General features: G+C 32.1%; 4 protein-coding genes across 7 annotated transcripts in view; 3 read left to right on the top strand and 1 right to left on the bottom strand.

Annotated features, from left to right (window-relative positions):
- The window catches only part of LOC132744349 (interferon-induced protein 44-like), a 3,604-nt gene extending 3,017 nt beyond the window's left edge, over positions 1-587 (top strand). Inside the window, exons 4-5 of the mRNA XM_060733036.1 lie at positions 1-33; positions 289-587. The exon at positions 1-33 is cut by the window's left edge and continues 133 nt beyond it. Coding sequence (XP_060589019.1) covers positions 1-33; positions 289-587 — 332 coding nt within the window. The remainder of the gene's footprint in view (positions 34-288) is intronic.
- Positions 588-27,038: 26,451 nt separating this feature from the next.
- Positions 27,039-31,439, top strand: LOC132744334 (uncharacterized). The gene is made up of 4 exons (XM_060733017.1): positions 27,039-27,198; positions 27,394-27,603; positions 29,184-29,278; positions 31,048-31,439. Exons 1-4 carry the CDS (start codon positions 27,096-27,098, stop codon positions 31,057-31,059), a joined length of 420 nt encoding a protein of 139 aa, XP_060589000.1. The 5' UTR covers positions 27,039-27,095; the 3' UTR covers positions 31,060-31,439.
- A 2,993-nt stretch (positions 31,440-34,432) lies between these two features.
- On the bottom strand, positions 34,433-42,494 carry LOC132744343 (structural maintenance of chromosomes protein 2-like). Of its 3 annotated transcripts, XM_060733029.1 has the most exons (7): positions 42,356-42,494; positions 42,144-42,231; positions 39,792-39,885; positions 37,709-37,779; positions 36,786-37,233; positions 36,271-36,483; positions 34,434-35,868 (listed from the first exon to the last, which is right to left on the bottom strand). In XM_060733029.1, the coding sequence occupies exons 2-7, from the start codon at positions 42,222-42,224 to the stop codon at positions 35,642-35,644; spliced, it is 1,134 nt and encodes a 377-aa protein (XP_060589012.1). In that variant the 5' UTR covers positions 42,225-42,231; positions 42,356-42,494; the 3' UTR covers positions 34,434-35,641. The 3 variants fall into 3 exon arrangements, with proteins under 3 accessions (XP_060589013.1, XP_060589012.1, XP_060589014.1); XM_060733030.1 differs by lacking the exons at positions 37,709-37,779; positions 39,792-39,885 and having other exon boundaries at positions 34,433-35,868; XM_060733031.1 differs by lacking the exons at positions 39,792-39,885; positions 42,356-42,494.
- A 66-nt stretch (positions 42,495-42,560) lies between these two features.
- LOC132744342 (uncharacterized) lies at positions 42,561-57,753 on the top strand. 2 transcript variants are annotated; one of them, XM_060733028.1, is made up of 14 exons: positions 42,561-42,639; positions 44,304-44,970; positions 46,226-46,263; positions 46,717-46,920; positions 47,266-47,406; positions 48,221-48,386; positions 51,765-52,028; positions 52,355-52,410; positions 52,800-53,030; positions 53,171-53,326; positions 53,538-53,706; positions 53,954-54,163; positions 54,352-54,454; positions 57,251-57,753. In XM_060733028.1, coding segments are annotated over exons 2-14 (2,394 nt in total). In that variant the 5' UTR covers positions 42,561-42,639; positions 44,304-44,315; the 3' UTR covers positions 57,252-57,753. The 2 variants fall into 2 exon arrangements, with proteins under 2 accessions (XP_060589011.1, XP_060589010.1); XM_060733027.1 differs by having other exon boundaries at positions 54,352-54,475.
- The last annotated feature ends 14,336 nt before the right edge of the window (positions 57,754-72,089 follow it).

Below are 72,089 nucleotides of genomic sequence, written 5' to 3'. Positions count from 1 at the left end.
TTGAAGACATTAAAAAGACAATTTCAACCAAAGGTAACACTAAACATGATATAAACGTCTGAAATAATTGAAACAGAAAATATTATGTACTACTAAATAATATGCTTTTAATAATTTGTTTAAATGAGTGTATTGTTGCTACTTGTGTATATTTTCATACACTAAATGTATATATATTTTTGGTTTGTTTAAAGTAATCAGATAAATTTTGAAAATTAAACTAATTTCAATTCATTGTCATTGTATTGTTTATTGATTTGTTTTTGTTTTTTTTTTTTTATATTCAAGGTTTACCCTTGGTTGTCATTGCAACAAAACTTGAAATGCGCTGTACACACATATCCAAAAATGTTGATCATCTATTTAAATGCAGTAAAGCAAAGGAAGCTGTTTCAGACATTGCCGAATTCTACGGCGTAAAGAAAAGTCATGTTTTTCCGGTAGTAAATTATATCAGCGAAAGCGGACCTGTGACAGCTAAAAATCAGTTAGCATTGAAATCTATTTATGACATGTATAAACTGACTGAAGAATATTTTACTCACCACGAAGGTACTGTATTATTTGATTACAAGTCTTGTTTATGATACACATATGGTCAAACTGTAAAAATAATAATTATGATATGTACATATGCATTTACAATGTTATTGCGCCAATATTAGCGTCACGTTTAGCGTGACGCGCCATTTTATACGTTATTGTATTGACGTCATTATATGAGTTGACTTCCGGTAATCAATAATAAAACAACGTTATTGAAGAACCAGTGCACTCTTTTGATTATTTAGTGTTTACACAACATTTTGGTCCCGCGAACCGGATAACACTATGGCAACAAAATTACGTTCTATACAGAAGGGTCACAAAGGCGCAGTTAGAAGACTCCTGAACAAATTCGGGGCAATTCAGCGTGAAGCAGCCGATCACGAGGAACTTGTGACGATCATTGATTCCCTCAAACAGAAACAGCAGACGATCACGGAGATTCACGAAAAGATCCTTGATTCTTTTCAAGACGAAGAGGAAGAACAAATAGAAACAGAAATTCTTGAGCATGATGAGTATACATTATATATATATATATATATATATATATATATATATATATATACATGTTTAAGACCAAGATACAGAAGATACATGATTTTAGGAAGGTATCAAATTGAAATTTGAACTACAATTCCCTAGTTCTAAATCCTATCACTCTGGCAAATCAAGCGTCCGTATCCAGCGAAACATCCGAGATTTGTGCGCCAGGTATCAGCGAGAATACTACCCAGATGCATTTCTTACCTTCCTAATCTCAAAGCTCAGTATATAACAAATTACCAAAGTTAGATTTACCGAAGTTCGACGGAAATGACTTTGACTGGTGTTCATTCTGGGATTCTTACGAGTCTGCTATACATACGAATCTTTCACTTAGCGGAGTACAGAAATTCAATTACTTGAAGTCGTGTCTTAAAATGAGGCTTTGCAAACAATAGCTGGATTTGATTAACGAATGTTAATTATGAACAGGCTATTTCATTATTACATGAGAGATATGTTCAAAAAGACAGAATTATACAAACTTATATGAAAGCATTACTTGAAGTTTCAGCACCCATGTACACTCTACAAAGTGTTAGAAAATTCTATGATACAACAGAGACATATAGCAGAGCATTAGCTTCACTAATTTAAAATCAGAATGAGACTACATACGATTCACTACTTACACCTTCAAAAACTACCGCCAGAGGTCAGAACAAACATTACACGTGCGCACGGGATACAGTCGTGGTCTTTGCGTGAATTGATGAAATGTATACTGAATGAAATCAATATTTTAGACGCTGGAAATTTGCTGAATACCCCTTAAGACTTCATTCCTACAGCAACTTTTTAACAAAATCTGATTCCAGTCAGCCGGAAAGAAAAAATACATCCATACCAGGCAATTTACGAAAACATAGACAGAGATGCGTGTTTTGTAAGGGAGAGAACTCTTGTATAGACTGTGTAAATTTTAAAAATCGCGAACAGAGAATATAGTGAAGGAAAGAAGGCTATGTTTTAATTGTCTGGGAAACCACAAAATTACAGACTGTAGGTCTAAATTCAAGTGTAAAATATGCTCACGCAGACATCATACTAGTATTTGTTGAGTAGAAATAGCAGCGGAATATACAGATATCATATAAGTATCCTGTTATCGACAATGAGAATAAGGTTTCATTTTAAAAGGAAAGGCTTGCTCAGTTTTGCCATCTTCCCTTCCCTTTAAAAAAATTTTTTTTTATTGTTTCAATTTATTATCACAATTTTTTTTAATTACGTTTTTGTATAATTATCATAAAGGGTTTATTTAGTGTTTTTTCTCGTAAAAAAAGTTTCACTTTTAAAGGGATATGTAGGGTTTTTTCGTTTTGGCAGTTGCTAATTTCATTTATATAGCAGCTTTAGAGACGAGTAAATGCACTAAAAGACTTCGTTACGAGGTACCAATTAATAAGCATGTATCAACTATGTTACACTGTTGACAACACAGGAGATCAGCACGTGGCAAGGTTAATGATATGCATGGGCTATTTTTTGATTACCTCACCAAGACGTTTAAACTATGTCAGTAGATCTAAATATAACTTGATCATGCTCTAATATTCTGCGTGATTCGGTCACGATCTTTTGGTAAGCAGGACCGCTCTTTGGAGACGGAATACTACAACAATAACCATTCTCTATTGTATAAAACTAATAAAGACAAAACCAATTATTACAGAAACTAACGTTTGCGTCTTGAAAAAGAATTGAAACGGAATCAAGTAAAAATAGAAATCCTATTAATATAAACAAACTGGGATTACCGAAGTAACTAAAATAGCTTCTAAGAATTCCGTAATATTACTACGTCTGATTCCGCAGTTTGACGGAATCGCCCGAATTGTCACGATTACAATCGGAACTACGTCGGCTATTATCATTAATCCGAAGAGTGACGGAAAGGGCCGAAAAGTTGCGATTGGCACGATTGCAGCTGCTTTCCCGTTCAATCATGCACTAACATATGTAAGCAGGAAACCACCTAACCGGAACAAGTTTTCCAAAACAAATGTCTTGCAGCCGTGGCTGCAAGCCAAAAAGAACTCCTCTTCGGTATTACATTCTGCTCACTCTACCACACCATCCTGTATTATTAAAAACAGCAGTTTCCATGGTAACCTCAAAAAGTACCTCCATTTCTGCCAATACCCTATTTGATGAAGGTTCCCAGAGTTCATTTATGGGTGAACACCTGGCCCAAAAATTACAATTGGAGCCCACCGGAAGTGAAACATTATACATGTCTGGTTTCGGAGACACAGAGCGTCGCGTGTGACATTTAAACAGAGCTATCGTGTATTTTAGCACGAATCGCTTGATTTTAATATGAAATTAGACAAAGCCTATGAACGGGGAAGTCGTTAAAAAATCCTTTCATTCTTTCCGTTTTAAAGGTGTCATTCGGTATTACATGCACCGCTTCCGTTTTCACTCGGAACACTCGACGTTTATTATTTATCCGAAAAGTTGAGATTTGTTCCGTTATCGGAATACCCCGCCTATTATCATTTAGTTACATTGTAAATGGCGGCGCCCGACTAGAACTGACACTGAAAATTTCATTGATAGGTATAGAATTCTATTTATTTTTTAATTGTTTTTTATTTGATTTTCTTTTAAATATACACGTGTAGTCTATAGCCGGGCAAGCCAAAGCCCGGACCCGCTTCGCGGGCCCGGTCTTTGACTTCCCCGTATTATGAGAGCTTAAGCATATTTCGTACAAACACAGTCTTTTAACTATTTGAAATTTAAATAAATAATACGACAAATTCATTCGGAAAAAATGTAAATAATACAAGTTTGCTTCTAGACTCTAGTGTACTTTGTACACATAAAGATTAAACAATTCTGTAGAAGTAACTGTACAGTAGAAGTACAGACAGGAAATATTTGTTTAATAAAAATGCTACTATTAGATCTACCAAGTGTATTAAATACATCAATACACGTCATAGTTGTGCCAGAATGTGATAATCGGCCCTGAAATGAATAATGCCCTCGGGCTGAAGCCTTCGGGCCATTATTCATTTTGCGGGCCGTTTATCCCCTTTCCCACCCCAACCTGCCCTGTTTTAATCCCCTTAAACTGCAGTTTTAAAATTGCCTTTCCATGGGATGTTTTGATACAATCATATAAAGATTTCTGAAATTTTTTATAAAGAAATTTTTCATTTCAGTAAAATAAATGTTTTTGCTGTATTTTTAATTTTTTTTACACTTTTCATATGAAACATTTTTTTTAAAACAATGTTACATAATGAACTTTTTTATAGGGACCTTTAAAAAGGAAAACCCCAAAAAATCTTACCCCCAGTAATTAGAAAAAATTTAACTAAGAACTTTTAAAGGGAATTAAAATTTTGGCCAATTTTACATGATCTTTTTTGAAAAAATTCACATTAAGATCAGTCCAATCTTTTTTTTAAAAATTTGATAATTTTTCATTTTTTTTTTAAAGGTTTGGACAAAAAACGGGATTTTCGCCCTTCATCCCAGGAAGTCTGAAAAAATTTGTCATGTTTTCCCCTTAAGCTAAAACAATGGTTTTTGAAAGAACTTTTTCCTTTTATGGGAAAGTATATTGATTGAAAAATTTTGAATAATGAAAATGTTTTTCCCAATATCTCGGGAGTTTTCAAACGGGAATTAACGGGCCTCCCCAAATTTAAATTTTTTTCTGTTTTTTGAAAAAATAATTACAAAATTTGAATTTCAAAAAAAACCTTTTCTTTTTTTTAAAGTTAATGGTCGGGATAAATTTAAAAAATGATCTATTTTTTCCCCATTTAATCCAAAAATAATATGCAACTTTTCCCCATACAAATAAACGGTTTGGGTTTTTTCAAAAGGGGTTTCTAAGTTTTTTAATTTCCCAAAAAAAAATGAAGGGTTTTTCAGCGCCGGGGAAAAAAACAAGGTTTGGGTTTAGTTGCTTTTCACTAAAAGGAAATAAAAAAGGGAAATTAGTTAAAATTGTTTTTATTTTTAATAAATCCAGGTTATCTGACTTTTGCTATCCATTTTTGTGTCCCCTTTAAGGGAAATTAGGGGCCCACATTAAGGGATAAATTTCTCCTCGTCGGGCCGCCCGGGCCCGTCTGCCGCCCTGTCACAAAATTTGTCCCCATTCCCCTCAAAAACACGGGGAAATTTTCACCAAATTTTACGGGTTTTTATTTTCGCCCCCTACCCCCTTTCACTTCCCATCGCCGCGGGGGGTCAAAAAATTTCCCGGGACTTCTCCTCAAAAAAAACTATTTGGTCCCCAATTTTCATCCAAATTTTACGGGAAAAAGATCATTTCCCCAATCAGGGCATTTTGTCAGCTTTTTCCGGGTTTTAAATAATTTTTGTCAGATTTAGGCCCCCTTTAATAATATTTATTTTTAAAGTTTGTCCGGACTACTTCTCTTATACCACTAATGCAATTTCAATAAAACTTTACAGGATTGATCAGTAGCTTAAGTATAGGCGCATATATTACACAAGTTTTCCAGTTGAATGTTTTTTACTGAGTTATCGCCCTTGAATATATAACATATTTTGCCCTGTTAATCAATTTTGTGTCTTCCACTACAATGAAGCTGCAACATGAAATTGGCCATCATGAGGCGACACATGTGATCACTGATCGCTCTTGTTTAAAAGTTTGAATGAAATTACATCAAAAATTTTAATAAAATTACACCAGAAGTTTTGAAGACTTGTCCTTAAGAAAATATGGTATTTGTTACTCATACATATATAACAGCTCTGGATACTTTTTCTATTAACTTATTGATAGGAAAATACATACATAAGTTTAAAGTTAAGAATTTTCTAGCATTGTCAAATAATAATTTATATTTAACAATCATGTTAGTTATTCTTAACATTTTACAAGTTAAATTGGTAAGAGAGTTACTAATTGGGTAACAAGTTACCTACATGTGTAAGACTACATACATTGTATAACCAATTTCAAATGATGAATTCTAACATCACCTGAATGTGTCCTATTGAACAAAAAAGCACCGAAAGTGTTTGTAAAAATGCAATTACTTCACATGTAGACTATTAGTTATAAAAAAACTTTGACAGGCTATATGGTCCTATATAAATGGTTGTTTGTAAATATAACATGAGCCACTAGGCGAGGGTTATATTTACAAACAAGCGTTCATATACAGCTATATAACCTGTCAGAAATATTTATAACAAATTTATAATACAGCAAGCGTCATTTTTAGAGGAATAAAGCGAGATCTTTTTATAAATCGACAGTAGTCGTTTATATAAAACTATATAAACGTCACGATTATCCAATGAAAAGCGACATTACAAACATGCAGTATTATAAATGTTTATGTAATCACTAAATGTGACATGCGAGAAAAGTAAAGAAACAAAAATTTAGCTGATTTAAAGGTATGGTTGCACCATGTTTAAGTTAATGTCATGTTAGAATCAAAAATAATATATCACAATCAGTGATTTTATTGCTTTATAAATCACTGTTTGATGTCCGGATGTGCAGCATAATATCACGAGAGCTGTGCCTTCTTTATATAATCTCTGGCATCCGAAATCAAATCAATAACTTTAATTTAGCTGTAGAATCACTGCTTGGAATATAATCATTTCTTTTGTTTTACTATATGCATTTTATTTCCACTGTCCTTCCTTAGTATATGATTTTATGACTGCCATTTTGTATATTGCAAAAAGGTATACTTTGATATTTAAAGTTCAAGGAGATTATCCATAGTACTTTTGTATGCAATAATATCAGTTTGTCTCTTTAGTTCCCTAAAAATTGCCCCCAGATTTTCATTCTGTTGCTTTTGTGTGTCGAGAATTTCTTCTAAAAATTTGCTTTTTTTCCTTTCAATTTCGAGAAGTTCTTGATATTTATCTGTAATTGAAATAACATATTGTCGTAATTGTAAAAATGTGCTACATGAAAAATATTATTTTTGATAGTTTTCTCTCTCTCTCTATGATTTTTTGGTGTGTTTTTTTTTTTTTTTTTTTTTTTTTTTTTTTGGGGGGGGGGGTATAATTTATATCATATGAAAATATTGAAAGTTATTAATCTCAGCAAAGGCTTTCTTTTTAGCCATTTCTTGAACCTGTTAATTAAATTTTACATTTTATCCAGCTATTATCTATATTATCATCTGGAAGCCTTGCCGGATAAACTTATCTTAATTCCAGTCATTACGTCATATGATGACCTCACATGGTAAACAGCAAAACAAGACTAAACTACATTTAGACACTGTTTTATCAGGGAAATGTAAGATTGAAACCGTTTACTAGTAAATTGTCTAAAAACATGATCAAAAGCAGGATAACTCAAATACATGCTCAGTGTCGGCCTAAAGCTTGCCAAGATACACTTTCTCGCTCATCGGATGAACCTTCTCCATCAAAACATCAATAATGTATTCTTTATATATGGTAATTCATTATAGAGGCTATTCGTTGCCAAAAATCCATCCTTTGAAACTTGACAATGCATACAGTTTCGGTTCTACTAAACAGATAAGTAAAAATCTAATTGTCGATCCGAGGAGTTACATACTGCACTGGTATTAAGTATTTTGATTATCTCGATTTGATGAAATGAAAGCTGTTAACATGCAACTTAGATAAATTGCAAACTGTATTTATAAAATGTTATTACAATGCTTTTCGGTGGTTTTATAGAAATATATCAGTGATATAAAACTGGCGTAATTTCACTGTTTTGAAACAGTGAAATTACCACTTTGATAATTTCAACTGTTTTGAATTTATAGCCGCCTTACGTTGTTTCAGTGAAAATACCAGCGTAACAGTACTGGGTACCAGTATAATGCCCGTGACGTTCGTAAATTGACTTCACGTTCTTGTATTATTATTTGGCGCCACTTTTCATTCAAGTTGATAGGTTTAGTGCCTTTTAGCAAACGTTTTTTTGCATATAATAAAAAGAAAATTTTATTTAGTTCAGTGAAGATCGAAAATACATTTTCACCTTGTGAACACCAAAAGTTCATATTTCACTCGTGGCTGCGCCACTCGTGAAATATACCTTTTGGTGCTCACTCGGTGAAATATATTCCGATCTTACACTGAACTAAACAAATATCCTCTATATAATTTCAATTTGCGACATGTAGAAATGTAAACGATAGAACGTACACAATACGTTTAATGCTGTGCATCATGACGTTGAGAATGTAACTGCATCAACTTGACACACTCCGGTTTACAACACCACACTTTCCTTTTACATTCTAACGCGATTAACATTTGTAAACGATTTTGCAACTTCCATATATGGAATTATCACGGAAATAGACGAAAATTAATAGAGCAGAATATAAAGAGAGGTAACTCTTGCTGGTACAAAAATATTTCAAATTGTACAGAAACTGTTACATCAATCTTGACTTTGAACATCCTCTGATTTTGTTAAAACGTATTCTAGTACAGGATATTCAAGTAATGCAAAATTGGTTAAGATATAATGTTAAAATGTAACAACGTACATGTATATACTGATAATAAGCATAATAATATGCAAAAACTAAAGTTGGTGAAATAACATAAGGAAATGTTTCCCATATATAATGACACACACCACTATACATTGTTATCAATGATAGGGTTTTGTGAGCCACGGCAATACTCTTAAGCATATCTTTTTTGTTTTACCTTCAGCAAATAGTACTGGAATGCGATACATGGAAGGCACTTTTGGCAACACGAATAAAGAGAACTGAACAATAAGCCTGTGCCTTCTTTCTTTAAAGGACTATGTTTGGTTGTAGAAAAACTCATATTTTTGACCAAGTGTATAACCACGTTTACTATCGATAATTCCGTTGTATAACCAAAACTTGTGAGTTTGTCCCATTTTAATGTTGAAATAAATATTCAGTGTATCCTGGCAACTCTGTTTACCTCCATTGGGAGGTATTTTGAGTCATAGGATGTGATTTAGCCTTTTATTGTTAAATATATGTAAGCTGGCGTAGGTTAACGTCTTTTTATGCATTGTGCTGAATCAATAGCACCAAATATGTGTATACATGCTGTCATTAGCTGCTATATGATCAAAACCAGAGAACTACTTTTATGTACATGAAGTACTACACAGAATATTTATTTAGTTTTGTAAGTGATGCCTTTCTACATGTAAGAGATAAAACAAACAAGGTATATATATAGAGGATATTTGTTTAGTTCAGTGTAAGATCAGAATATATTTCACCGAGTGAGCACCAAAAGGTATATTTCACGAGTGGCGCAGCCACGAGTGAAATATGAACTTTTGGTGTTCACAAGGTGAAATATATTTGATCTTACACTAAACTAAACAAATTTTCTTTTTATTATATGCAGAGAAACGTTTTTAAAAAGACATTAAACCTAATACTGAATGAATAGCGCGCCAAATAATAATATAACGTGACGTCATTTACGACGTCACGTCATTAAGTTGGTACCCAGTTCTGTGCACGCTGGTATTTCACTGAAACAACGTAAGGGGCTTAAATTCAAAACAGTGAAATTATCAAAGTGGTAATTTCACTGTTTCAAACAGTGAAATTACCAGTTTTATGTCACTGATATTTTTCTATAAACCACCGAAAAGCATGTAATAAAAATTGATAATCAACATACATACATTTGGACTCATTTAAATTTTACTTATTGAAAAACAAAATGGGAAAAATGGGAAAATATACGGTAAAAATAAAAAGTTTTGTACGAAAGGGTACATACAACTTTGGTTATAATTTTACTATTGTTAAAAGTTTTGTTTTTTTCTTGTCAAGTCATACGCTAGAATTAAGGTTACTAATATAATAGTACTACTAGGAAAGACAACAGCCAGAATTTGGTCTGTATTAGTAATTAGTCGTATCAAAATCTCTATCAGATGTTGACTTGAAAATTTGAAAGTGGTAAGGTAGCAGCTTAACTGAAAATGTTACTCATTCCTATGCAAAACCATCAGTAAAATTTATTTGTCGTTGAATATAGTCTTTTCAATAGTTTTCACTTCCTTGAAAAATATTTAACCCCAGACAGTATGTAACCTTTCTTTTGTTGTTTTTTTTTTAAGTTTCTTTTTCAGGAAATGTGGTGTCTACAACGTTTTAAAACTTATATGCCTATATTCCTTTAAATCCGCTGATGTTGATTGTAGGCAATCATGCAAGTGAATTATGTTTAGTAACTAAACACCTAAAAGGTATGATAAACGGGAACTACGCCGCTTCTTGTCGCCGACGGTAAATACCGAAAATGAGCGGAAAATACGTTTATTTACGATGATTTAGTGGGCGGGAAAATGGCCGGAGCTTATTTTATCTCCTATTGAAAAACGTGTTAAGCTGTATTATGCTGATCTGAATCATGATGGTTCGACAATGTAAAGCTAAGAATGTAAACTTCTGTTTGAGTATTTGAACACTTGGTATTGCTATACTATCAGTTAATGTTTTTGTCGTTTTACAAAATGTATTTTGTTTTGAAATGCATGTTTACAATGTTAAATCGGCATAACTGAATCCAAGTATGCAACATTTAGTGGGCGGGAAAATGCCGCGCGAGCTTATTTTATCTCCTATTGAAAAACGTGTTAAGCTGTATTATGCTGATCTGAATCATGATGGTTCGACAATGTAAAGCTAAGAATGTAACTTCTGTTTTGAGTATTTGAACACTTGGTATTGCTACTATCAGTTAATGTTTTGTCGTTTTACAAAATGTATTTTGTTGAAATGCATGTTTACAATGTTAAATCGGCAAACTGAATCCAAGTATGCAACATTGGAGTTTACATACAAAGAAATACAAATGTATTTTTTCCATTAACAAACTGTTCAACTCAGATCAACAAGGCTGGATTTTTGGCAACGAATAACCTCCATATGAGATTCTATGTATTTCATATGGTTTGAAACCAGTTGCTTTGTATGTCAGAGATATTTCCCATTTTACTTTCTACTACATCCAGTTCCTTGATTCTCTGATTGTGACATTGTACTTAGGAAGCCATATTGAATTTCTTTTAAATTTAAGAAACATACATGGCACTTTTTGAAATTCCTTAAGTCATTTCCTTAATAAGGATTTATGTTTCAAAATACAGCATTATTTCCTTGAAAGTTTCCATTATACTTGATGTGTTTTACCCGTTAATGAACAGCTGAAAAAAATTGGTAATACATTTACCTAATGGTTCACTGACTGACCGTTTTCTTTTTTTCTGGAAGTAAATTTTGAATATTGTGAAAATTCAGAATTGAATTTATTTAATTTGTTCAAATGAATTATATCATTTTTGCCTATTGTGAACATGTTATTTTTTGTTATTCATTTTTTTCAATGAATTTAGTAAGAAAATCACACAAAAATACTTAAATAGAAATAATTTTATCATATACCAGTACATTATGTAAGTATTGTTTGTAAAAAAGACAGTTTATTTTGTACTTTCCATACCTACAAGCTTATTCTGTAATGTTTTCAAATATTTAGTGTCATTTGAAATGACAAGTAGTCATTTGAAATGACAAGTCAAAAAATCTTATACTGAAAGTTACACACAGAAGTGTAGTATCAATTTTGCTGACTTGCAAAAGCTGTGCTGGTATATGATAAGAAAATCATTAATGTAATATTTCTTAATAATAAGGTAAGTATTTCCTCAACATTTGATTAACCCTTTACCTGCTGAATCATTGTGATGGACGTCCAACCTCAAAGTTCAGTACTTTCCATTTTCCACTTGTGGATATGAAAATTGAAAGACAGTCTGGCAAATGTATAGAGCCTGGCCAGATTTGACAGCTGTGATATTTGACTTGGCTCTGTGTAGGTGGCAACATCTAAGCAGGTGAAAGGTTAATAAAATTGTTTGATATTCATTGTCATATACATTTGTAATATGTTATCAAGTAATTCAGTATTGAAATATGTGCAATAAAATTGGAAATGTCCGTCCTTGAAAATGTGTCAGAGTTTTAGTGATTCATAATTAGCAATCTGTATGTATAAAAAATCCTTAAAAACTTTATTATGTTACACTTAAAAGGTTCATTAAGTGTCTGCAATTGCTTTTAACTATGTTTTGTGAAAAGAGACTTAAGAGAGTGAATGATGTGAAATTAGCAGTACAGATAATATTGTCTAGTTTTCATATTGGGGACACAAAGACATTTTACCCCACATGAATATTATGATGCATGTACATAGAAAATATTATGCTCGAACATATGGAAACATATGATTAGACTTACAGAGTTACTTGTATTAACAAGTGTAGCAGATGGTGCAGATTCTGTCAAATTACCAGTACTTGAAGAAGCATCTCCATCATTTGTACATGAAGCTTCTTGCACATTGCTGGTAAAAGAAGACACTAAAGACACTTTTTATTTGTGAAAATAAACAAAATTAAATACATATTTTCCTTTTCTGTGAAAATTAGTTATATACTGAATGTCAAACAAAACTCATTTCTGTTTCAAAGTTAATGGTGTCTGATGAATTAAAAAAATTATGCTAAAGTTTTACCATATATATGCAACTATTCCATACTACTAAGCGGTATTGGATTTTTCTAAAGAGGATCTAAGCATTTTAGATTCCAGGAAAAAATGAATGGTTTTCAGCTGCCTAGGAACAAACAAGGATTGGGTAGCAAATCTAAAACTTAAAATCATAAAACTGAGAATCAATAAAACAGTATGAATACATAATCAAATTTTTGCAAAAAAAAATAATTTTAAAGAACTTGAACAAAGGAAAAAGTAATGAAAACTGTAAGCAACAAAACAGCAATCCAAACTGGGAATTGAACCCAGGCCTTCTGTCACAAAGTAACAGCTGTTCTACCACTAAACTATCTGAACGCAAACTTGTCTGTTGTAACAGTTATCAATTACATTTTTTCTGGATCAACATAAATTTATTGGAAAAACAATTGCCATAATTTCCAAATGTCTATTTTCACAAATCATTATTATTAAACTAATTCTGAAATGTTTATCATTACTTGTACTTCAAGAAACACATGTTTTTGGATTGAAATTTACTTACAATTTTCCCTGAAGGTATCTACACCCGAAATACCAGCAACTGTAATCTCTCCAATCACCTGTAAAACCTAAAAGTTAACTTAAGATTGAAGTAAATCATAGTTTAGTTTTTTTAAATCAATTTATCCCTTGAAACAAAATATATAAAGAAAAAAAAATAGGATTTTTCAGAAATAAATTTACATGATGTACAAAATTAATGTTCTTTTGACACAAGTTGACAACACATAAAATATATAACTTTTTTTTCCAAGTGAAATTGGAATAAAGACAGGTTTGTTTCAAATGCGTGCTATTTGGTTACCTTTTCTTCCAAACTGTCTTGATTAGCTGGAGGTGGCCCTCCTCCAGTCTTGGTGGCAAACAGCCGACGTTCTCTCTCCTTTTTTTAATAGCCATTTTAACGTCGGACCATTTTTTTTTATTTCATTTATGGTTCTGGTACAGGAACTCTGGCTGTTAACACTAAATTGATACAAAAATATTTAAGATAACAATATACATATGTACAATGTTGAATGCAGGCCTCATTTTTTCGACCTGGAATGTTTGTAATGATGTTGATTTCTTTTACATTTATATATTTATATGACCTTTAACCTAAACACTTATTTCCATAAATTTCAACTACCACATTGTACCTGTAGAAATTACTAGAATGTAACATTCTGTGATATTTCCCACCAATGCTAGAACTGCAACACACTTGTGTCTTTCCTCTAATTATATTCACATTTGTGAATCGCATGGACCAATTTTAATAGTTTACAAAGTATACAAAAGATTATTACAGATTTGACCCTTTGACTTTTTTTTAAGAGTGGACATTTCATTTGGAACTGCCTCAGCAATTATCTATAATAACCTCGGAAACAATACGGATTGAAAGTAGTTCTACCACGTGGTTTCATATGTAAACATCCGACTAAATGTCAACAGGTTGGATTTTTGTACTTTCGGTTTCTACAACCATATTAATAAATATATAAATAATGTATTGTTTGCTTGTGTACCTATGATTTCACTTATTTTAGGTGGACTTTTACTACATATATTGGAAATAAACTTGTCAACAACTCCCAGCATTAAATTACTATTTGTTTACATGTTTAGTTTCTTGGCGTAGGTTAAACCGAAATACCGTATCCGTTCTGTGTATTCATACTATTGTGTTCGAGGTCCTTATCCGAAGACTGACGGACAGGGCCGAGTAGTTGCGATTGTGGACATTTGCCACCCTCCCTCCTGTGTTGTATAAAAGTAGCATTAATTTTAAAGCAAAAACAAAGCAAGGCATTATATTTTGCTGGGTTTTTTTTAATTTTTTTATCACTTTTCTATTCTGTTATTATATTTTTTATTACAATTTGATTAAGAAATAGGTAGGGCTGTCTTTGATAGACAATTTTTTATCAATATATATCGATGGACAAATATCGACGATAAATCGATGTATCGACCTTAACAGTAGATACAATGAAAACAATGTTTTAAATTGGGATCATAGTGTTTCATTACAAATACTACAAACTTATAGAGTTTGTTTTTCTGGTTATTTTTATCACTGACATTTGAACAAAGTTGTCTTGAAAGTTCAAGTTAGCAAAGAAAACTGGAAAAAAGTAACTTCTCTCATTACGCAAAATAGATATATTAACTAACGGAAGTAAATAAATTTTATCTTGTATCGATAATTGAAAATGTGCATATTGATATTATCTCAGATGATGAATACCAATGATATATCAACATTTTTTTATATTCAATATCAGACAGTCCTAGAAATAGGTAGATCTATTCATTTTGAGTACACTGTTGTTCCGTCTATTTTCAATAGGGAAAAATGCGGGTTGTGTTAGAATGTGTGATAGCCTGTCATTCAAATGTTTGAAATTGTGTAGAAATTTAGTTTATCAGTAGTTATGGACATACATATTTAACGTTTTATAGATTATTAGTAAGTCATTCCCGGTACAAGAGTCTTTCTATTTGAAAGACGCTGTCTGTACAAAGCACTTAATTTAAAAATATAGATGTTTGACACTCATACGATTTTATTTTTTTAATTTGAATTATTTAACCTAGATTTTTTCCATATTCTTTAATTAAAATGGGCCAAATATAGTTCAATAGACCAGACGTTACAGACTTGTTATAGTTTATGTCGATCAAGCCCGTTGCTTTGCCAAGAAGCACAAATATCAAGCGACGTCATATTTAAAAAAAATATAGGACGAGGCCAAATATAGATCTAGCCTCTGCTTACTTTACTTTCGACGGACCTACATGACATAATTTACCAATTCTCTAAAATATCCTGCCAACAAGCTTCCTTCACTTGGACAGTCACTTTGACAGAAAATTTGCTCTCTATTTCTGTGTGGTTCTCAATATAACCCGTCATTAACGCTTCCACCTCCCCCTTTGACCAGTTCTCCTTCCGTTTTTTCTCCGCGTTTTTCTCCATTTTGACGTTTTGACAGACGACTGTCAACATCCGAAAGCGCTTTTTTACCTCCTATTGAAAAGTCGGTTACGTAAATTTTCAGTGTGGTAAAATTACGCTACGTTCTGTTTAGTGAAACGCAACTAACGTTAATTTACGTTTTGCGTAAGTCAAAATTTACGTAAATAGATACGCAAAACTAACGTAATGTTAGTGAAACGCTCGCCAGAAGAAAATATTCCCATAAAGGTTTTGATTATTCCTGAAATTTCCACACCACTGAAATCTCATCAGAAACATGCTGGTCACCTTACTTATCTGAAAGGGCTCAAACTCGCACATCCGGTCTCAGGAGATGAAGATTTTGATATCGAGATTCTTATTGGTGCTGATCATTACTGGGACGTAGTACAAGATAAAGTTATCAGAGTTGACGGGCCTACAGCTATACTGTCTAAAATCGGATACCTTCTATTGAAAACTGATCCTGAAATACATTCCACATCGATTCCCATCTGTAAAATTAACGTTATGACTGTGATTACGTATAATGAACTTAAAGTAGAGCATATCAAGATAAAAGAGTCGGTCGGAGAAGGATATAAGCCAAACCAACAATTATGCTACGAAAAAACACTCAAATATTCAGAAAATAGCATTAAGTACAGTAAAGAAAATTATGTTGACAATTTACCACAGAAAGATGACCACTACATTATATCACGAAACGAACATATAAGTAGACCCAGAACTATGCCCCCACCATCCTGTGAGAATAGAGTCGGAAAAATATGTGTTATAAATGACCGCACACTTATCTATACATGCATGTACACAGATCTCAAAGACCCATTTCATCTACTATACAGACCCAGTGTTACCTCCCCTATTTACCCAGACGACAGAGAACTCACAACAAGGGGATTCAATGAGCCTGTCGAGGAACTCACGCCCGTTTAACTCACAACGAGTGAAAAATGTCCATCGGTAAAAATGTTGTGAGCAACTTCCGTTCCTCGTTGTGAGCACCCATCTTTGACGTGTGACACGATAAACAAGGTGAGTTTTTCATAATTTTTGAAGATTACAGACAATTATGTAAAAATATCGAAATGCAGTTAGCTAGCGATGTGTTTTCCGAGTATGCACATGTAAAGATATTGCCTGTTGGTGGACAATTTGATGGAAATGCCGTGCGACGCAGTCACTCGGGGTAGCTGGAAAACTGGAGACAACTTCTCTTTGGACCTAATCTAACATTGAAAACGTCGATTCTGGTGACGTTTTGTGCATTCTAACATAAAACAGATGCCCACAAGTCTTCAGCGTAAATTATTATCTGAAAGTCTTCGTAGAAACGAAGATATACTCTTTTTTGCTTTAATCCTCGTTGTGAGCACCATAACCTCGTTGTGAGCAAGACAAGCACAGTGCTTGTCTGGTTGTTATATGTAATTCAAATGGCAAGAATACAATTTTCAATCTACCAAAAGCAATTAAAACGTTTTTGTACAATAGTTTTTCTTTGTTATAGTTCTTCTTTTTCTTTTTTTGAAAATTATTCTTCATATTCACAAGTCAACAGAAGAACTAATCAGTGGAGGTAAATCAGGTATTTTATTTCGTATGCACAACGTCTTGCAAAGAAATGCTGCTGTGCAAAAACGTTTTAATTGCTGTGGTAGATTGAAAATTATATTTTCACCATCTGAATTACATATTAAAACCATACCCTAACTTTAAAAATTGTATCTAAATCATTTTGCTCTTAACCTTATAGCTCCTTTTACTGACCCTAAGTGTCTAATTTAATTTTCCTGTTCCGTCTTGCTGAGGAAATAGAATATGTTTCGCTTTTCTACATGACAATTAAAATATTACAACGAGGAGTCCTTCAATTCAGGAGTATAACCCTGTGGTGTTGAATAGATACTGGTTATTTTTACTATTAAATTGTACCTGTCGTCAAACAGTTTATTTGCCGTTTTCTTAAATCCAAAACATGTCACCAAACATAGTAAAATAAGTAGCTTTACAGAATGTTATGCAATGATCTCCATAACTCAAGAATGACTTTTATTCCGTTCAAATAGAGTTAAAACATAAAGTGTCGATTTTGCATGAATATATTGCATAATGGGTATACCATTGATAAAATGATAATTTATTATATTTATTCACGACAATTAGGATTTAAAAACTAAAGGTTAATGTAAATGGAGCATCAATACCACAGGGATTTCGTTCACAAAGTGTGTATGAAAATATGTGAAAAACATTGATGGAGAAATTTAAAAAGACAGCTCTAATAGAAAAAATGATAATTTAACACAAATATCACCTATCGGTCACCTGTTTCCACATTTCAACGATTATTTTGAAAAAAAAATGTTATCTAAGAAACGGTTAAAAGTTAAAGATTGAGCTTTTTTAAACATATGTTTCATCGGTTAATTGTTATTATGTACGTTATTAATCAAATGTCTCAATAGGATTATTGGTTAGTGAACAACCGGTACAAAGTACTTTTGATCATTCAGATTTCGTGATTGGTCGATCGATTGCTAGAAGGAGACAGTGTTGCTTCCGAGTGGTGATATCGGGAATTCCTTAGTATGCTTTTATGTCTTTGGCTATCGATCAATTACCAGGTGCTTTTAATCAGAGACCAGCTACTCATGAAATGTTTGTTTAACAACAAATAAACCACAATCGACATAAACATTAATTTATTCTAGAATGGTCGAATAGTTACATCTGTGTACCTGCCCCAAACGTCTGTAAGCCTAAAGGTTACAGTCAAAGAGTGTATGGGTTTGTTCCTTTGCTGAATAATTAGGAAGCTAGTGACATTTGACCATTTGTCACAGAGATCCATGAATTAGCTTATACAGATCTATTTTAGTTCGATAATGAATCATTCCTGAAAGAAACCATCACTTAGCAATGGAGGTTATAATTTTTGTCAAGAAAAAACGCTTTTCTTTACAAGAAAACAACCTCGTGTCTAACGAGGTGTAAAACCCATCTAAAACCCGGCTAATGATCCTTAGATTACTTTCCTGATGCATTAAATACTTGGTTAACGCTGCAACATGTACAATCATGGTGTAACTTAATTTTGAATTCCACAAAAGTCTAAAATATTAATTCGGTTCAAGAAAGGCATAAAACATATTCCGCTTACCTATTTCATAATTATCACATACGAATTAATGCCCCCAAAGGACTCAATATAAAGATCGCACCGTCGTCTGCCTGTGCGTCCCCACTTCATTCGTGTCTGGGCTGTTACTTTGTCATACATTGGGGGATTTTGAAATAGCTTGCACAAATGTCTACCACATCAAAACGATGTGTCGCGTCCTAGAATCACGTCCCTACCTCTAAAGTCAACGTCACAATACTATTTTAAAGTTTCACATTATGTGAAATTAGATTTACTATGTACATATATTCGTGTCCGATAGTAACTTTGTCATGCATCAAGGATTATAAATTGACTTGGCATAAATGTCTATCACATCAAGTCGATGTGTCGTGCATACGAATCCCGTACCTACCTTAAAGGTAATTGTCACAATAATATTTTGAAGTTTCGCATTATCACATTAAGAGTAAATAGGTACGGACTGTAACTTGTCATGCATCGATGGCTTTTAAGACAACTTGGACAAAATGTCATGCATCGAAGGATTTCATAATAACTTGGCATAAATTTCTTCCACATCAAGACTATGTGTCGCAGCTAAAGCCCATGTCCGTCTGTCCGTCCCTGCGTCCCCACTTACACATCAATTGTGTCCAGACTGTAACTTTGTATGCATTAAGGGATTTTAAAATAACTTGGCACAAATATCAACCACATCAGTCGGTGTGTCGCATATAAGAATCACGTCCCTACCTCAAAAGTCAAGGTCACACTAACATTTTGAAGTTTCACATTATCAAAACTAGAGATAATAGGTACACACAATCGTGTCCGGACTGTAACTTTGTCATGCATCAAAGGATTTTTTTAAAGCTATATCAAGACGACGCGTCGAGTTTAAAACCCATGTCCTTACTTCCAAGGTTAAGGTCACCATTATAATTTGACGAATATACAAATTTTTTGGACTGTATTTTTTTTGTTCATTGGAGGAATTTAAAAAAAAATTGCACAAGTGTCTATCACATCCAGATAATATGTCACAGCTAAGGCAATATCACAACCTTAAAGGAGGAAAAGAAAAGAAGCTGGTTTGACTAAAGTAAATTATTAACAAGAAGATTTATCTTTACCAAAGAGTCATTTATAACATTCAAAAATAGACTTATGTCACCGTAAAGGAAATAAAGTAAGTAATTTGTCACTGCCGCCGTTAAACTCTTGAAAACAAACAGAATAAGCATAATGTATTTAGTATAGATGTATAAATATACCATTTTACTTAATATTTGTAATCAATGACCCATTTGACTCCCGAAAATTTCTATAAATATCCTTCCAAAAAGAGTTAGGCAGTCTTTATATTGAGGTAGTTTTACATATAATCCAAGACATTTTTTTGTATCAATAATCGATAAACTCCATTATAATACGAGTAGTCGAGTTTTATAAACATGTTGCTAATTCAATTCAACTTGTCAGTGAACATATGAGCATAATGTCACTTTAATAGTCTTCATTTCCTCTAAAGAAGTTACTTTTGTCAAATTGTCCAGGCAGCGGTTAGATACTTACGCAAAGAATCGTTCTTGAAAAGGTTGAACCATTTTATCTATGCTAGTTTTATAACTGAACTCTTTATGTATTCAAAATATTCTTGATCAAAGTTTTTTGTTTTATTTTTCAAATAAAAACATTATCTAGCCTAAGGGTAATATTCTTGTTTCGCAAAACGATAAAATATTGTTACATAACATGAAGAAAACGAACGAAATGCACTAAGGCATTATGTAATTAAGCGTATTTATTTTTTTTCCATAATATGCATTTAATTACATTATGAGAAGTATTCATGCGTGATTAATTACTTATCACGTTCACTAAACATCGCCCAACGGAATTGAGTATAAGTAAAACATGTTAAAACATATAATGACAAAGTTAGATAGGTTTTTAGATTCATTTTTGAAAATCCTTTATCAAAGAGGCTACACAGTAAAGGATTAGATCACAGTGTCGTTCTCATATTGAAGCCATTTGATGTGAAATGTCTTGATGAACATTAAAAATGAAATTAATATGACAAATATTTGAAAAAAAGCTTTTTATTTTATAGATGGCGAATTACCATGGAGAGAATTACCAACGGTTTGTTAATTTTTAAATTATTATTTACAATAAGCATGAAAACTGATCAAATATATACACAAAATAATGAGATTTACAATTTACATATACGTACGTCATGATAACATATTTAATAAAATGAAATGCCGGCTTAATTTCATTTAATGATACAATTAAATCAAATTGGGACGTTAAAAGTGTGTAAACGCTTACTAAATGTAATTTATATGATCTTAAAGGTCGATGCCTTCGATAAAATGAGAAAAGAACTAGAAGAAATGGAGCCGCCTGCTGGATTAAACATAAAACAATACAATATATTGTTGATAGGGATGATAGGTGATGGTAAATCTAGTTTTTTCAACACTTTATCATCAGTGTTCTCAAAAAAGTGATACCCCATGCTCCTGCAAGAGATTCTGCAACAAGTGTCACGAACGAGGAAAGTTTTACATTATTGATCAGCATTTTAAAATGTTTGAAATACAACCAATTATTGAAATACAACCAATTAAAGGTAGATCCATCTTTCAAATATTTTTCAAAAGTGAATCTACTAATTGTTCACTTCAGCCCATTATTTATTTTACTGTGTCTATTTATGTACATAATCCTCCATTCCTATCCACGGACAGCTTTACGCATTATTTCCATTTTTATGGAGTGACCTTGAAGGCACATCGCACGTGATTATTCATCTCAAAGGAAGATTGTTACCTTGTCTTGACAGTACCGTCTATGGGCAAGTTCAATCAAACTGAGCCTGTTTTATGCTTGAATTCAAATATTAAATCTATCCTTACTTTGTAACTCAAAATTTATTTTTCAACAAACAAGAACATTTAGAAAAATGATGATTTTTTCTGACATACGCACAAATTCAATGGACTATTGTTGCTTTTTGCAGAAATTTTTAAAATGTTGTTCTGTTTTACTTAAAAATCTAGAGATTTGAAATATTTTGCACAAAAACTTTGTTGTATATGTTTATGAAAAAAATATGTCAATTTCTGGCCAATTTTAGCACTGGTCACATGAAAATATGCCATTACCGTAAAATAAGTGATGACGCGGAATTAGTGCTGTTGAGTATATATATATTACAAAATGTCATACTGTAAACGACAGTCACTTTAAAGTGTATATAAAAAGACCGCACAATTATCCACGTATAATTTAAGATTCATTCATATGACCTCCGGTCAGAAAAAAGCGAAACACTGAAGATTAGAATTTTTGATATCCGTGGATTTAAAGATGAGAGAGGATATGACGATGAGCTTGAATATTTGCTAGATGGAAAGCTGAAAACTTGATATAAGGTATAAATACTTAAGAGTTTTCACTTGGAATGTGAGGTAGCATTGATTTTTCTGTTTTCATACTTCTATATATGTGTTTCAATCAAATCAAATTGTAGCAGCACATTTTTGTCTTTTTGTCACTTATGCATACGATGTTGCTATATAATCAAAAACTAGGTTAAAACGTGCCCAAATATCAAGCATAGTAATTTTCGAAGTAATACTTAAAACAAATGATATTTTTGAGATTACTTATTATTATATTATTACTAGATTATGTTATCATGTAAATTTTAAGACACACAGCTAACGGTATTTGTCATATATGTTTATCGATTACATCAGTAATGTCTGTAGATCCAGTGTTACTCAAGACTATGTGTCAGAAGTACATGTAGTTAGCGTCAAGTGGTGAAATGCTTGATTTGAATTAATAATCGTGACATCCGTCAAACCGGATCGTAAAGAAGATTATTGACGTCTAAACTATTTTATTTTCTCTATTTCAATATGATAATTTATAATGATCAATTGTTTAACGCGATACTTTATATTGCCGAAATCACATTTTTAATATACTTCTTAATAATAAAAACATTAACATGACCGTCTAAACCTTTTATGACAGTAAATACATTTTAGTTTCCTGACAAGCAGCAACCTCTACCGCAAGAAAATTTGAAACAGGGAACCATGGATGACGAAATACACATTGTGTGCTTTGTTACCGGTATTTCAAACTTTCAAATGATAACTGGACAACAACGTGCTCAAATTGAAACAATAAAACAGGCAGTAGATAACAAAGGTACTTCCAAATCACCTTTGATGTTATATTTTTGAAAACAGCATGGACAATAGAGATTCAAAACTCCGATATTATTCAGTATGCTGTTAGTTGTTTTTAAAATAAAACCAAACAAATATTGGTATGATTTTTTAGGAAAGAAAAGCACAATCGTTGTGCTTCACTTTTTATTGCTGAAATGTGTGTTCAAATGTGTGTTGATAATAACAAAATGATTATCTTTGGACCTTCAGAATTGTACTCATAGAAGTTCATCATGATATTTTACGACCTTCAGGGATTGTCATGCACAAGAGTTTATCTTCTGATATTAAAGTATTCAGTAGGACAATTTCTCAATGAGTGATTCCTACTCCCGTTGAAATTAGATATATGAAATAAGTTCTAAAATGCATCCGAGTTTTGTTACTCTTTTATTGATTATATACATAATTATCGTAAGATTTCTTTGAAAAAGTAGAATTTCTGTTAAACATTTCTTTAAATTTGAATATGGAAATCAATTCCAATCTGCATTGAAAATTTATTCTTTTATCTAATTCAGAAGTTTTCTGTAAAACAAAGAAAAACAATACTGTAATAATAAGACAACTTTATTTAACTCACGATTTGGCTGACACCCTGGTAAACATAGACGATCTATGTTTAGACATATGTACAGAAAAAAATATGGCACTAGTTACTTCGATATCAGGTACGGCAGCATGTTGCGTTAGAATCGAAATATCAATTCCCACCAGTGATTTAATCGCTATTACCGTTCGAATTGGCAGCTTTAAGTCATAATGCCTCGCATCCGAACTCCAAATAGTGATTTTATATAGGCAATAAAATCGCTGAAGTGGATACATTTCTTAAATATGTATTTAAAATAACAGGCTTACCAATGGCGGTGGTTGCAACGAAATTGGATGAAGTGTGTCTTCTGATAGCTGAAGATGCCAGCTTTCTTTATAGAAGTCCTTAGGCCAAATCTGCTGCTAAGGCAATATCGCAGTACTTCGGAATATATTTGAGTCAAGTATTTCCAGTTGTTAATTATACCAACGAGCAAACGATAAGTCCAAGAAAGAACATTTTAGCTTTACAAGCCATACACGAAATGATGGCGCTGACAAAAGCTTACCTTCAAAAACATAGAGGTAACAAGCAAAGTCCTCGGAAGCAAAACAACAGTATTATAAAATCGTAACTCCTTGGCTATGTTTCATAATAAGCTCTGACTTAATACGGATTGAAAGGAGTTCTACCACATGGTTTCAGTTGTTACTAAATCTTTTATTATATAAAAACGAATGTATACATTTGGCATCCAAAGGAAAATAAAGTCTGCTTCGGTATAATTATTTTTGAAAATATGTCTCACAGCCATTTTTAATTCGAAAATGCCCGCTGATGTAAAATTATAAACAAATAAATAATTGACATTCTGTACTTTCGGCTTCTACAATCAAAATAATAAGGACCGGCTTGCGCTGAGGGGTTGCCTTTAAGGGTTGAGACATCAGATCCTGCAGCCACCATTTCGTGAGAAGCGACTGAATGGGTTCGAATTACTGGAATCTGTGCATCTCTTACCTCCGGCAGATGAGGTGCTTTTGACATCTGATGCTGATTTAAGCTTTAAGTTTATAATACTCAATGTAAGCCAAATCATCTTTAATGTTTCGTTGTCATGTGACCTAAATTGTGTTGGTGTAGCGTAAAAAGTAATAAGTATATAGAAAATGTACTGTTCACCTTTAAATGCATGAATTTACATAGTCTGGTGGATATTTACGTGCCATATTGAAAACAAACATAGTCAACAACTCCTATCCTTGAATTACTGTGAGTTCACATGTTTAGTTTCTTAGCGTAGGATAGATCGAACTAAAGCATCCGTTTTGTGTATTCTTACGTCTATTATGTTGGGGGTTCTTATCTGTTGTTTGCTGGAAAGGGTCAAGGAGATGCAATTGAATATTATGAAGTCTTTTAGTGATGTGAGGCACATGACAGAACTGTTAAGAATGACAAGAACATATTTTGACGAAAATGTGTAAGGTCAATTATTCATTTATATTAACTGTATAACTTAAGATCCAAGTGTAGCGAAACATGCATATTAATGCTCAAATTCACTTAATCCGATCACACAAGAATCGAAGAACATGATTCAATATTCACTCATTAAGCAATAGTATTTGTTGTATATACATGTTCCTTACAAAAATATAAAATGATCACTACTCAGATTAAAATGCCTAAAACATTATAGTGACATAGAGTTATGAACAAAAGATGTTTTGCAAAGCTACTCCTTTTTAGAACATCCAATATTTGTCTTCACGCTTGAAAACATCTTTTGTTCATAACTCTCATTGCTTCTGATGGTTATCTTAGCAATAACATTTCTCTTTCCAGCACTGTTAAAACATATTGATGAATGGGAAGAGAGAGAGAAACGCTTACGTGTAAGTTTTATCCCTAAAATATGTATGTATGTATGTATGTATTTGTGTTACTCGTAGTACGTTTCTACATTAGAGTTTGAAAGCGTATATTTGAGTCTTAAGAGTATTGTACAAACGAGATGTTTCATTATAAACATGGGAACAGTGTTAATGATGGTGATGATGGTGATCAATATGATCATGTTTTTGTAACATCTTAAAATTACTAGTATAATGTTGTTTTATTTCTTTTTTTATTTTTTTTATAATTATTATTTTTTTATATTTTTTTTGTTATATCTTACATTACATATTTATTTGTTTATTGTTGTCATCTGTAGAAAAATGTAAATGAAAAGGAACAAGCACTGATGAAATTACATGGTAAATTTCAAGAGTTTAAAGAGTCGTAAGCTACGTGTTCTTGTTGTCGGACCGACGCATTCTGGTAAGTCCAGTTTTATCGATTCAATTTCTTCAGCTTTGAGGGATGAAATTGTGATAAGAGCTGTTGGTGAACGTATTGCCGCTGAAGAGGATAAGGAGTTTTCTACTACAGAAAAGGTATTATATATTTGTATATTAAGGAAGATGTTTATTTCATATATTACAAAATGTGTCTTTTACGAGATTGAAAGTTTAGAATTATCATTTAAATGCATCTACCAAGGAAAACATCAATTTTTCACATAGCATTAATCTACAAAATGTTTCTTTTGGTAACCACAGTTTCAGATGTACCTGATGAAGTACAAAGGTGAATCAGAAAATCTGTCAAACAGTAACGTGTACTTTGGAGATACCCCTGGGCTGCAGATAAAAAAAGGGGATAACAGTGAATGATATAAAGATCATTTTACAGGGCCACGTGCCGAACAAATATGAGGTATAAAATATTTTAACAGTCCTGTTTCTCTATTGTAGATAAGTGAAAGACCTTTTGAAAATTTCTGTGATTAAAATGATAATAGTCTGTTAAACTCACATCATGTATGACAATAATCATAAGTCTTTCATAATTGTTTTAATAGTTATCACCTGAGGCTTTTGGTTTCAACAAATCAATAAAATAAAGCTTCTTTTATAACCGAGCCCGAGCTGATACATATGTATTATAGTATTTATAAAACGAAAATACGTAAAATTAAGGAGTACTGTTACAACAAACATTTAAATGCGGAGCAAAAACACGCTTATTAGAAGGCGCGGAGCGAAAAGTTGTGATTTTTAAAAATAATTTTGCTAGGCGCATACAACAGCACACTAATTATCGCGCTAAAGCAATAAAATAAATTTTTACAATTTAATCTCGACTTTTCGCCCAGCGCCCGCTCTAATTAGCGTGTTTTCGCTCTGCTCCCCTCCCATTTAACTTGTTAATTATCGATTTTTCGCTTGGCGGTGTCACAAGGCGAAAACATGAAATGGCACAAATCAGCCACCATAATTTCATGTGCCTTTCATGATCACATTAGAACTGCACTCAGTAGTCTAAAAAAGTTTTTTAACTTCTGATTTTTTTACTCGATTTAAAGTTTTTATGTCCAATGCATTAGATAAACCGTGTATTAATAAGTGCTTAAGTGATTTTGTTCCAGATAATAAACGGTATAGACCAAAGTGTACTTCCACTATCCAGAGAACAGAAAATGCATGTGGTCTGTTTTGTTTTTGACCATAATAAGATTAAAGGTTTGGCTGTTAAAATTAAAGAGGATACATCAGCAATCATGAAATTCCTTTCAAAAGAAGGTGCATGTATTATCTAGATTGTAATATTTTCTAACATGTTGTCATTTAGTAAAGTCACGCAGTCAGACAGTTAAAGTTAGTTAGTTTTTGCTTCTAATATAAGAATTATCATTTATGAGATAAAGGAAGTGAAATTGTTGTAGCCAATTAAATGTGTAAATAATTTGTTCAAAAGTAAATTATCAATATTTACAGGTATTCCGTTCGTTGTAATTTTGACAAAGTGTGACGTCAACAATGAAGCAGTGAAATTGATTAAGTTTCGGGCTTTTTCTGATAGAGAGATTAAAAATTCAATGGATTTGGCCATGAAAACATTTTCAATTAAACAAAGTATTATTTTCCCTGTCATCAATTACTGTCATGAACGTGAAGTGAATCTAGAAGGAGATGCTCTTTTATTTGGTATGTATATATTTTAAATTAAAATGTATTGTATTTAATAATGAAATTTATATAAATGCCATTCTAATATCTTTAAATTTGAAGTACTAGCATTTTAAATGTTACTTTATAATAATGATGATAATATTAATGATAAAATCAACTATAATTTGAGAAGGTGACATATTAGACTTCATTAAAACGTACAATTTATTTCCAATATGGCATTTTGTCGAGAAAATATATAAATATGTGAATAGAAAAGAGACACAACAATAAACATCAATAAATTTACGACAAACACTCTTACAAACGCACACAGCCATTTACGGAAGGTTTTAATTTATAAAGATTAGTACTTTACTACACACGTATATGCAATCCTTCAATGTTAACAAAACTTTTACAATTAAAGATGTTTTGTAGAGATCTATGTAACACTCAGTTAAGCTATAATATGTTTAGATATCGACAATTTACACTGTAGTATCCTGACATAAATATGTCGTTTTGTATTCATATAATTTGTCTGTGGCCATAAGTGAGAAGATATTTATAAACTGAAGAGCCAAATTATATTAATCATTACAAGCTTTAAGCTAACATTAGTTCAATTAATCTATATATTGGTGTCAAATTTTGTTCACTATTACAATAAGTGCTCTCTTTTGTATATGATATAGTTTTTCGGTATCCGATTTGCCGGTTTGTCGCCATATAGTATTGCAATAGTTCATGGTTGACAAAATTTGTAAACACGGAACTTAAGACTTTATATCATCTTCTTTAGAAGAATATTACTAGAAGATGTTAATATGTTAAGTAAAAGTTCATCATCGAGTTCACCATCGAGTTTACCACCGAGTATAGCTTGAATATGTTGTTTTCCTTTTTGTGTACAAAACGGCAATCATGGTAGCGTTAGTTTGATAATGTTATAATGATATTCAAATACAAATTAATATAATAAAATCTTAAAAGTAATACCTATGTCACAAGGCACACCGTCATGCATTACGACTTTACGATCATGGGGTTCATGCGACGTCCTGACGGCGTCAGCAAGAACGTCCTTGAAACGTTATAGTAGTATTACCTGGAAGGACTGCAAGCACCGTAAGGTCGCCATATAGTCGCCAATTACATGTAAAACACTATTATTATGCTCCTTTATACGACATCTACAGGATACCCTGAGGACGCCGAGCTTTTGCGCTTGTTCTGTACATGCTCAAAAAAGTTGTCTTGACTGTGCTCGGGGTCCTCACAGCGACTCCAGTAATTGCCAACTCGACCCTACAACGTCGATCCTACTTCGGACTCAAATATATACTAAGTTTATATACATGTATAATAAATGGAAGTTAAATATTTGTTTTTCTATACACTTTAAATTTCTAATACATCATATAGATGATTAACAAGTCATTGCGATTGTTAAATATGGACTTTGTTAACTTAACTTTTGACTAAATGTTTTAATTAAATTTCTTTTATTTATTAATAACATCTATGGTTATTCAGTAAGTCAGAAACATTGCTGACGTTGTCAAGGTAACTAAATGATTCTAACTTCATATGTATTATTTATTTGCGAATAGCCGCATTCAATGAGATAGTTAATAGAGGACTTGACTATCTGGATGACAACACAAGCGATGAAGAGGAGGGAATCGAACGTAAACCAGAGAACAGTGTAACAAAATTATTTAATCAATAACGTTCCGATTATTATCTTTATATACCTCCCATGGGTCATTAAAGTACCCGATCACTTAATTGTGAAATCTGTTAACAAAAGTCATTGCCTCGTAGTTAATCGAAGCGTATATAGCATGTCGTATTTTAGGAAACAGAGAAATAGAATCCAAAGGATTATGATAGTGAGTCTATTATTTAATTTTGCGATTACATTTTTGAATTATTAAAATCTTAATTAAAGCATATATTGGCACATATGAAGTAATTTAAATAGAAATAAAATGTAAAGATCCTTTTAAAGTACCGAATAAATAAATAAGAGCTAAAAACAATTAGTTTTGTTAATGTTTGACAAAAATAATAACTTATCAAAGCAGCATAAAATAATTCTGTACTAAGCATAAAGTCGCCGCTTTGTCCGTCCGTCCAGATGTCCGTTTATCTGTCTATCCGCCCCTTTTCTTGTCCGGGATATAACTCTGATACAATAAGAGGTATCAAAATGAACCTTTGTAGGTTGATAGATCTCATTGAGTAGATTTGAGTGTACAAGAACTGTAACTCTGCCTTGTCTGACTTTGGAGTAATTGCCCTTTGTTCATTTTAACATTTTGAACTTTGTCAGGAACATAACTCTGAAACCAAGAGAGGTACCAACATAAAACTTTGTATGTAGACTGATCTCATCATCCAGTTTAACCAGCTAAATATTAAAAGTTGTTATGTTTTTCACTTTTTTTTATTTTAAGCTTTTGTGTGGAAAACTGATTTATCATTGAAAATAATATTTGGTAATCTCACTGAAAATTATCATAATATAATTTCACATTTTAGAGGAAGAGATTACTTTTTCCCTATGCAGTAACTCACTTTTATTTATGGTAATAAGTCCGCCCTATCTAGGGTTGTTTAGAGCAAAGCAAAGTTAAAATTAATAAATAACTTAAATTTCAAACGACATAAAAAAGTTTCTTCAATTCGTTCAACTTAACACATAACAGTTTGATCTGGGTAAATATCTTGGGATTTTTCTGAGACACTTTCAGTGTTTCCAACCTACCTAGAGGTATACTCGTATGAAAGCTAGGGAGTCCTCGAATGTATCTGTTCTATACACTGAGCATGTAAAAGAACCAAGGGGTCTATTAAATAAGAGCTAAGGACTGGTTCCCGGGTTATCTTGTATCTCATTGATGTATCTGGAGTCTGCTGAAGTAAGGACCCTACGGAAATAAGTGCTTGCACTTTCGTAGGTAATCCTAGAACGCCCTGTCTAAAGAAATTAATTTCAATACAATTGAATACATTTAAACTTAGAATTCAAAAGCTTTAAGTTCATACATGTCTTCCTCAAAGGCATAAATCAATGACCATAGCCATGAAGAATGTTGCTTGGATCCCAAGTAGTAGGGTACTTTTGTATTGCTTGCAATACTTTGATAATTGCTTGTTCATTATAGCGGTGAAATATTTTTCTGTTCATTTTTTAAATCAATGCTACTGAAGCCAATACGCCGGTCGGCATTCAGGAATACAGTCGAAAAAAGGACTTGCTTCAACACGTCAGCGCAAAAAAAAATCTCCCTTTATAATATTTATGCGATGATAGTGGTGAAATTAATATGCAAATATAACTACTTACAATATGTTTTGATAGGAATAATAATTTTGTTGAAATGTTCTATATAAAAAGTGTATGAAACTAAAAGGACAACATAGTTTACATGATAATGTTATTTTATAAACATTATTTTGTAATTACAGGTCAAAGATTAAAGGTCAATGTTAGGAAGAGGATTCTGCAAGCATTAATATATTTGATTTTCATCTTTTATACATTAATTTTATGAGCACAGTTGTGTCTGCAAAATGTTTTGATTTGCAATTGCACTTTACGATTTTCTGTTATTTACAATACTGATCGTAAATGAAATAAAGAAATATCTTATTAAAGTTTACGCATGAGCGATGTGTAAATTACATAACTTTTAAAATTCTTCCCATGAATGAATAGACTTTTATACTTTATGTGAAATATTGAGCGAATTCCAAAATAAAAAATCAGGATGAAAAACGTTTCGTCTAGAACTCCTTTACTTAATATAAGCTTAACTATACAGATCTTAGGAATGAAATTTTATTCTTAATTCTATATGTTTTGCACGTGTGTGTGTGTGTGTGTGTGTGTGTGTGTGTGTGTACGTGCGTGCGTGCGCGCGCGCGCGTACGTGCGTGTGTGTAATATTCCTATAATATAAGGACATAGTTTAATGCAACTCAATGACAAGAATAATGCAGTGAGAAATTCAAAGCACTATATTATGTCCTATTTAGCACAACCGGGTTATGTATCAATGATAAATCATTGTATAAATTGTATTATTTTTATCTCACTTTATTCTATGATATCATTTTGATTTGTTATTTTGTGATATGTACAGCATTGCATTTGTTATTTCTAAATGACAATAATTAAATTGTAATCAATGTCATTTCACAAATATTAAAGAAAAAAATCAAATTAATCATTAAATACTGTTTATTGCTTAACTGCTAACAAGCTGATATTAATAAAATGTAATATAATATGATGCTGATATAATGTGAATACAGTGATCTATATTTTTCATCATACTCAAATAATATGAACTTTTATTTTGAAAATTGATGTTTTGCTTCATTTATATCTAAGATTGGAGCCAAAGAATTAAAAATGGGTAAAATATTTAGATACCTGAACAAACAAATAATTTAAAGCATTTACATTTTATGTATCGTACAAAAATGTATCAAGTTACTCATTCTGATATAATTACATGTTGAAAAATTCTTTACGGATTCATATATAGTCATCAGTTCAATACTTGAAGCGACAAATTAGCTGATTTTATTATTCTACTGGACATTTTTAAAACATATTATCAAATGTAGTACATATTATGATATTGTCAAGTGTATTTGTGTTTTGAAATTGATATAATTACGAAATGATTTTCCCAAATCATCAGATTAAATCATTAAGCAGTGGTTTGTTTTTTTTTCTGTTTATTCCAGTTATGGGATGTATAAACTATTTCACGACCAAGTGTGATGTGGATATGTAAATAGTTACATACTGAATATTAAGTCATAATTTTCTTTAAACAAAATTACTGTGTACGTGTACAGCTGCTTAATAAACCAATGTTGTGTTAAAGACAAAATAAAATTCAAAACATAAATATTTTAAATTGTAAAATGAAGATGTTTTGCCCTTGCTTGTCCTTTTTCTTGAAAAAAAACTTGTCCAGTTTCCAGCTTTGGAAGGAAGTGTCAGTTGTCAATTTTAGGGATATCGTGTTAAAATTTAAAGTAAGTGTGTCAAATAATACGGAGTCTGATTAGACTTCATGGATGTACAGGCTAGTATTGCGCTACACTGGTGAATTACAATTGTTTCAGCCGAATAAGGATCAATTACATGTACATGTATATCAATTGTGATCAATCGAGAGAGATCAAAATACGGTAGTTTACTTGCATGTGTGTTTTACTTATTTAAAATTGTCTAAATCATTGTAATTTATTTGTGAAAGAGAGCACTTAATGTTTGCTTATTCAGTGTTCAGAAATAAAGATTGCAAAACTTTTAGAACATGCATTTCCACTTACGTGATTTTTCCTTTTCTGTTAAGTATCAAAATAATACCAAAAACTATAAATAAATACTACATAATTAAGTGCAAGCACAAAGGAACATTATTCTTAAATCATCGTATAGAATACTGACAACCATTAACTATAGTGCACTGATTCTATCACTCATTTTTTTTCTTTGAAAATAATTTTCTTTTCATTATTAATAATAAGTAATTAATTGTTTTAATGTTGCACTGTGTTCTCCTAATTTAAAATAATGTGACATTGATTTCACAACCAGATATGGTGATCATAAAATACGTGGCTCATAAGATGATCAGGTAACCATAGTAGAAGTATAAATAGACGATTTTTTTAAATGAGTGTAGGTTTAATACTAAATTTATTATTTATTGAACGATTTGAATAAAATCATATTATGCGAGTCTCTGGTGAGAATAATATTGTTTTATTCAACGAGTATACACAAGTATAATATTCTATTTACCACATATAAAATTTTATTTTTAAAATTACATAATAATACAAAATATGTGACGGAATAAAGAAAGTCATATAAATAACACGAAACTTGTTAGATTTATGAAAAAAAAACTTCATAATAATCTAATGTATACTATGATGGCTGATTTGTGTCAATCGTGTTTTCGCCCCGCGACCCCGCCAAGCGGAAAGTCGAAAATTAACAAGTTTAAATGGCGGGGGCGCGGTGCGAAAACACGCTAATTAGCGAGGGAGCGGGGAGAAGTTTAAGAAATAAAACTTCGTCCCGCGGGGGCGCAGAGCGAGATTTAAGAAAAAACGGCGGGAAGAGAAGCGAAAACACGCCACCGCTAATAAGCAAGCGTGTTTTCGCTCCGCGCCCCCACCATTTTAACTTGTTAATTATCGAATTTTCGCTTGGCGGGTCGCGGGACGAAAACACGCTTATTAACGGGGTCGCGCGGCGAAGTTTTAATGATTTTTAATGATTAATCTTCGCCCGCGCCCCCGCTAATTAGCGTGTTTTCGTCCCGCGACCCAGCCGTTTAATTTCTTAAATCTCGCTCCGCGCCCCCGCGGGGCGAAGTTTTATTATTAAACTTCGCCCCGCACCCTCGCTAATAAACGTGTTTTCGCTCTGCGCCTCCGCCATTTTAACTTCAAGTTTTTAATTCTCGACTTTTCGCGTGGCGGGGTCGCAGAGCGAAAAACGAATGGCACAAATCAGCCACCATCGTATACTTCATTTTAAACGGATTGGTACGTGACTCTGATTTAGGTCTCTTGTCTGTTGCTTGATTTTGGTTCATTTCTGCAATAGTTTTGTAATACTTTGTGCATATCTTATTGCTGATGTTGGCTTGCCCGACATATCAGATCATTGTCCGCTAATTAAATCTTACCACTTTATCTGACGATTTATATTCTTATTACACTATCAATTTAATTACAGTCACATTGCACATTTTATCACACTCAAACTGATATAAAGTAGTTGTACAAGGTTGAATCAAAGATAAATGGACTTAAGTTTCATTAATTGTATTTGTACAGATAATAAGATCAAATATACATAAATTAAATAGATAACGGTATTCTTTCTATGTATCTGTTAAATTTTAACCATTTAATTGGTTAGTGAAATAGTATTTGCGCACGGTACTAGCACACGTTTCGACTTGATTACTAACGCGCTTTTGAGAACTCGCACCAAGCTTGCATGAACTTTTGTTGACTTAAGCTAGTTTCTCCAAATTAAATGGATGCTGTCATAGGTAACTCCTACTTGTGATGTAATGTCACTTACCGTCAACCTAAGATCCCATTGATCAGACTGTTCAATGAGAGTTCACAATTCGTTAAGTGCTGCCCTCTCCAAGTGTCGTACTCTAGAGACTCCATACTCTCCGAAGATCGTTTATATCACTTAAAATAAGAGATGTGCTTTCATTTGAAAAACGATTAGCATTTTTCATCATTTTCATCGTCTCTGTCTGTGTGTTCCCTAGGTCCATACAGCACAGCTTTAAAAATGTCACCTTACTAAGTATCCATTAATATCTTGGTTGAAGTTAGAATCGAAGTGGCTAGGGAGACTGTCTCTTCTGTTTGTCTTTGTTTCTTTTATTAATCTCTAAAGCACAACTGTACTGTTCTCATTGCAAATCGATTTCTTACAACTTGCTATTTGGAAGATAATTTTGAAATAAATAGTTTCGCATCCAAAAGCAATTAAAAAAATACATAGTGGGTATGTCTCTTTACAAGGAAACTGATAATTTGACTTCTTTTAAACATCTTGATTGACGATCGCTTTGATAAGTATTTATTTCAAACACATATAAAGCGGTTAATTCTATTAGAATCAGTAATTGTTAATGAATGCTATAGCCATGCTATAAATAAAAATGCAGATAATACACATCTTTCTACAATGTAACAAATTAATTGATTTTAACGATTTCATAATTTTCAAAATAATTTATAACTAAATAATGTTTTTATACTTGAACATTCGTATGTAAAATGAATAATAATGACATTATCATAGATACATAAAGTAAATATATACACTAATTTGTTGGTAAAATGTATGCCATAATATAAATTTAATTTAATTATAAGTTATTTCCTTTGTTTTTCACAGGAGAATATCTCATTTTAAAACACTTGATATTGTGTTGTCTATTAATGGTAAAAGAAGTTCTGTATATTTTTTCGAGATTGCTTTGTAAATCTATACACCTGTCCCTGATATGCCTTTCTTAATGAAATCACAAACGCTTTTCATTGCATTTTCGTTCATTTCACACTGGTATAAGCCTTTTCCATTTACAAAGGCCAAATCAAATATCCCACCAAGGTCCTTAAATGATCGATCTGTGAGCACAGCAGTACTTGCTTGTTTCGTCAGTGCATGAATTTCTTTTATATGAAATAGCAAAAGTGCCGTGTTTTCAGGTCCTGCAAAACAAAAGTAATATGTGATACAATATTAAAATAAGATGAATCAATCTTAACTTGTTTTAAAGAACAACCATCGGATTACAATGCTTAATGAAAAGAAAAAGATGTACCATTGTTTGGTGGCAGCATTTTTTTAACAGAATATAAAAGTCATTTACATACTAAACCAAGTTTTATTTGAAAACATTAAATAAACAGTATGTAAAATCTACCAGTACATAATATGCGTAATAAAACCATCTTTTTATACAAAACAAAAATATTGCACACTGTTAATATAATGCCGCTTCAAAAGGATCTTTTTTAAAAAGAAATTAGCGCAAACAAACACAATATTTAGGTGATGCATATGATATTGACGACCCTATATCAATAAAAGATGGTGTATGTTATACGCACGTGGTACATCTTTAATTGCATTTGCAGCGTCTGTCCCTACTCTTGAAGCAATGATGCTGAGGACAATAAGCATCTGTGACTGATCGATGTCCGTTATCCTGTTGCATTTGACAAATTTAACATCTTTCAAGTGATTATTCAGCATTGTCTTTAATTCTTCTTCAATATCTTTTATAGTATTTCCGCTATGTGAATGATAAAGCTGAACCGTGCCTAAAAGAAACGTGAAGATAATTTATTGTTTTCGTCCAAATTTTTAATGGTTGGCTCATGTTTCCAAAAATCAGTTTATTAGTTAAATATTAACTCATTTAATGATCATATCAGCTCAATTCAAATGTTTTACAGAATATCAATCAATATAAATACTTAAATATTAGAATGCTATGAATAAAAAAAACTAAAATGATCACAGGTAACAAAACTGTATTATATTTTTCAAGAGAGTAAATGTACTTCGTAATTTACTGATAAAATATTTGAATGAGAACAACCCATAATTTCAAAATATTTACCAGCAATTTTCGGTGGCGTAAGTTTCTCTATTTTACAAATAAGTTTTTCGTTTGTCTTCTGTAATTCTTCTATATGCAATGTTTTCCTTTCTAAATCTTTTTCTAAATATCCATTCGAACCGTCTAATTCTTTGATTTTATTTGCAGCTTTTGTATTGTCATCTTCCAACTTTCTAATAAGCTTCTCGCTTTTCGATAAATCTTTTATAAGCATTTCAATTTCTTTTTTATGTTTCTCATTCGGTAACACTTGCATTACTCCATCATCGATTACTTGATGATGTTCTACATCTCTTGATTCATTCAACTCTTGGTTGTCCTTTCTTTTCAAAAATGAAGAATCTATCTCGAAAGGTTTTAGTTTGTAAGACAGAAGGATAGCTTGTATGTTGTAATACAAGGAAAATACGGAGTCTTGTACTAAGCTTGTCTGCATATAACGTGAGGCCTTAAATATACAGTTTTATCAATTATTATAATTTGCCACATGTTGATATCTATAAAAAGATTTTTTGCGAGCGAGTCTCCGACAAAGTGTTAAAATGTGTTTTAATTGTTTTATATTATGAAACATAACTTAAAATAGGTTCTATCATATAACCGAAAAAAACGAAAGACATAGCTTTGTCAAAAAGTTCAGTTTCGAATAAATCTCTATCATTCATGATTACCGTACACTGATTCTTGTCACAGTAGAAATGTACATTCAGCAATAACATTTACAATCGTAATATGATCATGATATTTCTATGGCATTGAAAACATGACCATGAATCTTAAACTAGTGTCAAATAGCATAATAAAAAATCTGAAAATACCCACGGCGAAAAAGACGAATTAACCAGTCCCCAGTTTTAAGTCCTACAGTTTACTCTTATAGTACAATTGATTTTAATTCATATCTAAGCTTCATGGATACGTACTTGCAGTTTATCTAAAATGTCTCGTCCTTTTTTTAATGTGTCAAGCTTTGTTCTATCATTCATGACGTCAGCTGTAAAACAGTATTTACATATGTTATATATGTTAGAAAAATTTTTACTGTATCTTTCTGAAACAAATCACATTTGCAAAGAACTTCCGTGACCAAGAAACTTTAGATGTGTGGATTGAAACGTCTGCCTAAATAACTTTTGTTTCATGTGTTTCAATGAAGCTTATCAATAAGCACACAAAATGACGATGATTATAATTAAATATATCAGCATTCGTAAATGTCTCTATATAAGTCAATATCAAAACATTCAACTGACTGATTTTATCAATCATCTTGTCTTATATCTTGATAAAGAGTATGTAAGTACATTAAGGGTGAATGTTTTTATTTTGTTGTTATTTTTTGTTGCTTTTTTTTAATTGTTTTTTTTAATTTTATTATTATAAATTTAATGGAAAAATTAAAGCTTATAAAATATTATTGTTCTACAGTCTTGAAATGTGTCCATCCCCACCCCACTGTCTACAGACGTACAGCAGGACAGTGTGACAGAGGGACAAAGGAAATTCTACATGACTCCCCCACCCCTAATTTGTGGGGGTATAAAAACAACATGCCCGTTTGAAAAATGCGTGGTATTATAGTTTTCCCCTGATGAGCAGCGTCCAATTTTTGTCCGGAGCAAATCTCATACATGCATGGAGGATTTTGATGAAACTTCATGGAAATAATCATTACTATGAGAAGCTGTGTCGGGCGCATAAACCGGGTCTCCAAGTCAAAGGTCAGGGTCACACTTATAGGTCATTGAAAGACGCTTGTCCAGAGTAAAACTTCTACATGCAAAGAGGGATTTCAATATAACTTGGCACAAATGTTAACCACTGGGAGGCAGATTGTCGCGTGTGAAATTTAGGTCATGGGACCAAGGTCAAGGTCACAGATAGGGAACAAACTTTAGATGAGATATGAAAATGTGTATTCGGACCGTTTAGTCATCATTTATTGAGGGATTGAAACACAGTTGGTCATTATCATGACTACGGTGTGAACAATGTAATTTAGGTAAATATATGAAAGGTCAAGGTCACTAAAAAGATGATGAAATATAGAGATTTTGTCCAGCGCAATCTCTTACACGCATGGAAGGATTCTAATGAAACATAATAGAAATGTTCACAACTATGAGTAACTATATTATGCGCATGAACAAGATTTCTAGGTCAAATGTCAAGGTTACACACAGACAAAATTTTAAAAAATGCTTGAACGGACCTAAACTTCTACATCCATCGGGGGATTTAATGTAACTTGGCACAAATGTTCAACATTTTGAGGCTAAGTATTGCGCGCATAATCAAGGTCTCTGCTAATAAATTCAAGGTCAGGTCATTAGGAGAGGTCAAAATTAAAATAAAGCAGATGATATGTACAGGGACCATTTAGTCATCATTTATTGATGGATTGTAACATTAATAATAACTATCATGACTACAAGTGTGACACATGTAACTCAAGTTAATATTTGCAAGGTCAATGTCACTACGGATGATAAAATATCCAGATATTGTCTGGATATTACCCATAGCATATCTCCTATATGCATATCTATAATGCCCATATCTCTGTCAAAATATTTCGTGACGGGCATATTTTGCGACAATGTTGCCCTTGTATACAATGTTGGCACCTTGCTTTTTCCCAACATTAAGAATTTTCATATCCTAAGTATGCTTTAAAGAAAAAAAATTAAGTAAAACTGAAGTTACACAACAACATATGCTGACCAACAGTCCTGTAAAGTGTCATGATTCCAGGTCAAATGCGTTTGAAACTACGCGTAACACAAGTCGAAAAATAGCAATAACAAAACTAGGTTAATCTACACGCGAAACACCAGGTGCACAACTTCACATGTGGATCGACATTCCTGTAAAGTTTGTTTACCATATATCAAGCACTTTTTGAGTTACATGTGACACAACATGAGAAAGGACGCTCGGACAAGGTCAAATTTAAATGCCTCCATTCCCTATAGTAGTGGGGGTACAAAGAAAACAAAAGTTTACCTGATATTTGACATAACTGGTCAACATATTCCTGCTGTGCAATGGTTGCTTCTACAAGGCTCATCACACTATTATAATGACTGCTGAAGGTTTTCTGCGTTATAAGTTAGTAAATTAATAAGAAAGGGGTATAGATTTATTTATTCACAAGTTTAAGTAAATTAATATCGGTTTGCCAAACCATGCATTTTCTTTTTAATTAACAAATTTAAACCTAATTTTCTTCAATAAAAAGAACTGTATTCTATACGTGTATTTGTGTTAAGGAAATATATCTAAAGGTCAGTAAATAGCAATATACATATATGTGAAGATGATTTGAAAGTATATACGTTTAACACTCTAGCATTACTGTGACTTCTCAGTCATACAGTTTGAGAATTACAATTGACTTCTTTTAACCATCTGAGTAAATGTGGTCCTGTTTTTGGTTATTTGATTTAACATTACAATTAAATTGACAACTAAAGATTATCATAAAGATAACATTGAATAAAATATTTTACAGCCTTCCGTTTATGAGATTCACTGTTATTTTGCCTTTGATTGTAAAGACTGCTGAAAGATTTCTGTGTCTAAAATTGTATAGGTGAGTAAACGTATAAAATAATTATTGGAGTTTTTCAAGAGTCAAAACTATATTGCTTTCGAAATCACTCTGGAAACAAATTATATACTTACCCTTCACTTTTTTCATAATGTTAATTTCCCATAGGCCTCTGGGAGTTATTCAAACTATTAATGCAAGTGTATCACGTGACTAAGAATTTTTTCTGTTACATAGGTAACAATTCTTTTTAACAATATAAAATGTGGTCACGTGGTCTATTTTCTAAATAAAATGAAATAAAATGGCCGCCATTTTTTTCTCTATTCATTCTTATTTTTGAAGTTTACCCGGAAAAGGTATCAACAGAGTAACTATGACACCCATAAAATTTAGATCTTAGCACCCTAGATTGCTTTTCACGTATAAAAAAGATATAACCAGGCAAAACCATCAATGTATTATTCTGACATTCATAACCTTTACCTTTTAAACTGTCAACCTGGCGTTTCCGTGTAATACGGTTTTCTTATGTGCCACAGAAGTATGCCTATTTATGTATTTATCCATTCATGGAGGACAGAATTGACGATTGCATATAACCATCGATGTACTTTTATGAAACTGAAAACCTTAGAAGTCTTAGCTTGACCTTGATCCTTAAGCTACAAACTCATTTAAAAAAATTTCCAAGGACCATATATTTCATAAAGATATTAAAAAATTTGTCACGTCATTAAACAACAAAAAGACGTGGACTGGACATGACTATCAATGCACTATCATATTACGTTTAACATTCTAGTATAAAGTATAAACTTGACCTTCGGGCTGCTAAGCTCATTACATATCATCTTAACAAGCAGCATATTTATGCATAATTTTTTAAAGGTCATCTATGAATGACAAAGTTATGCACACAAGAAGACAATAAAATTCCCAATTATCATATATGACATACAAGTGTGACCTTGACCTTAAGCATTACTGTAGTGACCTGATTCGTGAGCGCGACATAAGGTCGTTATTTCCAATACCATCCAGGAATGACAGAATTGATGACCAGACGCAAACATCAGTGTACTTTTATAAAAGTTCACACCATGAATTTTGATCTACAAGTATGACATTGACCTTAAGCTAGGGGGCCGATTCTTGCAAGCAACACGTCGTCATTATGTCCAACACGTTTATGTAAAATCATTTTTAAATCCATCCATCAACGACAGTATTGTTGATCAGACACAAACATCGGTGCAGTGTTATTAACATTTTCTTTTAAGTCAGACTTTGACCTTGACATCTGAGCTTCAGAAGACCTAGATCTTGCACATAACGCATTGCTCCAGTGCGCTACACATATTGTACAAATATAATAAAATCATCAATAAATGACAAAGTTATGCACCAAACAAACTACGGAAGTGCCGACGGATGGCCATACTAACGAGACAGTACTTATTTTGCTACTCTACTGTTCTCTTTATTGTTTTTTTGTCCACATAAAAGCCTTATGGAATAAATAAGAAAGTACAATAAATCGTGTCGCATTGTGTTACTTTCGTTTTCTGACTTAATGTGACAAATGTGGAAAATAGGACTTTTGTCATGTAAATTATGCAAATACAAATCCAAATGGGAATTAATTTTGTACCTTTTCTTTATTTACTTGAGTATAGATTTGATACAAGTGTTTGTGACGCATGACTAGTCGCCATATTTGTAGCCATGTGATAAAGATTAATTTTATAAGGATAGTTTGACTAGATTGATGTATTTCTTTTATATGAAAATTTTTAACCTACCGGTAAATCATCCAAACGTGTCTCTTCTTTTCTCGGTTCGTTTCCTTGACCTCCTTGTTTATCCGATTGTGTGTTCCCCATGCCAGTTCTTAAACAAATATAAATCCAAAATTACCCGAGTATCTAGTAAATATTTTGCTATAACACACATAACCTTTAAACATTGATTATAAATAAATAAATGAACAAAATATACTTTATTATTGCCTCACCTTATTTTTGTCCTTTCACTTTTGTTACTTCCTTATGCACTAAATCTTCTGCAAATGAGTAAAAAAACTCTATTCGTGTGTTAAGGTTAATAGCTTAAATATACGTAAATAGATTTATATCATACACATTTAAAACTACACAGAACGTAAAGGTAGATCTAGGCCTATCGCATTTTAGCCAATCCAAAACGAATATGACTCTTTACTGAGATTAGATTACAAAGATGAAAAATGTGTTAATTTTTCAGGGATGCAATTGTATCAAGGATTTATACGAGTTACAGGTTAGCATTTAATTTACGTGTCACAATTTGAATTTTGACGTGTCTGTTATAGATCTTCTGTTTGTGTAAATGCCTGTTTCAATTGACAACAATGTAAAAAGATAAAGTGATATTATGCTCATTTTTATGCTCATAATGTGATTCCGCTTTGTCAGCCATGTTTGTTTTCACTGAAATCTGTCCAAAGTGAAAGTAGGCCAAAATTCATATAACATCAAAGCTCTTATTGTAAAATGATAAACCATTTGAAAGTACTCTTCCAGGTATGTATTTTAAGGACAATTATGAACAAAAATAAAAATGATAACAATAAGAATATTTACCTTGAATGTGTTACATTTCTGAAGACCGAAAACATTCTGTTGCAAAGTTTTAAGCACATTTCATAAATGGCAAAATCCTTTTCAAAGTCCGTTTTAGTGCCTATAAAAGCTATTTTTTGCAGCAAATACAAAATTCTTTCAAAACTTAACTCCAAATAAATCCTTATCTCATGTCCTTCTAAGCACATGGCCTCCATTATTTTTTGTAAAAAAAGTAGTGCAAGAAAACAATCATCATTTATAGCCTTATAAACTACAATTAAAATGAAAACACAATCAAACTTTAAAATCTAACCTTTTTATGTGTAACAGTGAAGTGTGTCTGTTTGGCATGTACACAAGAAATAGGTAAATGATGTTTATTTTTTTTATGGTACTACTTTTTTACACATGTCATGGTAGCCATGTTTTTTCAAGGTCAGATAAACTACTTTCCTAAGATTTATGATTTTTAAATTTTTTTGTTTTTTCTGCAAAAAATTGCTTTTGTAGGCACTTAAACAGACTTTTAAAAGGATTTTGCCATTCATGAAATGTGCATAAAAAATTGCAACAGAATGTTTTTGGTCTTCAGAAATTTAGCCCATTCAAGGTAAATTTTCTTATTGTTATCATTTTTATTTTTGTTTAAAAAAGTCTTTAAAACATAGAACTGGAAGTTTACTTGCAAATGGCTCATCATATAACAATGAGAGATTTTTTGTTATAAGAATTTTGGCCTACTTTCACTATGGACAGACTTTGTGTTGACAAAGCGGAATCACTAATAAGTTACATACTACTATCTATATTTCAAAAGTTTATCTATTCTCATGTTCAAAGGCAAAAGTAATGATAATAATAATAATAACATTGATAAAATATAAAATCTGCATAAGGAAAAACTGCCCAACATTTTGATCAATTGAACGTTACAACCACACTCGGAAGAATATAATATTTATGGAATTGTCCTTGTGTACTGCATGAACAATTGGGTCATTGGTTATTTTTTGAATACTAGTAAATGAAAAAATGAAGAAAAAATACAAAATTTAAATAAATATATGTCAAATGTAAAGTGTTTTTTTACATTTATACGGATATGATTTCATTGTAATAACTAGAGAATATTCGTGTACATTGTATTGTTAATACATTTAAACTACATTTACTAGTATGTTAAAGAACATAGTTGCGTCTTCTTTAGAGTCCGGTTTAATCTTAAAATAATTTCATGTTTTTCGTTAGATAAACAGTTTTAAAGTTATTGATTTTTTGTTGTTGTTTGTTTGTTTGTTTGTTTGTTTGTTTGTTTGTTTGTTTGTTTGTTTGTTTGTTTTATGGCATTATGTTTAGCAGATAATTTAGATTATGGACGACGCTTCCAATATTCTGAGAGACATTGAGAGGAAAGTCAGTGTTGGGGATAACCAGAAGTCATTTAATTTACTCTACAGTTCCGTGGACAAGGTTAATGTTGATGATTTCCATGTCCAGTGTGATGGTAAAGGACCAACACTAACCGTTCTCTATGGAAAATACAACACCATATTTGGCGGTTACACAAGCCAAGAGTGGTGTTCAGACAAACAGAGAACCAAACGAGATGAAAACGCCTTCTTGTTCTACAAGAATGATCACGCGGAAGCTACGTGTACTTTCCTACCAATTAAAGAAAAATTTGTTGATAGGGCAATAACGTGTGATGCAAACTTTGGACCAACTTTTGGAGGGGGTGCCTTTTTCTGGGAGGCTTATGACCTTCAAACGTTCAAGAAAGACAATAAAAAATCTGAAAGTGAAAGAGAAGCAGGCTCCTATATGAAACTAAATGGAGCTGTGAATTTTGGCTGCGCGTATGGCTTAGAAGATAACCAGATGCCAAGGAGGGGGGCTTCGGCAACGAGAAGGGAGGCGAGATTTGAAGATAGTTTTAGGGAGAATTGCACAATAGGAACTCCACGTCAGAAAGACATTAACGCTGGGGCATTAGTTGTTAAACGGATAGAGGTTTATCAAGTTGTAGGTAAGAAATACTAATAATTTAGTTTTCCTGATCATTTTGATGGTTTATAATCTTTCTATATTGGTACAGGTTTTTCCCCTCACTATAGTTTAGACGTAATTCGCTTGTGATAGTTTTATTGACATGTTGGCCGAGCGCAAGTATGTGAATATCTCTAAGCAAATGTCATATTATAGTACTAGTCAGGGCATTATCTAATTTGAAGTGATTGTCGAGAGTTCTTCAGATCTGGATATATATCTGATGTTTATCTATTTTGGAGTATTTGTTTTGTGTCAAAAGATATGCAAGAAGGCAATGGTTATGATAATAGTTGTAGAGATCAATATTAAAGTAAAATTTATATATGCAAGTTTAATTGCCGTCACTGATTTGCTGGCTTATATTTTAGTGTACATCTAACAATACATGTCCTTCATGTATTCATATAAAGATACATGCTGCGAGGTAACAACTTCAAAGTTGTTGAATTATTTCTTCAATATGTATTGTATAAATGTTTTGCATGTTTGATATGAGCATATTTACAAATCAATCACATTATGTATCGGAGTGAGATTTACACTTTATTAGAATATTTAGACACATTGTATATTTTCTTAATCTTCACTGTGATAAAACATTTAGATTGTTGTGATTGATCATGAAAATTCTTTCTCAGTCGGTCTGCTTTGGCATGTACAGAAAATTATCAGTTCCTTGCGAAATTGAAGGCAGCTAGTACTGGTAAACTGCTTGACAGTTTGCCCAGGATTGATGCTGCGGCTGAACTCTGCTCTGGCAAAGTCAATGCGGCGTGCTGCCGTGATAGCTCAGGTGGTGCGATAGCTCAGTTGGTTAGACTACTGACTGTCACTCCTGAGGTTCCGGGTTCGATCCTGGGTAACACCCTTGGGATTTTTCAGAAACACTTTCAGTGTTTCCCACCTAACTAGAGGTTTACTGGTACGAAACCCAGGTAATTCTCGCATGTATCAGTGCTTTACACTGGGCATGTAAAAGAACCAAGGAATCTATTCAATAAGAGCTAGGGACTGGTTCCCGGATTTCCTTGTATCTCATAGCTGTCTCTGCAGTCTGCTTAGGTAAGGACCCTACTGGAAATAAGTGCTTGCACTTTCGTAGGTTATCCTTGACCGCCCGGTCTAAAGAAAATCAATCAATCAATCCGGAATGACAATATCAGATACCGAATGTTAAGACAGCAATTCTGAATTCGTTCACAAATAACTTCTTTAATATTTGAATGCTTCAGACGACCAGCTTCAAGAACCATGGAGGACTAAACCATCAGTATGTGTTAGAATTACTTCTATTATAAATTTCATATTTGCCTGATTGATTGAAGATATAAATACAAACAGAGAAACTTACAATATAAACTAATGCTTTCAAATAAATAATATCAATAATAAGTACGACATAAAGTTTCTAAACGCTTTGTTAGTTTGGCCGAAAAGTAATTTCAAGTAAAACCGAAGTATTATTATTATTGTTATTATTATTATTATTATTTAATTTATTATTATTATTATTATTAATTATGAAATTGTGTATTCATTTTAAATATTGTAGAAAAATAGTTAAATTTATGAATTGATTCTTTTCGATAATAAATGATGCAATATGGCAATTAATTCTTCTTTTTGTCAAAATTTCACAAAGTAAACGTAAGAATTTTTCGAAAAAGTACAATTTTTTAACTGTTTTACACCGAAACAAGATGCTTGGTTTGCTTTTACATAGGATACTGAAATGGAAGAAATAAGGAAGAAACTGGAGAAAATGGAACCATTGCCAGGCCTTGGTATCAAAACATATAACATACTACTTGTCGGTGTCATCGGGTCTGGAAAATCAAGCTTCTATAACACCTTAGCAACGGTTTTCATGGGTGCTGTTAAATCTCACGCACCAGCCAGGGATGCGCCAACAAGTGTCACAAACGAGGTGAGATACTTTCTTTAATAAATCGTATTTCCTTTTCCCGAACAACCCATAAATTTATTATACAAACAAATATCTCAGCGAGAGATTTTTAGTACATTATTTCATCTTTTAACTTGGAAATACATGTACACATTTTTTGACTCCTTGGATTAGTAAACGAAAATAATAACTTCATTTAGTGCTAAAAAGAGGGTACTATGCAATAATACAATTCTTTCATTTCATTAAAGCTGAATAATGATGTTTTTTTTCATTTTTTTGTTAACGTTTTACTCGTAGTTTTGCAGACTATCTTTTTCAATAACTAATTAGCTAGAATTTTTGTTTTTGTTTGCTGCATTTAAGATCCACGCATACGAGTTGAAATCAAAGAGTGGAAAGCCTTTAAATCTCCGAATATTTGATATCAGAGGTTTTGAAGCTGAGAGGGGATATGAGCACGAGTTTGACCTACTTCTGAACGGTAGATTACCAGTTGGGTTTAGTGTAAGTTTATATGACTATCATGCAAGACGAAATTTATGTTAGGTTTATTCAAGGCTTATTATATACAGCCATATATAAGATTATAACAATCCTGTAAGCTTAATTAGTAACTTCATCTTACATTCAATACACTGTTTGCTGTCTTTATAAATTTTCAATTCAAATTCTTAATTGGAGTTCTGATGGCCATGTGTTAAAGAAAACAGAGAATTTAAGCGTAATTTAATGCAATTAGCTTGCAATGCGTTATGAATGTACAATGTATTATGCGCATAGAGTATAAATATTTGTACTACATGTAGTTATCTATTGCCTTTTCAAAAGAAAGGGGTCAATTATTGTTTTTCAATAAATTAATTTATCCCAGCATATCTTCATTGTTTGTTTGTTTGTTTGTTTTGGGTTTTACGTCACATCGACACAGTATAGGTCATATCGCGACGTTCCAGCTTTACTGGTGGAGAAAGACCTCAGGTGCCCTTCCGTGCATATTTCAGGCACGAACAGGCACCTGAGTAGAGCCACCGACGTTCCGTAAGCTAGCTGGATAGCTTCCTCACATGAAAGAATCCAAAGTCCCTGTCGGGATTCGAACCCACAGCTGTGTGGGGCAAGTGGTTTGAAGTCAGCGACCTTAACCACTCGGCCATGGACGCCCCTATCTTCATTGTATACAGTAATTTGATTACATAAGTGATGTGAACTTATCCATACACACTCTAATTGTGGCAATATAGATCGCTTAGGAATAAGTTTTTATTTAGCATTACTTCTTTCATATCATATTAAATACCGCTTCTTGCCATGTTTGCAGTTTCCAGATCAACCAGGGCCTATTCAACAAGGTGAATTGGTAAATGCGAGTTTGAAAGATGAAATACATTTGGTGTGCTTTGTTACCGGGACTTCAAATTTAGACACTATCACGGACGATCTACATAAACATATAACGAGTATACAAAAATCTATCAACAGGAAAGGTAAAATTATACCAAAGAAATCAGTATAACTATACTTGCTGTTTTTATACTTGGAACATTTTAAAACTTACATATACTCCGTCAAGTATCTTTTTATGCCCCCGGGCATATAGTAATTGAACCGTCCGTCCGTCCGTCTGTCCGTACGAGGTTAACCTAGAACGGCAAGTTGGATTTTTCTTAAGTTCTACCTGTACCAATGGCTTCATAATTTACACACTTATCAATACAATGTACATGATATTTCCAAGTTATATAAATGTGCTATCCATTTTCCCAGTAATTTCCCTTTTTATCACTTTGAAAATATGGCCTTGTATGGTTAACCAATTCCGCCAAGTTGGATTTATCAAAAAAATTCACCTAATTACTTAATTTATGTAATGATATCTTTCATATTTGGTAGGTGGATACCTTTAACGGTCCTCTAATTTTTTGTGGCGTTAGGCGTCTTTAGGTCAAGGTCAAGGTCACTTGTGTAAAAAAAATAAATCTGAACATTTCTGCTCATACAGCCTTTATTTTTAAGTTAATGTCTTTCATGTTTATACGAGGGATGATCAAAAATAAACCGGACTGTGACTGTCACTTGAAGAATTTCCAACCTATCACTTATTGTTATATATCACACTTAATCGGAAAACAATACCTGTAAACTGATGCTTTATCTAATCTGATAACGCAAAAAACTTCTCCGTAACAGCGAATTAAAAAACCATGGTAACGCACGCCCGGCGCAGTGCGTAAATTCGCCTTGACACCAGGCGCCTTAAGCTGCGTATATTTTACAATATGGCACATTTAGATTTCAAAGTACGCCAAAACGTCAGGAACCATATCTTTGACGTTGTGAGTAAAAATGACTTCATTTAAACCATATTTATATTTGCAATCACTATTCAAACGTCACATGTTAATGAAATACCCCCGTTAAAACTATGTCGTTGGAATGTCTCGAAAATCGATCAATAAGAAAAATTTGTCAAAAATAAGACGAGAAACTGTTTAAAACGCAGAAAAAGATTATGGCTATCACGGGAAATGTCCCAGAAAACCACAGCATATTATTTTATTAGCATAAAGAATTAAGAAACGGTAATAGAAAAAATAGAAAACAAGTAAGGGAGAGACAGAAAAAAGAAATTTTCAAGGACGTTGGTGACGTCAATCTCCAAGACGTTGAAAAATGGCCGTCGATTGACTGCGGACATTGTCAACGATGTTCGACAGTAGCTACGGGACGGTGCAGTCAACTCGAAGGATTTTAAAATGATAATGATTAATGCATTAATTTCATATATTGTATTCTTGGTTTGAAATTGTATAAATTATTGTCTTATCTTACGCAGAAGTTTTAAGGAGAAATTGTGTCAACAATTAGACAGTCACTGTTCAAAATCGTCTATGAGTTTTATTTATTTTAAAATAATGACAATTTTGTTCATAGTTGTATTATTCTTTTAGTTTTTCTTATGTATGATAAATTATCATTCAGCAACATTATTTTACATTATTTGTAATACAAAATATAGTTTATTGCATGTGCGATTTTTCCAACAATCAAGTTACAGAAGGAAAGAACGGAAGTTTGCGTCATTACAGGAGCTCTTTATCACCATCCATTCTTTTACAATACAATATGATACCCACTTGTACAGAAATATATATAGGCAGTGGATCCGCCGCATCAACAACATGACTGTACCACGTATTGGGCTACCCCGTGAATGAGTAAAAAACTGCTCCGTTAAGAAAAATACGCTTGTGACGTCGTTAACGTCAATTTTAAAGTTATACCGTGCGCCGCATTGCTTTACATGTACATGCCAATAACAGCATAACTTTTTTCTTTGTTAATATTTCTTGTTGGTATTTTTTGTATCATTCAGGGGATATATTCCGATTTATTTTCCGTGTATTTTTATGTAAATTTATTTAACAGGTAAAGAATCATTTACAAAGTCCGGTTAATTTTTGATCATCCCTCGTAATAGTCATACCAAGGGAAGTCCTCTTCCTTTTCCTTTAGTAAGGGGTCATTTGGGTCAAGGTCACCAATGTCAAAAAAATAGATTTTTACAGGTGTATTAACCTTATTCTATCGACAGATGTCTTGTATATTTTGTAAGAACATAAAATTTAGGTATTTTCATTTAGATGGAGGTAGCGGTCAGTTGGGTGAAGGTCAACAGTGCTAAAATAGATTTTTACACTTTTGCCCATACAGCCTTTATATATTGACAGACTTATTTCATATTTGGTAGGAAAATAAGTTGCATGATATTCTTCCTTTGAATTGAGTTAGGGGTCAGTTGGGTCAAGGTCACCAGTGCTAAAAATAGATTTTTTTTACACTTTTGCCAACACAGCCTTTATTTTAAATATTGTTACTGACAAGAATCTGAGCCGGGGGCATTTGTGTTTAACAAACACGTTCTTGTTTAGTTTTATCACTTTTAGTTTTATCTTGTGCTACTAGGGACACCACTGAGGTTTTATCTAATGTAACAGGAAATCATTTCTCAAGATTTCTTTACTAATTGATCAAAGTCGGAAACTTGTGTGCAATTTTTCAGACCATTTGCTTTCTGAGTAATATTTTTAAATGTGAAAAATAATCCAAAAAAGAATACAGAAAACACTTTTGGCTTATTGATGTTCAAAGATTATACTTTTTTTTAGTTCGAAGTATATTTTATAATATCATTACTATATATTTCCGTTTTAAGTGCTTCAATTCATCTGTGTAAAAATTTCAAATTTTATGTTTTAGACTTTTAAATTTTTTTTTAAGTTTAAAATTTAATAGAATAATTTTATTGTGTGCTATGAGTAATAACCAATAAGATAGGAAACACTACTTGTAGTTTGTTCAAAGAACACCATATGACACATGTCTACATATATTATATAAAATTTCATGTGAACATTGTCCTTTTGAAAATAACCAAAGCATCTTTAATATTATCTTTGGTATTAGTGTAAGAATGATCATGGGCTAATATTTTATTAGTTAAGGTATGTAAAGTATCAATTTGATAATCAGTACTTTATACGAATATCAAATGGTTTTAATATTTGGAGATTTTGGGATTTTATTAGAACATGTGAAATACCAAGTAGTTACCATTAACACTGATAGAAAAAAAGAACAATTAGTAAAGAAACCCTGGGCAGTATATGAATATAGCTTAACGAGCACTAAGCTTGTTTATTACAAAAATAATTCAAAACACGTGACATTCATATTAATTGAATAAACTACCAACTGTAAAGGTTTCCCTTTATCACTTGACTTTACATGCCTTAGCTCTTATGTATGATGTATAAGGATATATATAATAAATGCATTACGTAATTTATGTATGTGTGTTTTAGGTTTACCAATGGTTGTTGTTGCAACCAAATTTGACGACCTTTGTCAGAAGATATCGGAGGATGCTAACCGAGTCTACAGAAGTCCAAAAGCTCGCGATGCAACGAAAACTGTCTCAAATTTCTTTGGTATACAAGAAAAATACATATTTCCAATTGTGAACTACGTTAATGATGAAAATATAAAAGACGGCAAAGAAAGACTAGCGCTACAGGCATTGAATACTATGATTGAACTTACTAGAGACTACCTCGAAAATCACAAAGGTATAAGTATCAGTTTTACATGTTATCAACAATCTTTTATCAGTAATGAGTATTTAAAGAGGAATAGTATGAATTTTCAAGCGTACGATTTAAGACAATGAAGTAAGAAGACAAAGCAAGCATTATTGGTATTTAACCCTTTTATTACATATATGTCTTATCAAAATATGAATTCATTCGTAACAAATTTAGCGCCTTGTCCAATTTGATTTTACAGCTTAGAAGTCGTTCAACAGAATTCAGTATTGAATTCAACAATGCGTAACAACCTCGTTGTATTTTCTATTCTTTTTTACTATTCATTTTAAAATAAATCCCGTTTGTAGAGATGGCATCAAAACTTGACAGGTGGTCAGAACGTGCAAGCAAGTTACATATACCGGTAAGAGTAATACCTTGTTTGTTTTTTAAATTTTTAATAGGGTACCCTAAAATTAATATCATTGATCAAAGATCATTTTTTATTTGAAACACGTTAAAACATCTTTCTTGACTTTAATGCATTTGTATTCTCTGCCTCTCGATTAAAAGACCTTTTAACATCTTCTCAGAATGCATTTTATCATTTTAAAATAGTGGGACGTTTTTTTCTGAACTTTATTATCTGTGTTTCAGTAGAGTGATACCGACGTAAATATTTTATGAATTATAATAAGATTTAAGGACAACAAAAACCACTCATATTGTAAACAAGTTTATTATATTATGATATACTCATTATGTCTCATTCATTCAAAGCACATATTTGTATCGTATGTTATACTTTTACAGAGGCATTCAAACGAGAAAGAAATCGAGCTAATGAAGATTGGGGCTGAATTTGAAGAACTAGGCGACAATGTTCTACGTGTTCTTTGCGTGGGACCCGTGTATAGTGGAAAAACAAGCTTCATCGATTCGATTTCATCTGCATTAAGAGATGAAATATATTCTAAAGCAACAGGAGGCTATGCAACTGGTAGAAAACCAAAGGATGGACACTTAGAATCATCAACTGAGAGGGTAAGAAATCAGTGCCAAAAGTATTGAAAAGAGATTGCATACTAAGAATCTTGTGCATCGTTTCACATAAATGTCTTGTTTGCATACACGCGTCAGAGAATTTTAACCAAAGGTTACAATTTGGTTTTTCTCTTTTTCAGTATAAAATGTATCAAATGAAATACAAGCACGAGTCTGAAGATATTATTGATAGCAATGTTTTTATTGGAGATATACCAGGTTTTCAAGAATCTGATGGCATACAACTGGACGATGTCAAAAATGTCATTCTTGGACATGTGCCAATAAGATATAAGGTGAATATATCTATACCCCTTATATCAAAGAGATAATTGAATAAAACATGTATAAAAATTTAACATTTGCTGAAGTACTTTCAGCTTTATAATTGTATAGTCATGTGCTGAAAATAATTCACAAAAATGTTTCTTTTTCTTGCACAGTAAAGAAGAAAAATCGAATAAACAATACTGGATCATGTTTTCATCTTTTCATTGTAAATTTTAGATAATACAAGGCATGAAGAGGGGTTCAAAAAAGTTTAAGCATCGACCACTCAAGAAAGACAAAGTACATTGTGTTTGTTTTGTGTTTGATGTATCTACACCTGCTGACGAGCTCTCAGAAAAAATGCAAAAGACACTTAAATCTCTTCAAGCATGGCTACTTGACAAAGGCAATATAATTCATTATACGCACAGAAATCATATCATTTTTATCGCCATTTAATTCAACTGAACTTATTTAACCTGCTAATGTGTGTAATGAATTTGCTCAAAATTGAAGTTGGAACAGTCTGTTCAGATATTATGGAATTTTAATTTCAGAGTATTAATGGTTTCGAGTCTGATCAGACGGCAAGAACTAACTTCTCTCTGTTGTAAACTTGTCCGTCGCATATTTTTTTATTTTTTTTATTTCAGATATTCCTTACATTGTCATTTTGACGAAAGGAGATTTACTCAGTGATGTGGTAGATGAATGCAAACTTCACGTATTTGAAAACAAGATTTTAAAAGAAAATAAAGACATATTGATAGACATGTTCAAGTTTAAACAAAGTAAAATGTTTCCGGTGATAAACTATATACACGAAGATACAGTGGTACCAGAATCTGATGCTTTACTTTTATGTAAGTTTGATTTATCGGTACTCATAGTTATGTTATAATATGAAACAAGACTATTTGGGCTAAAAGTTTGAGTAATTTTGTTACTTGCAATATTTTGTTGCAACTGGTGTAAATGATTTTAAAGAGATTTTTTTTCAAAAACCTATAACCAATGAGAAGAAATAATCTGATATCCTGCTTTGTTTCAGCGGCTTTCAAAGAAATTCTCAAGCTTGGTAAGGAGTATCTGGAAGATATGGATGAGGATGGCTCTGAGGACAGTGATGATGAAGAAAATGGAACAGAGGCATAGTAACATTCATTTTTATTTTGGTGAGATTTCGACAGAAAAATAACTGTAACCGGCCTAACCGGATAAATCATATGGAAAAAATCCTTGCTATTAATTAAATGCATGGCGATTGTTTAGTTTTAAGCAAAGTTGCTCTATACATAAGTTTAGATATGACAACAGAGAGGTATATGCCTAATTTCAAGAGCACAACTCGAACATTACTAAAGTTCATTTACAAGGGCAAGAAATAAACCAATAATAATACTTTGGAAATTTAAAGGGTAAAGACCATAAAGCTATACCGGTACCTTATGAAATATTTCTATAAAGTTTATAAACAGTAAAGGTATGATGTTTGAATAATTTTAATGAAAATTCTTGAAAGAGTTGTATACAAAATGTTTATGTTATTTAGCACACATGAATATTGAATGTAAACTGAATAATATGTTCTGGAACAAAATATTATTCTGCTATTTTTATCATGGTTTAAACAGTTAAGGAATGATTTCGTGTAAGGTGTTTCGTGTATACACAAATTGCTTTTAATTAACCAAACAAACACATTTCTATTATACAAGTATTTTGAAAGTATTCTTTTTCAAATTTCAAACTGTTATTTTATAAATAACCGGCAGCAGATAAAAGCTTTATACGAGTATACTTTAAGGAGCTGTATATTTTTACCTGGGACTCATATTGAAAGTCCAGCATATCTTTATAGCTCGAGAAGTACTGAAATCTCCATGGTCGCAGCTGTTCAAATTTCTTTTCATCTTGAATCGTCCAAGGGAATTTTGTATCATTTGTATAAAATACATGAACTACATATACATTGTTTTTTATATCTGATAACTTTTAAGTCTTGCTTTGTCTAATAACATATGCTTACTTAAGGTGACAACAGACACTTCCCGTGGTACTCACATAAATGTCATTTAAACCAAGTTATTTTAGTAATAATTGTTATTTATTTAATCTTTGTGCATTAAATGTCGTTGATCATCATAAAAAATAACATATTTGAAAAAATGCCTTTGTAAATGATTGATTTTGAATAAAAATCCTAAAATTTTAAATCGTCATATCAAAGTCATTTTTTATTTTTTTGTCATCAAACTTTTGGAAAATAACCATAGTTATATTATCTGGGGAACCGTGTGTCAAATTTTTTCTATCTTTTCTCAAAAAAATATTACGTAACGTCAAACATTTTAAGCGACTTTTTTCACCATACATATTACGTAATTAAAGATAATTAAGTCGCTGATTGAGCAAACAAAAATCCCTGACACGGTTCCCTCCGTAAATGAATTCCCTTTCATGTGCTTTAAACCGCATGTTAATTGCTTGATTATTAAAAAAGTTATGCCGATTCAAAGTTAGTCCGACCCGCATCAAACGAAGTGTCATAAATCGGCTGTTCTCTCTCGGACCCCTACGTTTTAACGCTAAATAATTGCATAATACACAAATATCGCACCAGAGAGGGTCACAAGTTGCGGTACATACTCTAACAACATTTTATGACCCAGTGACATCTGACCAATTAAAAAGCTGCTGATTGATATCAGTTTTTAGCCGAAATTTCTTCAATTCTTCAATTCTTAACGTGATTTACTGTCCGCCCATGTCACGTGACTATCGGTAAAATTTGAGGCACTCAGTTAGGGGAAATGGAACGCATTTGCGCACCGCTAGCGGGGTATTTAATTGTTTTCTTTTTGAAGTTTATTATTATCATCAGCATTATTAGTGTTTTATACCAGTGTCACTCTGCCTGTGTATTCGTGTATGAAATTCCGTTAAAATATAAAATAAAATAACAAAAAACTGAGCTTGTGACAGTCTATTAAAGTCCATGGTAGATGTACAAATAAGAACGGGATACTATATATTTTTTCCACCAAATTGGCCTTCTTGACTTTTATTATGAATATCATCTATGCACGGCATAGAGATCCAGTTTCTACCGGGATAGACAATAAATTTCATACTTTGTCCCAGATTTATTAGTACTGTGTCCGATTTACTGGCGAACAATTTATTTTCACTGAGAATATATTTTAATATCTTGTTTTTATTCATAGAGAAATAATCAACCTTAGACAATCTAAAATGGTTTAGAAATTTGTCGGGGACACCTTACTACAAGTCATATAGGCGTTCACATAAAAAATGTTGTCTGTTTTTGTTGTTGTTTAACTTGACATTGTTAGAAAACGAGGTTGAATGTAAAGTAAGCCCTTGAATCCGTACAAAAGTCTATCAACTCAATGTAATATCTATCAGATTAACGGGACAGACAAATTATTTTCACACATTATTGATATTTTAGCAACTACATTTTTAATCAAGCCCGTGGTCGTGCGATTTGCCGCTATGCTTAATTATTTATGTTTCATACATTATGTTAAGTACATTGGCCGACAATTTCTTAATTTATAAAAAGGCTAAATGTTGAGATATTCATAAAAGATGTACGGTAGTTGTACGATACATGTATTACGAGAAGTATGGACCAGTATGGACCTGTAATTCACGGATATATGGAACTACCGATTTCCCTCATTGATGCCTCAACAGGGGGCGGGGCGTTATCGATAATCGACAGGTTACGCGAATAGCAGATACAAATAGTATAGGTACAATTTTAAAACGTTTAAAAACACATTTTTTGGACTAACTGCTTCCAAAATTAAATCATGAATGTGTTCAGAAAAGGTTGATAAATCTACTTAGCAAAAAATCTCATTTTAGGTATTTTAAGTGATAATTGACTCCGTTGTCACCTTAACTGTTTTCTTTTTCAGAAAACGCTGTATAGACGGATATCAAAATCAACTCTATCAAGATAGCATGGGAACTGGAAAGACAATGAGTACAAATGATGAAATTTCTAAAGTAAAATAATTGGTTAATTATATGAAATATTTATTTGCTTTTAAAACGAGTACAATAAAATTATGTTACTTGTATATATTGAATGTGCACATGGAAACATTTCTACAGGGTATACATTCCTTACATTTTAACTGCATCAGCCTCATCATCGAAAATTGTAAATCCATTTACTGATATGATACATGAATGACATTGCCTATTGGGTAAAGCACATGTACTTTAACATAATCAATACATGTATAGGTTACAGTGATACGTTTTTATCAGCTTCCTTAAAGTCAATATATAATTTCTTTAGTAGCAGTATGGTGATGTTTAATTACCTATTAAAAAGAATAGAAAGATAGAAAATATATGTTCGCCTAAAAGAAAACATGTGTTTGCCTAAATTGATATTTATATTTTATTGGTACAGTAATAAAATTCAATTTATATGTTACTGGCTTTTTTCTTGATTTCAAATTCAATATCGGCGAAATTGACAAAAAAAGTATTTTCATGTTCATTTAATGAGAAGAATTGGTGGTGTTAAAGCGTATTTAAACAGCATTTCAAGCTGGTCTTGACTATAATCATGTTCTCCTAATTTAGAAGTTTCACTAGAAAGTTGTTCCACATGATTATATGTATATAATTATAATTCATGAATGATTTAACGTGCTTCCAACGGGTATCTGTTGAACGATTTTGATTTATATCTGCACGTTTTAAAAGTTTTAAATGCGTGAGGCCAACTGGGAATATTTTTGGATACAACGGACAATTCTAACAAACCTCTATATAACAGAACACTGATGATAATCTGCCTTTTTTTTAAACAAAATAGTAAAATCAACAAGTGGGAGCATTGTCAATAAAACGCCTCCAGCCAAACAGAGCACTAACCAGAAAATGACGGGAAGCTCCCAATGACTATGAAGGGCCGTTATATCCAAGACATGGCTGCTTTAGTATAATAATTATACATTTAAGCTCGAGTGTAAAGAAATTTTGTAGATTTAATATCCCTTTCAAGTTCGTATTCTGTGGGTAACCGGTCCCGTTGCTAAATAAGCAGATATGGTCGTGATTCCAGTAGGCTAAATCCTCGGTCTGTGGTTTGATATAAAACAATAGGACCAATGTTTCCCTGTATGTTTTACAGAACCACTTTAGGAACCTATGATAAAACACTTATGTATGCCTCAAGTACCGCAAGCAAAGCAATACAGGGTGTGCGAATAATTCATCTCAGTCTAATATACTTAATCCTTTTTTACCTACTTGACTGACAAGAAGTGTAAAATATATCACGGAGTAACCTGGACTTCCAAATAAAAATAAAGAAACGTGCTATAATCGCCTGTCTTAAATGATAATGATTCTAGCATAGCCATCCATACCAAGACACCAAATTATCGATCCCTTACACAAATATTTGATCAAGTAACAGAGTATAGAAACCATTCAAGATAAACAAGACAGTATAACTTAAAGCAAAATCTTATCCTATTTGTCCCATCGCGGAAAGCAAAGGTCAATTAATCTCTTCAATTTATTTCAATTTTCCAAGTGAGCATTTCAAAATTTGAAAATATGTGCACAGCAAAGTACTTATCACTACTCAGGACAACACAAGGTCCATGATAAAGTGACAATTTTGAGATAGTATAGTGTCATGTTATAGTTATTATTTCCCAGTTTCGGCTTGTTAATAAAGGTAAATTCGAGGGAACAGTCTGAAAAATAATTGCAAAAGCGCAAAAGTATTTTACATGATTAATTAGTATATCTACATAAATGAGATGGGTTTAATTGAATATGCAACGAAACATAATGAGGCATGAAAGGGTGTAATGTGAAAATTCTGTAAACGATGAATATTTGCGATTTCAGTTTCGAAATCTATGTTATAAGCCCCTTTTTATATTGAACATTTTCAGCGTATTATATGGCTTCAGAAATGAATATTTTTTCCTTATTAATATTTGAAAAGGGCAAACATGAGTTTTAATTTGTTTAAATAATGATTTTATAGCATGTTAGATTGTTTGTAATAAAATTATTTAAATGTAAACAATGTAGTATTTTGACTTCCATACAAAATACTAAATCATTATAATTGAACTCATTTCAAGAAAACAAAAGACTAAAATTATGACTCCGGTTATTAGCCAATTATTAATCTTTTTGAAACTATAACAGGACACCAAAAAGGGAATAAAAATAAAAGCATTTCTGGGGCATAATTTGTCTTTAATCAATCTTACAATGAAATATTTATTTGATTACAGTTAACGAACTTGATATGAAACATTTTAATGGAAAAGAATCTGACAAGCTTTAGATATAAGAATTAAATGATTGATGAAAATACAAAATACTGAATTTGATATTATGGATCTCATTCAAGACTTATGAAGTAATTTTGAAGACGTATTGAAAAATGTGTACAAAATGAAGACGGTACCCACCTTTAAGGCTGGAATTTTAACAATAATTTCTGTTCATTCCGACACCCTATGCTTTTGATTTTAGAACGGGTTAATGTATTTCTTTGAAAATTAAACTTACCGAAATTACTGATAAAATTTCTTTTAAATTGGATATTTTTAGAAACTGCGTTTAACTGTGTACGATTTGTTTTGGTTGATGCTTCCACAACGGTATAGCCAAATATCCAACCCTTGAAACTTGCCAACTCATACGTAGGTTCTAATAAACAGATTAGAAAAAATCTAATTGTCGGTCACAGAGATACATACTGCACTGGTACTAAGCTTTATGATTATTTCGATTAGACAACATGGAAGCTGATAACATGCAACTTAGATAAAATTCCAAACTGTATTTAGAAATGTTTAACTTGCAATTCGTTTTATGCCGTACATCAAGACGTTGAGAATGCAAAACTGCACCAGTTGACACTCTCAGGTTGACAACATCACACCGTACAGTCAAATAGGTAGACAACCGTTCAAGCATCGAAAGAAGTACTAGTACATGTATATACATGTCGGTATAAAAACATAATTGACGGACGGTTAGTTTTTATATATTTCTAACATACTAGTATCACAACTGTGTTCGAAAATATAAATGTCATGGATTTATAGTCAACATCTAAAGGAGCCTGCTAAGAAATTTCTGGCCTGGTGCAAGCTTTACTTTAAGTAAATTTTGATTGAGAATAGCCACACTTCCCGATGAGATGCAGCATTCCTTTTAAAATCACGAAAACTTAAGTTTCCTCATGATAATAAAATCATTTTAAGATACAATATGTAAACATCAACATTTTGTCACCTTCCGTTCAAAAATGCTTTTCTTTTAAAGATAAAGGGTATTTAAGTTTAAATGTCTTCAAAATTTGAGTTACGTCATCAACCGTAATCAATGGATTTAATGGATTTAAAGTATGATTTTTAGTTACTTAATAAGTAAGTAAGTGTGCGTGCGTGTGTACGTGCGTGTGTGTGGGGGGGGGAGTAAAAATCTGTTCATTCAAAATATACATTAATTTAAATTATTTGTTGTATCTTAGCTGAGATACTGTTTTTTCCATTTTCAGCACTCTCTTTCAATATAAAAAGGTAGCAAGATCTATTAATAATTTCTCTGAAATGCTCAATTGATTCTTTCTAATTCAGAGTAGGTAAATGTGCGCGTTGAGGCGTAGTGAAGCGTAGATCGATTTCGTAAGCATGAGGGCCACTAGAAAGTTCCATTAATTAATATAATTTCAAATTGAAAAAAAAATGTTTGACTCTTTCCTAGTTACTGTAGCACAAAAGCCCGTTTTCAGCGTTATTATTCTAGCTGATGAGTGGATGTCGATTTTAAATAGAGGCGAAAGGTTGATCACGTTACTCAAATTTTAAGACATACAAACTCAATTTCACTTTATATCTTGAAGAGAAAAGCATATTTTCTTTGTCTGTTGATGTTTTTTTTATGATCAATTGAATATATTTTTGTTCTCCTAAATTTCCATTTCTATTTTCTATTCCTTTTTTATTTCATTTTTTGTTCACCCTTTATAAAGAAACCAACTTAAATTCAAGGGATTTTTTAAAATTTTATAAAACATTTTAACAATCAAACTATTTAAGCACACTACTATTGCGAAATATTAAAAAAATAAAGTATGGATCAATATATCACACACTTCATTTCATTTTCATTGTATTTTTTTACATTTGTGATAATGCATTTTCCTGATGTTTGACGTTCTCCCCAAACTTACAGCCCATTTCCCTTGGCACCCGCGTAACCTTTAAATGAAAAATAATTGTGGCAGATGTAGATTTGAATGCAACATGTCTTTTGTTTCCAGATTTTTTAATTCTATTAAACATTAAACAGAGATATACGAATGTATTTTAGTTCGATTGTGTTTGGAGCTATAAGCTTATCAAAACACTTTTTAGACAGTATTAGGCGTGCTTTAATTAACGTCATTCTAAAGCGCCTTCTACATGTTCTATGAATGAATTGCGTTTATAGGATGACGTCATATTTCGTTTTGAACGAAGCTGTTAATTCATGCGCTACTATTAAAAACATGATAGCCATGATGGCCCTGAATCGCTCATATCGCTTATATTGAAAAGTGTGAGAGAAGCAAATTAAATCTTATCTTTCTTCTTCTTCTCATTACTATGAAATTTAGCTTTATCTATATTTATAATTTCTTTTATTTGTTCTTTTTTCTGTTTGTATGTCATCAAGTAAACGGGTTAAATATTTTCAGACTTATACTTTTTTCTACTAAAACATCAGAGACAGAGACTGTATACATAAAAGCGTTTATATTCTTAGTATTGAAAATATGAATAGTTTTAGTATTAAATATATTTTAATGCCATCATCGCTTGAATAAATGATTTGGATATTTCCTGTTGTGTATAACATTTTACGGATTTGTTACATTATCTGTATATGTTTAAAAATGAATTTACGTAATAGTATGCTTTAAGTTGTGTTATCAATATGAAGCATCGTAAAATGTTATCGGGGTTAAGATGCAACATAAATTGATTAGCTATAAAAACAGAATACATTATGTTCAATTTGGAAGAATTGAACGTTTATATACTCATATTGCATAATGAAAAAATGAAACTGAATGTTAGTTTTAGTTTTCATCATAACAAGTTTGTCAATACCATAATGACCAAGGAAAACATCTTTACCTACATATTATTGATCATAGCCATAAAGAGATAAATTCATTTGGACATTGTGCATATTCACACAGAAAAATGTATACTTTGATATAAAATATACCTTACTTTTATCAAACTTTTCATAACTGTATATAGTAAGGTCATATCCTTATATTAGAAATACGTTTGAAAATAGAAGATTAGACATAGATTAATTCGAAAACATAATTTTCATGGCATGTTAAAGATATATTATACTCGAATGATAAAATAAAAAAGATATTTACTATACAGTTTCTTTTGAAATGTAAAATAAACATCTTTTGAATACACATAGAGAAAATATGTTACGTCTTGAACTCTACACGCTACAGGTAATCACAGTTCGATTACAGTGTCATAAAAACTGACAGTTTTGTAAGAATAGACCGGATTAATTTGACAAGTAATAGCTAGGAAATGCAGCTTCCCAAACTTAGTTTAAACATTCACTTTTATCAAATTAGACCTATTCAGGTAGACCTTAATAGATTTCAATAATTTTTTGCAATAAAAGTATTTTTACCAAAAAATGAGCAAAGTGCATCTTTAAAATGATTTTAAATATACACATGTTAATGTTTACTCAATTTTGTAATTATTTAAAACTATTATTATAATTATAGTAAACGGATTTTGAATCATTCGATGATTGATGCAATCAATGTTATATTATACCAGAATTAACTTATCTTTGGTACACTATATAAATTCATTGAATTGCGTTTCTTTTTAAATTATTCATACATTGATTTTGTACGTTGTATAATTTAAAATAGTGGAATAAAGGTCATTTCAATTCTAATCACGTTTGAAGGGATTTGAGTTAAATCTATCTTTGAATAATTTATTTGTGTAAAATAATCAAGCAATTATATGCATGATCAAATAAATCATTTTTATAATCGGACTTGTCGTTCTTCTTCTATTGCAATCATAAAAACTTACTTATCCAGTAATGGTATAATTTCAGCTGCAAATATTGAGATAATTGGAAAATCTCCGTAGCAGAATATTTCTTCATTCAAAGAATGTTACTTTCGTTAAAACTATTACGTTTCATAACCTTTTGTGTACAATGGTTGTTCCAAAAATAATGCACGTTGCTGCTTTCATCAAAATTAACTCGTAATCATTTTAACATGCCCTGACCATCATGATACACTACATCTAACTCAATACACATTTTCAGTCGAGCAAACCACTTTTGAAGAAGAGCTATTTGTGTTTACTTTTTTGTTTATGGACCCGATTTTTTTTCCCAATTAATCCCTTCGATTTACATCTAAAGATAAATTCAGAATCAAGAATTCCTTCCGATTTCTATTATGAAAAGTCATATATTGGAGTAGAAGTAGTTTTAGTTTAACAAAACGGTCATTCGTGTCGCGCCATGATAATAAATAACGAATTGAAAAATTTATAGGCAATGAAATTCAAACATATTCAAACAATTAATTGCACTCTTTATAAATTTATAGAAAAAATTAAGTAGACAATTTTTTACGAATTGTTATATCATGGCATTATCATTTTAAAATTGTCTTTTCCATAGGTTCATTCCGGTTTTCTTTTTTACGGCCCTGATTGCACTTTTTTGACCGCGAATATTTAAATCGACTTAGTTCTGGCTTCCATAACTTTATATGTCGCTTTTATTTTGACGTTGTGCGACTGTAAACAGGTCTAGCTGTAGTATACTATAAAACCTATTCGCCGTTTAAGTCTCTTTAGCTAAAATCGACCCTGATTTCCCGAATTTTTGCTTTTCTATATTTTGTTTGAAGGCAATCGATTTTATGGTAGTTTGCGTTGAATGATGATTTGTCAAAAGTTGTTACATTTGAACAACAGAAACTTTTGTTCGCAGTTTTAACATGTATTGTTATGGGTTTATTGATAGGAATGTAAACACACTGGTTGGTCAGAGTAATTCAACAACATAGTAGATTGCCTTACCAATAAATCAACTGACAGACTTTGTTTTTGACTACTATTTTGAAAGAAAATCCCACAGGAACTTAAAATTCTATCAAATAACCAATATTAATGAAAAAATTAAAAAATACCCCCATAAACATGTAGTATTGAAACGTACCCGGGGTCTGCTAGCCCGGACACACTTCAATATCGACACGTGGGTTCTTCTCAAACACACGTAAATGGATAAGGGAAAATAGGGACACAAGGACTAAACGATACGGACACCTGAAATAAGATTAACTCAACAATTTATTAAATTTACATTTCACAAACAATAAAATTGGTATATAGTATCTTCTGTGGATGGCTCTGGCTTGGGCTCCTCGTCTTAGGTCAGGAATATTCTTCTGTTGCGTCTAGAATAATGTATAATATAAGATGTAAAGAAAGGCTTGACAAATACGGTGTCACGTCTTGCCTGTGGTCTGGTACAAATTCTATGGTAGGAATTACCATGAAATGCTATAAGGTTGATGGGGTATCTAAAATGGTAACTACAAAATACAGTGGTGTTCTACCCTGGTATATGGGTATCACTATAAAATATGGGATTATGGCTATGGAAACTTGGTCTTCAGTCAGGATCTATCATAAATGGAAAATAATGCCAAACTGCCAAACTAGATTATTTAATATAGAGCTTCTATATGAACTATTACTGGCACAAAGTATTCTATACCTTTCTGGTGGCTGGAGATACATCCATATTCAATATAGTATAGGTGTGGTCTGGTGGCTATCTACCAAGGTACTGACGATTTTGGCAGATTCGGGCTGCTATTTATAGTCTGGGACGCTGGGTGGCTAGCTTGGCTAGGGTGCCTAGCTTGGCAGTATCGTCATCATCTCCGATGACGTCACTGCCTACCTCGCGCGGGCAGAAATTTAGCCAGTGCCAGCTGCCATGTTTAAATTGGCAGTGTGTGGCTAATTGATCATTAAAACGGCTACAACGTAAGAAAATAAGTCATTTTAAGTAATATTACCATCGTAAATATTGAAAGGATGAAGTTATCTGTACATTCGGTGTATGTTTTGATGATTAAAAGTTGATGTCAATGAAGTAGAGTTAATTACTTCAGTACTTGAGTAGTTTCCGGATAAGGGTTTATTTTCGGACGTAAAATGATGGGCCTGATCGTTACAGTATAAATGAACTTATTGCTCCGCGCCTGTGGATTTGTATTTCCTTTAGTTTGTCCATGGACCCGATTTTTATCAATTGATCCCTTCGATTTACAGCTAAAAATAAATTCGGAAACATGAAATCCTTCCGGTTTCTATTATGTAAAGTCATATATTGGTTTCCCTTTCGGTGATTCGCAGCATGTCATATTAATGAATGAGAACGGGAACAAATTTCACGCCTTAACCCCTGGGTAGGCAGTATAAAAGACAAAGCAAAAATGAACTTTAATTCGGTAATTTATTTCTTAAATGTGTATCTTCTACAGTAAATAACTTATTATTTTGTATATGTTTGTATTTTATTGTTGTAAGTACATGAATTCGAAAGCTAATATATATGATCTAGCTTATTATTGTGAAAGTCCAACAATCTATTTTTAGAAGTAGTTTTAGTTTTAAGTCTGAAACTAAATGAAACAGTCATTCGTGTCACGCTATAGTAATACATTACGAACTGATGAAATGCAAATATATTCAACCATAAATTGCACTCTCTATAAATTTATCGAAATAAATTAAGTAGGCCATTTATGAATATTGCTATATCATACTATTATTATCATTTTGAAATTGTCTTTTCCGTATGGTATTTTTTCCGGTAAATTAATTGCTCCTTCATTTTTAATGGCCCTCATTGCACTTTTGACATTTTTTACCGTAAATATTTAAAAAGACCTTGATTTCCCGAATTTATACTGTGAGAAGTTGAAAGGCAATCGGTTTTATGGCAGTTTGAGTGAAATGTTGATTTGCTGAATGAGAAACTATTTGCCGCGAAACATGTAAAGGACATTTTGAAAAATAAAGTCGATGAAAGTTTTGTTTTGGCTTATATACATATGGATTTTTATATTTCTTTCCATGATTAGTTGTTGCTATTTATGTAAAATGAGTAGCATTATATGTGGAAAAGAAAATGTACATGCTTTGATATTTCTTATCATCTAATATTACTGACTACAGTAGTGACACAAACAGAACAATGTTTCACTACTGTTATATCACATTACATTTACAAGTCTTGTAAGTCCTATTTGTATTGGAATTACTTTCCTTACCAGGTAGGCATCAGTAAAAACATTTTTTTAATGAAATATATGACCCCTCTCTCATGGACAGTGCTAACCATAAGTATAATTATGCAAAAAAGATTTACAAAACATCTGGAATAATGTACAATAGTACTTAATCTGAATAGAACATTAATGTGCGAAGGAATGATTTGTTAAGATATATGTAATGAGCGCGTTTTTGCGCGGAGATTCTCAAAGTGATGCATTGCAGCAACATTTGTACTTGTACTATACAGAAGGATTTATTTTAGATATTATAGACCTGTATTTTTTGGATATTATCGTTAATATTGATATAATTTCAAGTTCTTGTGGGAAAACATTCAATATTCTAATCTCTAGCATGCCTATCAAAGTTCATGAGGAACAATGTCTTTCGTCCGCTCATTCATATTTGAATATACAATTCTGGTAAAAAAAAATGACCATTGAAAAGTTTATAAAAATATCTGGTCATCAGATGTCCACTTGTTCATCTTCACTTGCTGCATTTTCTTGCTTTAATGCCATTTGATGCTTTGCATCAATGCTTTTCTTGGTATATTATGATATTCCATTTGCCGCGAGACATCCAACGGACATACAAAGTCGATGAACGTTTTTGTTTTGACTTATTTACACATGGATATTTTTTACCGTGATTAGGTTTTTATATTTGTAGAAAATGTGTAGCATTATAGGTGAAAAAGACAATGTACATGCTTAATCTAAAATTACTGACTACAGTAGTAGTACAAACAAAACAGTGTTGCACTACTATCATGCCACATTACAAGTCTTGTAGGTCTTGTTTATATTGAAATTACTTTCCTTACCAGGTAGGCATTAGTGAAAGCATTTTTAGTTTAATATGGACAGTGCAAACTATAAGTATAATTGTGCAAATTTAAATAATTTACAAAATATCCGTAATAACATACAATATTACTTAATCTTAATAGAAAATGACCTGTGCATTGGAATGATTTGGTAATGCATCTTTAATGAGCGCATTTTTTTTTTTGTTTTCGCAACGCTTCTCAATTGATGCACATTGCAGCCACGTTTGTACTTGTTCTCTAAATTGGGGACACTCTTTGAATACTGAAACAGATTTTCAGACAGGTTATATTTTAAGGGGAAAAGTCAAATTCACACGGGACCAACCCGGAAAAAGGCGGATGTGGGCAGACGATTACTTTCTCAGTTGTCAAAAACTCGTTACCAATAAGTGCATTATAAACGGATGCGTTGTCATGTAAGAGACAGATGTACCGGAGTCCTATTTTTGGAGAAGAACTTTCGTTTTTCGTTTGTAACCTTTATCATACATGAACCTTCATTATTATTCCACTTCCGTTTTGAGCGCCTATCATTCTGCTGTAGACTCGACCTAATGACATATTAAGCATATTGGAATTATTCTTTCATTTAGAACATCACGAAAGTGAAGTCATCATTTTGCTGCATTAATTTAATTTTAACTTCCAAAAGGTATACCAGTACATGTACTATCGTCAAAATATGACAGTGGAAATCAACTAGGGAAGGCAACGCTTATGGAACGTAAAAACAACAACTATAATTTTAAATTTTAAAATATTGTTCTTTATATTTTTCAGTGTAATATCTTAATAAATAATGTGAACTGTTCTCAGTTGCTTCTACCTGCTTTATTTCAGTCGAGTTAAACCTTCGACCTCCCGTAAAATAGATTAATATATGACAAAATTTACACTCCTGGTGGTGGGACTACGAAGTGAGCGGCTATGGAGATATATCTTAGATATTCAAGTAGTTATTTCAAACCAATCTTAACCTTTTACCCCATGAGCATATTGCGAAAATTGGCCGTTTTCATTGAAAAGCCTCCTGTAACAAGTTCAAACTGCTATGAAACTATGAAAAATATTTCAATACTAATGAAACTTGGCACAAATGTTGACTACACCATAGCCTCTGTAACAGCATGCTCAATGGTAAATTTCCTGTTACCATGGCAACGGGGGAACGTCTCGAAATTGCCAAAAATCACTATTTTGCATTGTTTTTTTTTTTATCAAAACTGATTTCAAAGTGCTGCAACTTCTCAATGAATTAAGATAAAGTGTAAAAGGCTTTTCAGCGTCGGTTACTAGTTACCCTAAGATCGACCTGAGGCCGTTTTTAGCCTGTCACATGTCCAAAATTTTCTTGGCGATGAGGGGGACTCCGCCACCCTTCAAACCCCCCAAACAGAAGGGGGCACATCCCCCTTCTGGCAACCCCCTGATGTAATATTTGGATGGGGGACGGCGCCGAAAAAGTGGTCACTTTTTCTCAAACGAAAAACAGTGTTTGGGGCCTAAATAGGGCATTTTTTCACTGTTTGAGGCCTCAAAAGGGGGGGGGGGCAAAAAGCCGTCGAAACACGCTTACTTAAGGGAAAAGGTTAAGCGGTTCATTAACACGTAATTCAGTTTATGTTAATGAATATTATATTTATGAAAATGGAATACATGGAACACACGTCGTCCTAAAACGCAACACATATTTATTAATTTACTTCAACGATGAACTACAATTCAAAATATACTTACTAAGAAGTGTTTTATCTAAAGCATCCGGAGTACTAGTACATGTAAATGGACAATAACGGCTTTATAGACTGTATTATATACATAAATTAAGCTTTTTACATCAATTAATAAGTATAAAAGCATATGTCATACTAGGTAAAGAGGTATTCAAATGTTCTCTGTCTATCTCTACTTGGAAAACCTGATCAAATGACAACAAAAGGCTTTTTAAAAACAAAACCAAAAATAATATGTTTCGCGCGCACTTAAATTCAACGTTCTTTTGTCCAAACAGCCATCTATCTTTATTTCCTGTCAGGGGCCCGAACTTATTGGTTTTCAGCGGTAAAACATTGACATAAGGATTTAATTATCAAATTCAGTTTTATATAATTGTACAAAAAGTTCTTTTCCAGACTGCGTCGTTAATTTATACACCTGTCCCTGATATACCTTTCTTAATGAAATCACAAACGCTTTTCGTTGCATTTTCGTTCATTTCACACTGGTATAAGCCTTTTCCATTTACAAGGCCAAATCAAATATCCCGCCAAGGTCCTTAAATGATCGATCTGTGAGCACAGCAGTACTTGCTTGTTTCGTCAGTGCATGAATTTCTTTGATATGAAATAGCAAAAGTGCCGTGTTTTCAGGTCCTGCAAAACAACAGTAATATGTGATACAATATTAAAATAAGATTATTCAATTTGAACTTGTTTTAAAGAAAAAACATCGGATTACAAAACAATGAAAAGAAAAGATGACCATTGTTTGGTCATTTACATACTAAACAAGCATTAAATACACTGTAATGTGCAATCTTTGATATACCAGTACGTATGTATATGCATAATAAAAATAAATTTCTTGCTACAGAACAAACACATTGCATACTATAAATATAATGCTGCTTCCAAAGAATTCTTTTGAATTTTAGCTGGAACAAACTCCAGAACGTGATTTAGGTGATGCATTTGAAGTTTATGCTTCTCAAATAAGTATGTGAAGTTTCAACCACTTCTCTTCAGTAGTTTTGGAGATATCAACTTGTGTTCAAAAGCTTAAACAAAGTGTGACACCGACGCAGACGCTGGATTGTGTACAATAGCAATAACTGTCAAGCTAATGAATGAAACAAGTGGAAATTCAATAATATTTTGTATCTCGAAATGTGCTAGAACTGAATACATATATCTATAATTTTATCTTAGATTTTCGAAGTTCTAGTATAAAACATACAATTACATTTTGTACTTGGAATCAGATGATAAAAAGTTTAAGCTGAAACTTGAAATCTTTAAAGATATACTATGCTCAAATTTTATATTTTTAAATATTGATAATTGCTACACAGTCTCTTTTTATATATAGAATAAACATGTTTTGACTACACACAAAGTAGATTTCTTATGTTTTAAACTCTACACACTATAGGTAGATACAGTAAGAATATATAATGTCAATAAAAAACTGGCAGTTTTTTAAGAAAGGGTCAACTTTACTTGACCTGTAATAGGATATGCAGCTTGCCACACACAGTTTGTACATTCTTTTATTAAAATTAGACATATTCAGAAAGAATTACATAGATTTCAATTAATTTCTGGGATAAAAATATTTAACTCTAAGATGAGCATAATATATCTATTATTCAAAATAGTCCTGTATTATTTCTAGTGCAAATAAAATTGTTAAATTTTTAGGGATACAAATGGAAAGGTAAAAATATGCTTACTGTTAAGACAGAGGCAATAACTTTTCTAATCTCCAATAATCTTGTAGTACGTAAATTTACATGATAACAAATATTTTTAGAATGTTTCATAGCTCCAGCAGTTATAATCCACACAAGTTTGCTAGTTTTTTCTTCATCAGGGGCATATTTTTGCAGATTACCAATAAATTCAGTCGAAATACAATGGGGCGTAAGGTCAAATGCTGATTAAGATTCCAAGACAGTTTTACTGTTCTAGCAATTGTACTTTAAAGTAATAAGCGATACAACCTATATTTAGTCTAGGGACAGACAACGTGGTAGCAGGACATCGAGACGGACAAGGGCAAATCTTTATCCCATAAAAAGAGTCAAAATACCTAAGTAAACATTCTGCAACTATTTCTATTAAGTTTAATGACTCTAGCAATTAGGTTTTTGGATTTACACATGACACAAACCGGTTTACGTATGGACAGCGTTTAGCAGTGGGAGGGGACGGGTAAATGTACACCCCATCCCGTTTCAGGGGCGAGAACATAAATTAATTATATTATTCTGAATAGCATATATGTTTTAGCATTTGTGTTTATATACCTGATATTGTTGGCGGCTTGAGTTTTTCTATTTCACCAGATATTTTCTCATTTTCGTACTGTAAATGTTTATTGTACGATAATGTTTGTTTGAGTTCTTTTCGCACCACTGTGACTTCGGCACAAACTTTTAAATTTGCATTTTTCAGTTCCTGTATTTGTTCCTGACTTCTGGATAGATTTTTGCTTAGTTTTTCCATTTCTTTTTTGTGCACTTCATTCGCTACTACATCTACTAATCTACTGTCAATTGTTTGATGTTGCGGCATTACTTGATGTCTATTCCAATCTTTTTTGCTCGTTTCTTGTAAAAATGGAGAATCTATTTCAAATTGTTTCAATTGATGTGAGCGGAGAATCGCTTGAATGTTATGATAAAGATTCGATACGGAGTCCTGCACTGGTGTTGTATGTATGAAGCGTGAAGCCTGTATAATTGAATTAGTTGTCTTAGTTTCTGATTTATTTTAT

The sequence above is a fragment of the Ruditapes philippinarum genome, unplaced genomic scaffold (assembly GCF_026571515.1).
Source record: "Ruditapes philippinarum isolate M1 unplaced genomic scaffold, ASM2657151v2 ctg536_1_1_1_1, whole genome shotgun sequence".
NCBI classification, from domain to species: Eukaryota; Metazoa; Mollusca; class Bivalvia; order Venerida; family Veneridae; genus Ruditapes; species Ruditapes philippinarum.
The sequence above is the reverse complement of the archived record's forward strand: the minus strand, read 5'-3'. Positions and strand labels throughout refer to the sequence as shown.

What these genes read in the sequence shown, in the direction of transcription:
- LOC132744334 (XM_060733017.1), top strand. Translation starts at nt 27,096, where the DNA reads ATGCATGTGGTCTGTTTTGTTTTTGACCATAATAAGATTAAAGGTTTG. An exon ending in GAAATTCCTTTCAAAAGAAG is followed by an intron (nt 27,199 to 27,393) that starts GTGCATGTATTA and finishes CAATATTTACAG; the next exon opens with GTATTCCGTTCGTTGTAATT. An exon ending in AGGAGATGCTCTTTTATTTG is followed by an intron (nt 27,604 to 29,183) that starts GTATGTATATAT and finishes ATTTGCGAATAG; the next exon opens with CCGCATTCAATGAGATAGTT.
- LOC132744343 (XM_060733029.1), bottom strand. Translation starts at nt 42,224, where the DNA reads ATGGGGAACACACAATCGGATAAACAAGGAGGTCAAGGAAACGAACCG. An exon ending in ACATTTTAGATAAACTGCAA is followed by an intron (nt 37,234 to 37,708) that starts GTACGTATCCAT and finishes TGTATATTTAAG; the next exon opens with GCCTCACGTTATATGCAGAC. An exon ending in TGCAATTAAAGATGTACCAC is followed by an intron (nt 35,869 to 36,270) that starts GTGCGTATAACA and finishes TTTGTTTTGCAG; the next exon opens with GACCTGAAAACACGGCACTT.
- LOC132744342 (XM_060733028.1), top strand. Translation starts at nt 44,316, where the DNA reads ATGGACGACGCTTCCAATATTCTGAGAGACATTGAGAGGAAAGTCAGT. An exon ending in AGAGGTTTATCAAGTTGTAG is followed by an intron (nt 44,971 to 46,225) that starts GTAAGAAATACT and finishes TGAATGCTTCAG; the next exon opens with ACGACCAGCTTCAAGAACCA. An exon ending in AGCATGGCTACTTGACAAAG is followed by an intron (nt 53,707 to 53,953) that starts GCAATATAATTC and finishes TTTTTATTTCAG; the next exon opens with ATATTCCTTACATTGTCATT.